The 72,089-nt window shown below is 38.8% G+C and overlaps 2 protein-coding genes across 2 annotated transcripts; one reads left to right on the forward strand and one right to left on the reverse strand.

Annotated features, from left to right (window-relative positions):
• Positions 1-25,171: 25,171 nt before the first annotated feature.
• Positions 25,172-27,482, forward strand: LOC148020935 (light-sensor Protein kinase-like). Its single transcript, XM_087699478.1, is given in 2 exon segments — positions 25,172-26,227; positions 26,230-27,482. Coding segments are annotated over 2 exon segments (1,350 nt in total). The 5' UTR covers positions 25,172-25,608; the 3' UTR covers positions 26,961-27,482.
• Positions 27,483-27,984: 502 nt separating this feature from the next.
• Positions 27,985-31,698, reverse strand: LOC148020936 (uncharacterized). Its single transcript, XM_087698760.1, has one exon. It carries the CDS (start codon positions 31,568-31,570, stop codon positions 28,370-28,372), a length of 3,201 nt encoding a protein of 1,066 aa, XP_087554886.1. The 5' UTR covers positions 31,571-31,698; the 3' UTR covers positions 27,985-28,369.
• Between the last annotated feature and the right edge of the window lie 40,391 nt (positions 31,699-72,089).

Raw genomic sequence — 72,089 nt, forward strand, 5'->3', positions numbered from 1 at the left:
AGGCAATCAACTCGGATATGTCCTAGCTCATTGCAAAGGAAGCATTGATGATTAGGGTAACTCTTTTGGATGTGCCCTATTTCAGTGCACTCATGACACTTATTTCCTTAGTCTCTTGAGTGATTGTAGTCTTCTTTGGTTTCTACTAAGAAGTAGTCATGTTCAAGAAGTTGATCTCCATAAGGCCCAATCAAAGATTTGATTTATATGAGAGCATCTTGCAAGTTATTCAATCTTAGGGATTCTAGATGAGTGTCCAATGGTTTATTCCATCCATTGCAAAATTTGGCCACTTGTTGGGCAATATCCATAAGCAGTGTGTATTTTTGCAATGTGACAAACTAGGAATAATAAACTTCCATACTTAATCTTAATTGGTGCAAGAAAAACAAATCTTTTATCTTGATGTTGTGGTAGAAAGGCAATAAGTATCTCTATCTTACAACCTTCTTGATATCCTCCCAACTTACAAGTGTTTCAGTGGTCACATTGTCTTGGCACCATTACTTCCACCATAAGAGTACCTCACCTACCATCTTTTGCTTGGCAATCATCATCTTGTTAGATGTGCTTATTCTTGCCACATTGAAATAATCTTCAAGGGTTTTGATCCAAACTTTACCATCAGTCTCACCATCAAATCCTTTTTCTTTGAACTCAAGCAACTTAACTTTCTTTAGGAGGAACTGCTTCTTGTAAAGCTAAGTATCTATCTTTGCAAAAGGTTATTGGAAATTTAGATCATATTGCTTAGGCTAATTTCACTAGGATAGATTCAACTCTTTCACTCTTGAATTTTTAAGTCAGAATATTAAAGCAATGCATGCATAGCTTATTGATAACTTATTTGTTTCACTCTAATACCAGGTGTAATGTGCTTAATTGAGGAGCCCTCAATGATACGATGTAGTGGCCCATTAAAATAGACTTTCTTAATGGACACATTGTGATAGTTCTTAGAATAATACAGGGGTTATCACCTAGACTCTCTTAAGTCCACTCTATAATAGAAAATTCCAACCATAAGGATCGACACCAAGTTTCAAATTCAATGCTAAGGTCACTTATCAACTTAATAACATCTATCCTTGAGCAATTGCATTTGCAAGTGAACTCAAACCAAAGTAGACCAATGTTGCAATTGGTTCATAATGAGTAAGAAATGAGGGGAGTAATACGTGTCAACTCCTATACCTGTAGGGTATAGTCTCAACTTTCATTCCCAAGGCATTGATCATGATTCTCGGGGGGAGGGCGGGGTCACTCATGAATATATGTATATATAACGTGAGTTCAAAATAAGGGGTTTTTAAAACACCATTTTTTTACATTTTTTACATACAGAAGAGTGTCATATAAAGGGGTTACTTACAGATTGAATAGAAAAGGGTTGTGTTTTATTCAAGAAAAATTCATAGATTAGGATATTTATAAATAGGCCATGAACGCCCATTATATAGAGAATTTATATATAGTGAACCCCCTATGTCATGATTGAAGATTGATAAGGAAAACTCTCGACTCATTAAGACCACCTATCCATTAGACGAACCCATCAGGGATATCACCCTTCCACTTTCCTCGGGGATGCATTTTAGTTAGGGAATTATCCTAATACATTTATGTTTCATATGTAAAGGTTAGTTTCTTAATTAACCATTAAACATAGGTTCCGTCCCATAGTTTATGGTCACACACAAAAAGACAATGTCAAACAATCCTTCAAAAGTAGTTAGAGAATAATGTATTAATTCTATGCCTTCTCCAAGTTACAATGCTAGTCTAGCGATCCATCCCTTAATCTGAGACTTGTGTTTAAATATCAGGCATAGGATTCACCAATCTTCCCTTTTCTAGCATCGAGGCCTTCTAAGAAGTCCATCGTGGGGACTGATGGGGGTTAGGCCACGATCCTTGACAACAAAACCAAGAAATTTATCTCTAGATCCCCCCTAGCACCCTTATCTCTTGTTAGCCTAACGTCCTCCCTACAGAGTGACCTATGTCATCTAGGGCTTGTCCTAGCCTCCACTATGGTTAAACCAATCCTTTGGTAAATGTCTCTTGCTATGCTAACCATGGGAAAGGGATTTTAACTACTGATTTCCCTATTCAAATAAAAAAAGAGATATGTTGGATTGATTAGTGTACGTGAAATAATAATTGTAATTGGCTAAATAATTGTCCTGTGTATATTGGATATCCTATTTGATAATAGTTCAATAGTGTTGATTGCTTTATATTTCGAAAGTTGAGTTATTTGAAAACCTACATAAAATCACACAAGATATTGATTAGAGCTTAATATTTATGCTTAAATTGTAATTCTATGAGAGAGAGAGAGAGAGAGAGAGAGAGAGAGAGAGAGAGAGAGAGAGTTGGTTGTGTAGATTGTTGAAGATAAGAGGTTAATGACTTGTAGGCTCTATTCTAATTTCTCATGTGTTTACGATTTTAGGCCAAGTATGAGAGGGTAAAGGCCTTCCTCAAGGAAATGGAGAAACGCGCATCACTAGCTAAAAGCATGCTAGAGGCTAAACTGCAATATAAGGGTTAGGACAATGGCCATCTCCCTCCATCAAGAGATGGGAACTCTACAACTTAGACTCATGAAAATGAACCATTGCAATGGCCATGGCCCTAGATCACATTAAAGTGAGGTCATCTAAGTGCCAATTGAATGGCTATTTTCTTTTATTCCCCCTTTTTTTTGGGTTTTGGGGATGTGCTTAATGGTGTTATTTGTTTGCTTGAAAGAATCTCATTAGACCAAAGTCCTCGCTAAATCCCTCAAGCATTGGAACTTGGGGTAAATAGTAGATCAATCATGTCAGTATATCTGAGCTTTGTCTGCCTGGAAGATCCCTTTATTGGATTAAACTCCCCACCAAATCCCCCCAGCACTAGCACTTGGCACAACATGCAAGCCTGCTGCAGCATGAGTGGCATAGGGAATCTATAGACAAAGTGTATCTGAAGCTTTCCTAGTTGGAACTACTCCTGTGGCTCATCTCTGCATCGACACATCCAACTAGTCCATTTGCATGGCCAAGAAGTCCACTCTCTATGTCTCCACACAACATTTGAGCTAACATGACTGGAGTAGCAAGTGTAATTAGAGGCGATTGCAAATGAGTAGGAACACGTAGCTCTCTCCATTTATTTTTCCCTCCCTTTATTTCTCCCTCCTTCCCTCTCTCTCCCTTCCTATCTTTGTTTCTCTCTCCTTCCCTCTCTCCCTTTATTTTTCCCTCCCTTTATTTTTCTCTCTCCCCCCCTCTCTCTCTATGCATCTTTTCATAAAGAATGAGAAAGAGAAGAGAAGAAAATAGCAAAACAAAAAGAAAATGAGAGAATTCACTTGCCTCAAAGCTCAAACAAGAACTCATTTGCAATCTTCCTCTTCTTCTTCTTCATGGCTTTCCTCCTTTGTGGTCATCTCCTCCTTTTTTGTGGATGGTCCCTCTCTCCCTCTCTCTCTCTCTCTCTCTCTCTCTCTCTCTCTCTCTCTCTCTCTCTCTCTCTCTCTCTCTCTCTCTCTCTCTCTCTCTCTCTCTCTCTCTCTCTCTCTCTCTCTCTCTCTCTCAACCTCCCTTGCTTTCAATTGTGCTTTCTCCCTCTCTCTTTTCTTTTTCTTTCTTGTCTCTCAACATAAAAAATATATGCTCTAATTTTGAATATTTTTTTCCATACTTTATCGTCACTATTCATTACTATTTGCATCACAAAATTTCATATTTTTGTTGTTATTTGTATTGTAAAGCGTAAGTATTTTAATTGGTACACACATTGATATGCACATCACTATATATATTCATGTGCATATGGAAAAGAACAACAACATTGCTAGCAATGTAGATATCGATGACATTAAAAGGAGTTGGAATTGTCCGTTGGTATCTCTCTATTTCCCTATAGTGTTGGATGACTGAATTTGAACTTAGATTAGAGATTTTGGTTTTCTTTCAATCCAGAAAATAAAAATACAAAATAGAAACATCCACTTGCCTATCACTAAAGTTTAGAGTTTTTTCTAAAAATTTATTAGATTTTATGATTTCCACTTGGTTTAGGGCAGGTGACCTAATCATTTAAATAATGTATTACTTGAGACATATCTCAATCAGTGTGTCCCATGTTCTTGTACTCAATATCAATCTATAATTCTTTGAAAACATCATTTATCCATAGACCATGTGTGACACTATGGTGAGTTTTAGCTAGAAATTATTGATCAAGTGAACTTAAACTTTGAGTTAGTAGTGAGCAAAGTGTGCAGTAATCATGCTTTATAGTCAAACTTGAATTGAAATATTTTTCAATAATCTTGTTCATCTATGCAAATCTTCCTGGGGTGATGCCAATACATCACAAGCAATGGACTTTTTGTTCCCAATAAGAAGAGTTCTTGGGCATATAATATAGAGAGCACCTTAGTAGATAAATCTTCTAGCTAGAAGGTGCTTTGTCTAGTGCACCCTCCGTCAGAGAAGAGATTAGGGAACAATTGGATCTTCCACAAATATTGGATTCTGATATGGAAATGATTGAGACATTACTACCCATAAATGTTGAGTCATTTGATCCATTAAAAGAGGATATATTCATATCACTACATGATGGGTGTTGGGTATCCCACTTAAAGATGCTTCTTGTGCTTGTGAGTATACAAGAAAAGTATGAATGGAGTAATGCAAGGGTGACCAAGTTGTTCAAATACATAGTACATCCATTTTTTATTGTATAAAAAATTATTTTTATTTCTTCAATATTTTTTGGATTTTTAAATTATTAAAAGGTCACATATTTCTCTTAAAAAATATGATGTCCAAGTCTCGTTGATGATGCAAGACAAGTGTTGTGAAAGCTAGGCATGGAATACAACATCATGTATATATCTATTAATGATTATGAGCTCTTTTGAGGAGAAATGAGTCCATGGCTACATGTCCCATGTGTGGTGCTTATAGAGATATCGACAAGACACATGTAGGGTCAAATAGTTTGTTAGAAGGTTATCAAACACTTTTCACTCATACTACATGTCTGCTATAAGTTTCACACATCAAGCATTGTGATCTTGATAACATGGTATGCGAAAAGTAAATCCATAGATGGTATCTAGCATACATTAACAGACTCACATGGATGGTGTCAAACTGACTCTAAGTTTTCAACCTTTTTTAATGAAAGAGACCTAACTGTCCTAACTAAGGGAGAGAAGAGAGAGAAATATTGCAAGAGAAGAGGAAGAGGAGAGAGAAAGATAGGGAGAAGAGAGAGAAAGAGAGGAAAGGGAGGAAGAAGAAGAAAAGGAAGAAGAAGCCATGAAAGCTTGTGAAGGTGAAAAGAGAGATTCTTGATAATTTCTGTCATAGACCTAATTGTCCTAACTAAGGGAGAGAAGAGAGAGAAGGACTGCAGGAGAAGAGGAAAAGGAGAGAGAAATACAGGGAGAAGAGAGAGAAAGAGAGGAAAGGGAGGAAGAAGAAGAAGAGGAAGAAGAAGCCATGAAAGCTTGTGAAGGTGAAAAGAGAGATTCTTGATAATTCATTCATACCTCCAAATACCCTCTTACACCTTATATACCGTCAATGTGACTGGTATGTTCGCATGCCATGTTCCCGTGATCCCTGCTCATTACAAACCATCCCGTCTCATAAAGTTTTTGTCCTAAAAAACAAGGGATGTTGTCCTGTCCTGTAAGGGTATGTCGTAGGAAATGAGCCATAACTTTGTGTGAGAAACTCGGAATGGGACAACTGAGGTATCATTATGGAGCCCACGAGATGTACTTTTAGCTCATGTGGGTGATGGGGGGCTGCAATCAGGTCAGGACCAAAGTTGTTGCAAAATAGAGGGCTGTCCAGGAGTTACTAGTGTGTTGTCCCTGATGGTATGACTGGAGCAGAACAACCATAACTTCCTCTAGGAAACTCTGATCGGGGCAAGTGAGGCGTTGACGCGGAGCCCTCGAGGTGTACTTTCAGCCCGTGTATGGGGAATGGGGCTGAAAATGGGCCATGACCAAAACTGGTGCAAAACAATTGGCTGTCCAGACGCAGACTGTAGCCCAAAATAGGTGTCATGGTTAAGTTCTAGCCAATACGGCCTCCTTGAGGTGTGGAAATTTATCCAAGATAGATGATCAACATCAAGAAGCTTCCTTTTTTTTTTAGGCCTTGCCATTTGATTAGGTATTCATGGATGGAATGGGTGTGGAGTTTCTTTTCACGCTGCCCAATGACCGCTTCAGGAATATACTGGATAAGGCCCTCCTCATCTATGGGGGGGTAGCTCCTCTACATGATCTTTGGGAGTGCCAATGAAAGGTTTCAATTGGCTCACATGGAAGGCATTATGGATCTTAGTAGTGGAAGGGAGTTGGAGACGGTAAGCCAATTCCCCGACCTTCTTAATAATTGTGTAGGGCGCATAGTAATGGTGTGCCAACTTGTTGCAAGAACCGTCCTTTAGTGTAGCATAACGGGACTTGGGGACCTTGAGGAATACCAATTCACCCTATTGAAAGTTAAGGGGTCTTCTTTTTGCATCAGCATGGAACTTTATGTGCTCTTGAGCCCTTTTGAGATTTGCCTTGCATTGTTGAAGTAAAGCTTGCATGCGGTTCGACTCTTCTTTTCCAAGGGGGTTGAGGTTTTCATTGAAGATCATGATAGGAAGGGGCACCTGATAACCATACAATGCTTCAAAGGGAGAGACTCCAATGCTCAAATGAGTGGAGTTTTTGTAAGAAAATTCAGCCAAGTGCAGCCATATATCCCAAGAATTCTGCACATCATGACAAAAATGTCGCAAATAAGTTTCAAGCCACTTGTTGACTCGCTCAGTTTGCCCATCCATTTGGGGATGATAGGCTATAGATGGAGCCAATTTGGTCCCCATGGAGCGGAAAATTGTCTCCCAAAACTGACTCATAAGTTGGTATCCCGGTCATGTACTATGATGTGGGGTAAGCCATGCAACTTAAAAACATGCTCCATAAACTGAGTGGCAACTTGAGATGCTGTAAGCTGAGATTTTGTAGGGATGAAATGGGCTACTTTAGTGAGTCGGTCAACTGCCACATAGATGCTATCCCAACCTTTCTTGGTTGTAGGTAAACCAATGATGAAATCATGGTAATCTAGGTCCATTTTCCTTCGGGGATAGGTAAGGGCTACAACAATCCACCCGGTTTAAGAGTGCTATCTTTATTTTGCTGACAAGGCACACATCTAGACACAAAGTCTTTAACATCCCGCCATAGGCCTTTCCAATGGAAGCTTTTTGAAACGCGGTCATATGTTTTGAAGACCCCTAAGTGGCTAGCAATCGGTGAAGAATTCATCTCTTCAAGGATCCTTTGGGTGAAAGGAGAAGCATGGGGAATCACAATACAGACACGGATCCAAATGAGGCCGTTGTGGAGCTGATATTGAGACTTGTCATCCATGACACCTTGTTGTAATTTCTAAGAAAGAGGGCTGAATTCAACATCAAGCAAGTATGCCTCTTGGAGCTCTTCAATCCAATCATGGTGGAGTTCAGTAATGGATGAAACCTTGCATGCCCGCATGCGAGAGAGTGCATCAACCACTACATTGTCCTTGCCACGGTGTGGATAATCTCAAAGTCATAGTTTTATAGGGTAGCCACCCATCTACGTTGTTTCGGAGTGAGGTTGGGCTGAGTCAAGAAGTATTTGAGCACACGGTGGTCACTTTTCACCTTAAATTTACTTCCATACAAGTAGTGGTGCCACTTTTTAATAGCATGAATGATTGCCAACATCTCCTGATCATAGACATGCAACTCTCTCTCTTTATCATCCAATTTTCGGCTCTCAAATGCTATTACCCCGTGTTCTTGTAGCAAGACTGCACCAATACCCCATCCACTAGCATCACACTAGATGGTAAAATCCTTTGAAAAGTCGGGGCATACGAGGATCGGGGCTGAAGTGAGCAAGTCTTTCAGCTGCTGAAAACTGCAATCGGCCAAATCATCCCATAGGAAAGCCTCTTTTTTCAACTTGTCAGTTAATGGTACTACAATTGTGGCATAATGGTGACGAATAAATCTCCGATAAAAAGAGGAGAGTCGAAGAAAACCACGCAAGGTAGTAGTGGTAGTGGGGGTGGGCCAATCCCGGACACATTGCATCTTCTTAGAATCAACTTGGATGCCTTTTTCACTCACAATGTGTCCCAAGTACTCAACCTTTGTTTGCATGAAGACACACTTGCTTTCCTTGGCAAATAACCGGTGCTCTCTTAGTACATAAAAAATTTGTCTGACATGCTTCAAATGCTCATGCGGTGACTTGCTGTAAATGAGTATATCATCAAAGAATACCAACACAAACTGGAAAAGCTGTGGCTACAATATTTTGTCATTAAGCTGCTCTGAAACATGGTAGGTGCATTAGTGAGCCCAAATGGCATAACAAGGAAAAAGTACAGGCCACAGTCAGTCTGAAAAGTTGTTTTAACTTCATTACCCACCCTCATTCTGATTTGGTGGTAACCGGATCGCAAATCAATCTTGGTGAAGTAGCGTGCTCCCTTGAGTTCATCAAGCAAGTCATCAATTCGAGGGATGGGGTATCTATTTTTGATAGTGATCTTATTGAGATCACGGTAGTCAATGCATAACCGGAAGGATCCGTCCTTTTTCTTGACCAATAGAACCAGGGAGACATAAGGGGAAGAGCTATGCTCTATGAATCCCATTTCAGTGAGCTCCTTGACTTGCTTAGCTACTTCCTCTCTCTCACATTTAGAGAGCCGATATGGGGGTTTATTGATGGGCTTGGCATGAGGCTCCAAGTCAATCGGGTGATCCATCGATCTTTGAGGAGGGAGAGTGGTGGGGGGCTAAAATAGGTCCTCATATTCAGCCAAAAGTGCTTTTAGTACTGCATTTTGCTTCCCCAAGGTGTGTTGGTCATCATTATCCTTATGCAAATGCAAGACAAAGATCTGGGAGCGTTTCTTGATTTCCTTTTTGAGTTGTCTTGCTATTATAAGATGAAAATCTGCAATTTCTTTGATTCCCTCCAAATGTACAAGCTGCCCATGCATTACAAACTCAATATACAGCTGAAAGAAGTCCATAGAGATTTTTCCCAACTGCTGAAGCCAATCACAACCCAAAACAACATCCACAGGGCCCATATCAAGGATAATTAAGTCCATCTTTGCTGTATAATTTTCGGCCAGCATAAGAGACACTTATGTGCATACATGGGAGCTCACTTCCTCATTTCCATTGGCCACTTGAACCCTAAGAGGTTGCTGTAATTCAGTAGGAACACTTGTCAAATGGCCAAGAGTCCATTTATTCACAAAACTGTGTGTGCTGCCACTATCTATGAGAATGTATACACTCTTGCAATCAATGTTACCATGTACTCATAGGGTGTTTGGGCTCCTAGAGCCAGTTCATGCATCCATGGAGATCGAGCAAGCTGATATAGTGGTAAATGTGGGGTGCAAAGGGTCATTCCAAAGCATGTCATCCATGGGGTAACCACAGGGGTCAAAAGGGAGCCCGTCCGATGAGTCATAAAACTGATCGGTCTCAAGATTCTCTTCATATTGAACATTTTCAGCCACTGTCATCATGGGAGAGTTGTCATGCAAGTCATCTTCCAACTTGTCACTATCTTCTAGCACATACATGCTATTAAACTTGACAATGGTGTTCTTAAAGGGGCATTTGGATGCATGATCAATCGTGTACTTATCCTCGCATTTAAAGCACAAGCCTTTAGCCTTGCAATCCTTAACAACTTCAGGAGGAATGAATTTTTGACCATTAGGACTAAAGCCATTCCTTATCTTATTTTCAACATACTTTGGGTCACTTTTAGAGGGGGGTGCTATCCCAAAACTGCCATATTTCCTTTTAGCATTAAAAGTGGCGTAAGTGGAATTTTGGCTTGCATGCCCTCATTGCGACGGTATTTTCGACCATATCGTTCAGCCAATTCTATGGTTGCAAACAAGGTGGCTGGCTTTTGGGCCATTACATCAGCTGAAAGATGCGCATCTAGCCCATAAATGTATTTATGCAATTTGGCCTCATCACACTGACTGCCTCAACATACATGGATAGGTTCATAAACTGGTTGGTATACTCCCTCATGGTGAGATTTCGCTCATCAAACTGATACCATTGCCTAGCCAAGCGTTCTTTTTCTACCGGGGAGACAAAAACTTGGATCATATGCATCTTGAACTCTTCCCAATAACAAAACTGTTGATTTTCTCATTGAAAAAATCTCCACCATGTGTGGGCAAAACCTTTCAAATGAAGGGAGGAAAAAATAATCTTTGCCTCATCTCGGTATGGGGGTAAATGAGAAAATAGGCTTCCAATTTAGAGGTCAATTCCTCTAATTCAACTGAGGATGAGGACTACCCATTAAACTTAGTAAATATAATCTTGTCACGCAACTCATTTGGGCCTTGATGTCCATGAATGCCATGTGCTACATGTTGCCCATACATGCCTTGCTGTCCAAACCCTGACTGTCCAAAATTTCCATGGGAACCATGCTATCCATGCATTACACGAGGACCAAATTGCACATTAGGACCTTGCTTTCCACAATGGCCATGCTGCCCAAAACTGCCACGTGCATGCTACCCATTGCCATGTGCATGCTGCCCATTGCCATATGCATGCTACCCATTGCCATATGCATGCTGCCCATTGCCATGTGTATGCTGCCCATGCACCCCTTGCATTCCATGCTGCCCAAGATTTGCATTAGGCCCTTGCTGGCCATTCCCATGAGTGTGCATATAGCTTTCGTTACGGGGGAGTTGTGGTCCCAAGGATGGGCTTGAAGGATTCGTAATGTTGAACGACCCTCTTAAAGGATGACGGGTAGAGTTTGGTTGGCGGGCTTGAAGGATGACGGGTCCATCTTGAGGGCACCCTCTCCAAACATGTCTTCACGATCCTCTTGGGCTGAGCTAGGATCGCTCATTGAGGAATGGGAGTCCCTTATTTCACGCTAGAACTCCTCCTGGGCCTTTGCTTTACCCTTGTGGCCTGCCATCCCAAGTGCAGTCTACTAGACCTCTTGTACAGAAATGGCAATATCTTGAGCTAGGAAGCTCCGATTGCCAATTTTTTTATTCAAATTAAAGCTCTCAATCCCCTCTACGAGTCTATGTAAAAATATATCTAACACTAAATGATCAGGGCTTTGCTGTAATCACTTTCTGTGGGCTGACTGTGTAGGACTGCTGCGTGTCCCACAGTACCTCTGAGCACAAAATTGAGCTTATCTCCCAGAATGGGAAGATTTTTGTTTAAGAACGAAGGGAGGGGGGGTGCCCTCTTTGAATCAAGCTATGGGGCTTGCACTCAATCACACAAGAAGGCTTTGCTATAATTGACTTTTGTGGCCTGACTGTGTAGGACTGCTGCTTATCCCACAGTACCTCTGAGCACAAAATTGAGCGTATCTTCCAAACTGTAGGGCGAAATGGGGAGATTTTTAGTTTAGATCGAAGGGGGGGGATGCCCTCTTTGAATCAAGCTATAGGGCTTGCGCTCAATTACACAAGAAGGCTTTGCTGTAATCGACTTTTGCAGGCTGACTGTGTGGGATTGACTATCTACAATTCCTTGCAAAGACTCCCTCAAGGAGCATACCTTATCCCAATGGTGAGGTGCTTATTCCAAGACATCCAGGGCCTCAATGGTGGTTCTGAATGCCACATAGAGTCATACATCCTTTTCATCTGTAGTTCTATTGCTGAGACCATTTCCATGACTGCATACCCTGCCCTTCTTGCATGCATCCACCATACATTTCCACCAAGTGATACATGACATTACCAATGCATGTAGAGGGCTATAGACTCAATTGATCAAGGCTCGGGCTATTCCATCAAATGTACGTGCATCTGCAAGAATATTTGGGCTTCGGATCACCCGGAGGTGGGCAAAGTTCCCCCCGGGCCGGGTTGTGCACCCCTTCAGGGTCTTTGATGGCAAGGGGGGGTCACCCCTCTTTTGTCTTGCCACATTGCCTGGCATCAGGCTTTTGCTCACCTGAAATATACATGGGAAACATTTATTATTAAGCAACTAGCATGATATGCATTTACAAATTTTAGGATTGGGCCTTTCATGATATGCATGATCAATAAGGAAATGGGATGGGGAAGGGGTTACCTCTGCAATTCAATGACTCACTGATTGCATGAATTACCCTTCTTACAAAATTTTTATCAATCGGAATAAAAAAAGAGTATGGTTAAGGATTAGAGTAAAATCTTAATCAATGGGAAAGAGATTGAAAGATTATCCAGCTATGCATGCATTTCCAGGGTGTCTCTCTCATCAAGTGGCTGAGCTCAACAATTGGATGTAAAAGAGAGAGGAAGAATTGATTGACATACCTTGTTCAAGCCTAGGGAAGAGTTATTGGCTACCTCCTTCAAGAGCTTTGTGGTTTCCCATCTTCTTGCTGCCTGTGTGGTTGTATGGGGGCCTTCCATATCGTATATCTTCACTTGTTGAAGCTTGTGGCTGCTCCCAAGGCTCCCGGGGTGAGAAAATTGAAGGGGATTTAGTGTGCCATGAGCTGGGCTGAAGGTTTCATGGCTGCCATGGCTGCTGCCCACAGTAGGGTTTGAGGTATTGTCAAGAACTGATGGGGGGGTCAATACCCATGCTCAAGCTTGCCCAGGGGTGTGCCAAGGCTGATGGATGAAGCAAGGAGGGCTGGGACTGAGCTGGAGCAAGAGGAGTGAGCCAAAAAGCTCAGCACAAAATGCACCCGTTTTTCAGGCTGCTCCCTAGAGGCTCCAAACAAGGCAAGCAAGGCTCAATGCTGCTCTAGATGTTGGGCAAGATGAGGGGGAAGCTCTGGGGCAAGCCATTCTTGCTGAGGAAGAGGAGGGAGCAAGATCTCTGACGTTCTTGGGGCTGAAGGTTCCATGGTAGCTTGAAGGAAGGAGGAGAGAGAAGGTCCTCTTGAAAAGTAACTAAGCTTTTGGTCTTCTCTAGCTCTACTACACTCCTTTTTGCCCAAAACCACTTACATGAAAATTAGTGACGACCTATCAAATTTTTCTACCTGCCTCCAGATGTGTCCATGGTTCTTGGGAAAGCTCCAAGAAAGGCAGCCATAGTCTTCAAGAGGGCTGACAGCCTGCCTGAGTACTCCTGTGTACCTGTGAGAGAGATGTAACTGGGGTTTTCTAACTGTGGGAAAATTGTGAGAACCCTAAATCTATGGGAAAAGAAAAGGATCAAGGACAAAGCTCTGATACCACTTGTAATGAAAGAGACCTAACTATCCTAACTAAGGGAGAGAAGAGAGAGAAGGACTGCAGGAGAAGAGGAAGAGGAGAGAGAAAGATAGGGAGAAGAGAGAGAAAGAGAGAAAAGGGAGGAAGAAGAAGAAGAGGAAGAAGAAGCCATGAAAGCTTGTGAAGGTGAAAAGAGAGATTCTTGATAATTTTTGTCATACCTCCAAATACCCTCTTACACCTTATATACCGTCAGTGTGGCTGGTATGTTCCCATGCCATGTTCCCGTGATCCCTGCTCATTACACCTTTGCACAAAAGGCAATTAATATTTGGTTTGGTTTTGCTATGGGTGGCATGAATCCATTTGGATTGTGCTTGAATTCTTATAATGTGTGACCAATAGTCATTGTTAATTACAATTTTCTACTATGATTCTACCAAGAAAGAACACATGATCCTTAGATTACTTAAGCCTAGATGCTATAAGTTCAAGAACATAGATATCTTGATCCATTGGTTTAGGAGATTATGATGTTGTGGTAGGATTTGATTACTATGGAAGACATAAGTATTTTTGGAGCGAGCCCACTAATATAAAGGCAATTTTTATGTGAACCATGTATGAATTTTTGAATTTTGGAAAGTGCTCACATAAATGCATCTTCGTTCTCATTTATTTCTCTAATATCATACTTTTATGGCCATCTTGACTAGATAAAGATGTTGTGGTAGGCCTAGTCACATCATGTTACCATGCATATCCCTTGTGTAGATCAAAGTTGGACTCTTGAAGGTCACCGATGATTAAGAATATAGTTTGTCAAGGGCATATAGAATTCTTGCTAGAGAGCCATGATTTGAGAGAAGGATTCCATGAATGACCTCTTGTAATGATGAATGCGCAAAGCTACTATGACTCAAAGATGTTCCACAAAGAGTTTGGTTTCAAGTGCAATGAAATGGTTCTTAGTTTTCTATGAGTTGCCATATTGGACTCATTTATAGATTAGTTATCTTTTAGATCCTATGCATATTCTAAAGAATGTTGGTTTCTTATTGTGAGACCATATCGTAGAAAGGAGAGAGACTCTACGGGTAAGGATATACTTTAAAGAGATAGATAAGATGGAGGTGTCACGACAACAAAAAGGCCTCTTAGATGCACTTTTCGATGCGATTTTTGAATATAGAGAAAATCTTACGGGTGCGTCTATCCGCCCATCTATTTGCACGTCTACAACGTCGCGTTTATATTCGCATGTATAAAGGAATTTACACGCAAAAATAGACGCGCAACAGAGGCACATATACATGTGTGAATACAAGAACATAAAAAAACCAAAATTGTTATTTATTTAATTTATTCTGTGCGTCTACCAGTGCGTCTATCTGGCAAATTAGACGGGCATATAAACACGCCCGTAGACGCACTTTTAAAAGCACTCATAGACGCGAACGGAAAACAAAAAATCTCCTTTAAAAAAAAAGATATTTAATTTCGTTTTTAAATTTGAATTATCTAGCGCATGTATGAGCGCGTGTACTCTGCATTTTAGACGTGCTTATAAACGTGCGTTTTCTGCAATTTAGACGCGCAAATAGATGCGCAAAACAGAACTAGAAAAAAAAAACTAGAGAGCATGTGGTTGCTTTCTGGTTTTTTTTTTCCCCCTCCCATACATCAGATTGTGCATTTGGAAAAAAGACAATGGATCTAAAAGCACTAGAATTGAAAATAAAAGTCCATATATTCATTATAGATCAAAAGTATTTACATGGGGAGTTTAAGTGCTTGCAACCTAAAGCATGGTCGCAAGCAGTAGGCTCAAGGATGGATAATACATATACAAGAAAACAAGGCCATAGAGAAGGTATGGTGCTCCTCTACGAATCTGAAGAAGAAACATCTTCGCTAGCACCACCATGGCTACTAGCGTCGCTATCCCTCTCCTTGCTATGCTCCACATCCGGGTTCACCTACACACACAAAAGATCAAGGTTACTTACGTAAACATGGTGGAGAAAAAGTTATAATTAGCTATACTTTTAATATGATGCGGTAAGAAAAACATACCTCCTCTGGTTGTCGAATCCTCATAGCCCAGTTGTATTGGTCCTCAGTGATGAGACCCTCCTCATAGAAGTGAAGCCATGTGGCTGCGCGATTATGGCCTCAATGGTAACCTACCTCTCTAAACACCATATTGGGGAATATGGGAATTTTCCATAAGTTTGGGACACGTGGTCAAATCTTTGGATTTGTCATAACTTGAACACTATAACTCCAAATCAAGCGCTCTATAGCTCAATAGATTCCATTTTTCAAGTACTTTTCAATGATAGGTCACATCATATAGTTTTGAGAAACTTATGGGCATGTTATCGGGGTGCCACCTTTTTAGTATTAAAAAAATGGGAATTGGGAGATTCCCAAACTTACTAATATTGTATTTCTAGGAGTAGGTATCCTACCAACGATAGTAGTCTGCAAAACAATCATGATATATACAAACAATTATGAGACACAATGTATTAGAACAAATTATATAAAAAATTAAAAGAAATATAAATTCTGAAAAACTAAAAATCAAAATATACTTAGAAACTCTGCCTCCCACGACTCTCTGCCACCCGATCCATAATGCGACAATCCCATGGTTTCCATTTGGATCCGTCGCGCCTCTGCATGCTGGCGACTCTTCACTTTCTCTGCTGCTTTCTTCTTGGCTTTCTTCCACTCTATGTGGTGGCACATAGGTAGTTGGCTATAGGCTCCATGCCCCTCCTCCTACCTCCGCAGTGAGTCCCTGGCGCGTGTCATGAGGTGGGATCTTTTGTTGTGAAGAAAATCCCTCACTTTTGTGCGTCCCCAATTATCTAAGAATCGCTGACCCTCAGGATTTGGGTATCTCTATGGACTGCCCTCAACACCTCCTACCACAAGCCGCTTTTTTGATTTTTGAAGTGGACGAAACAATCTTTATACGTCGCATGCACGACGCTCCTCATGTACGCCATTACATCCCTTCCTTCATCATCATGGAAGATGCCACGAGTATCTGTAACTCTATAGTACTGGCGTACTGGCTCCTCTACGTGATCTACTGGTGAGGGTGATCGCTCGCCACCTCCTAGGCAACCCCCACACAAGCCTCGTCCTCCCCCTCGACTCTCCCTCCTCCCTCTCTGTCGACTACCCTTTGCCTCGCTAGATGCACGTGCTTCTACAGATGCACGTGCATGGCTGACGCTTGTGCTTCAGCCGATGCATGTACAGGTGCTGCACGTGGAGTACCTGCAATTGGAGTTTGGGAAGTAGTGCCAGGAAAAGACGTCACAGGCGTTCCAAACATGACGCTGAACACCTCATCTGCTGTGGGAGAGCGGCCAAGGTATCTGGTCATCTCTCCCATGAAGTCTTCCCTACTAGGAAAACCTCCAAAAAATGCATTGACCCCCCTATTGAAGAAGGCCAATGTATCATTCATGTGATCCAAATCCGGGTCATTGCTAGATGGACCAGGATGAGACATCTACAAAAAAAACATAGGAAAAATACAAATTTATTTGCATACAAAAAATCATATATTACCTTCATCCACACCTAAACATTTTCAAAGAGCCGTAATCCTTGATCCAATCCAACATTAATTATGAAAAATCATTCAGTAAGCCTAGAATCATTATGTAAGAGAAGGCTTTTGATGCTCACACATAGAAAAAATACATGGATGCTCATGGCACTTGAAAGTGCTAATAATCTAGCTTTCTTTAGAGATTGAGCATAAAACTTAAGTGCTAATGCTTCTCATAAACAAGAAAACTGATAAACACAAACATGGGATTGTCACATTCATCATTGCAAAAATATATTGTTTAGACAATGAAAAGTGTTTTTTATCAGAACTGGCGCTAGTGCGTGTATAACCTCGTCCAAATTGCAGGATAGATGCGCTCTCAGACGTGTCCCTAAAGTCAACCCTCTGTCCAGAGTGCGTCTATATCCGCATCTGAGATGCATATAGACGCGCCTGGAGATGCGACTCTGAAGTCAAAGCCTCTGTGCAGAGCGCGTGTATTCTTACGTCTCCTACGTAGAATACATGCGCTCTGAGATGCGACCTCAGACGTAATGAGAGAAAACATTTCTTCGTGTCTATGCCTGCGTCTACACTGAAATGTAGACACGTTGGCAAACGCACTCAGTCGGCTGATTTCAGTCCGACGACTACCATGAATGATTTACAAACTGCAATACATAATGGAATCAGAAACCGAAATCCTAATACACAGAGAGAGAGAGAGAGAGTGAGAGAGAGAGAGAGAGAAACAGGACTCACCTTGGGTGTTTGGTGTGGCGGGTGGTGGCGCTTCTTCCTTCTCCTTCTTCCTCTCCTTGGTAAGTTACTCTCCCTTGATGCTTGCTTGCTTGTTTGCTGCTTCTTCTTCCTCTTGTTCTCCTCTCTCTTGTTCTCTCTTTCTTCCTCTCCTTGGATTTCCTTTTTCCCTTCTTATGTATTTGAAATGAAAGAAGAGGTGAGTCATGAGGAGGTGAGGCATGAAGAGACTGCATGTCGGCTAAACTCGAGCTTCAGAATCGCAAAAAACGCAGGAAAGGAAAGGTGCAATTTGAAAAGAAATGATTTAAGTATGTTTTGAATTTTGACGTGTGCGTCTATTTTGGCGTATATATGCACGTCTAAATTTACGTAAATACGCGTATAGACGCGAACATAGACGCACAAATAGATGCTAATTTAGATGCATATGTAAACGCAAATATAGACGCGCATTTAGGTTTTATCATAATTTTTTGTTTTTAAGATAAGTTTTGATAGTGAATTCTTATCATAAGTTTTAATGTATTTATGATGAGTTTTGTGTATTTAAAATTGAGATCTTAGAATAATTAATACGTCAGCTTGAAGTTTTTATGTAAACATATGAATGATAAATATTTTGATGTTGTCATGAATTAGGTTTAATCATGTCGTCGTCATCACCTAGTGCGGTGCATGTTGGTGAGTCAACGAGCACATCCTCAAGTGAGGATGAAACATTACGTCTTCATAATCGAGATGCATGGGTATGACAAAAAATTAAATGCATGTGTGATCGTTGTCGAGGGTGTATTTTTCGAGCACGTCGAATTGCAATGTCACACCTCAGCTTGTATGGAGAATGGGACCGAGAAAAATCACCAGTATTCATTGTTTTTTTTTAACACTAAGATTGCTAGTCTATGTTACTCAATATATATCGATGTACATGAAACTCCCTTTTGTGGTTGATCAGGATGCGGTGCCACATCCTTAGATGCTCCCTCCCGGGCGTCGAGAGGCTGCAAAACGTCGACGTGAGGAGGCAGAGTCTTCAAGAAGAGTGGAGACTCACGACCATGATAGTAGCCCTCATGAAATACCCCATCAAGTCGTAGAGGATGAGATTTTGGACAACATGGTACGCCGTCTATTTTCGCAACCGGTTCAGGGAGAAGGTCACTCTACGAAGCTAGATGATCCACTATACGTAGCGTCATCTACTCCGTTGTATGAAGGTTGTACGTACTCCGTTCTTCGTGCGTCCCTTGAGATACTTAACTTGCAAACAATTTATGGATGGAGTAATGTCAGTTTGGATGCGTTATTGAAGTAGGTATCAATTCACTTTGGCTTATGAATCATAATATTAATTATTCTATTTTGAAATCAGACAGAAATATATGTTTGTGGTTTTTTAACTCACTTTTAAAAATATATGTAGGTTATTATCACAAATGCTTCCAAAAGGAAACAAATTGCCAACTAAGAGAGAGCACCTTGCGCTCTTTTACAAAATTATTGACTTGCACTTTTTCTTGTGTTTAGGTATGGATGGAATCAATCCATTTGGCATCAAAAGCACATCATACAGTGTATGGCCAGTGGTATTGGTAAACTATAATATTCCTCCATCTATGGCAATTAAAAAGGGACATGTAATGTTGTCCCTTCTGATTCCTGGAAAGCACAAGGTAAAAAACATGGACATTTACTTAGAGCCTTTGATTGAAGAGTTAGAAATGTTATGGAAAGGTATTGAGGTGCAAGATACAAGCGCATCTACATCCTCTAGAGATTTCACATTGAAGGCCATGTTGTTGTGGACCATGCATGACTTTCCAGGATACGGAGAGTGTTCAGGTACATGTATATAACTCTATATTTGAAATTCAAGACTTGAATCAATTGCATTTTATTAATTCACTTATTTTTTCAGGTTTAACCACATCATAATATCATGCATGTCCTATTTGCAGTCCCTCTCTAGTTTCCTCTAGGCCGGCACGTTTAAAGAAGGTTATCTATCATCATCGATTTCTTTCTATTGACCATCCCAAATATGTTCTCCCTACTAATGGAATGACTCCACAATCTCTAACCATTCGAGATTGGAAGGAGAGATGGATTAATGCTGACAGCCAACCTCTACTCGGCATGAGTCAGTAAGAAGTGCATTTCTCTCGATTGACTTTAAAGTATTTAGCATGATGAATTGTTTACATAATATATTATTTGTTTGTTAGGTTCTCTATATTTTTTTGTTTTCCATACTAGACTGAACTCAAGATCAATCACTTGTTGGACCCCATGCACATATTCAAAAATGTTGTATCTACATTATGGGATCACTTGATAGGGGCTCGTGATTCAGTCAATGTAAGGGAGGATTTACGTAACATTGGTCGCATGAGACGAGCCTAGCCACGCATTGGACCCAGAGGAAAGATTGAGCTACCCCATGCACCTTGGATGTTGTCAAAGAACGAGGAAAAAATAGCGAAGGAACAAATATGTAGCTTTCGAACATCCACACGATGTATGAGATGTCTCAAGGGAGCCTTTATAAAGAAAAAGAAAAGAGGTGTGGAGCAACTATCTGGTTTGAAGTCCCACGATTGGCACAAAATGATTCAAGTAAGGGTATCTCTAACCATGAATATAGTAATTATTGGAGTAACTATGTGTAAACTTTGGGGTATGATGCCTTTTTCCTCAACTAATCATTTGATCTATGAATATTGTTTACATTCAGTTCGTACTTCCTACTAGCATATCCCATTGTGTATCCAAAGATGTATGTGATATCATTTACAAGATGGGAGAGCTTGTGAGGTCTGTATACATTGTATTTTTTCATTATATATATTTGAATTTCTACACAAAAATAAACAATTCTCAAATACATCCTGACAGATACGTGAGCTCGAAGGAAATTGATCCAAACACATTGCAAGATGCTCGAGTATTATCTGTTGAGGTGGTTTGTTTGGTGGAGGAAATTTTTCCTTGATCCATTTTGACTACTCGATTACATTTACTCGTACATTTGATTGATGAGATCGCACTTTGTGGGGCAGTTCATGCAAGGTGGATGTTTTTTCTTAAGCACTTCATGAAAACCTTGAAAGATTTTATGAGGTAAAAAGCATGGCCTGAGGGAAGCATGGCTGAGGGTTGGTTAGTGCAATCATCCCTTGTTTATATCTCTGAATATCTTGCTGAAGTGGACCCCTCTCAACCAGGACTATGGAAAGATGATGAAGACTTGAGGATGACCTCTATAATACCTCAAGGAAAAGGAATGAGTAAAGTGCTAACAAAAGAAGAACTTCGTAAGTTAAATAGTTTTTGTATGCTCAATAGTGATGTAATGAGCAAATGGGTGACACTATATAATGAAGCAAGGGCAAGAAAAAAAAGCGAAAGACAAGTATTTCGCACCATATATAGACGTAATATCTCATTTCCAGATTATCTAAATGCGCTCCCACGTCATATTGATATAGATTGGTTACATGAGGAAATGGAGAGAATGGAAAAAGAGGAGGAAATTAATATATCTCAAGAAGAGTGGGAACACGCACGAGGTTGCTTATCAAAGGTGAGATATACTATCAATTAATTTGTTTCTACAAGTTATATTTTATATAAATAACTGACATGTTTGATCCTTTATCTTTTACTACTAGTGCACATTATTCAATGTTATTTGATGTGAGGGTAAGCATCTTCGAACTCAATGTATAGATGAAAAGAGAAATACCCAAGATTGTGGTGTCCTTGCTCACTTCGAGGATGCCAATGGTACCATGGAAGGTTATTGTGGCTTGATCCAAGATATTCTGAAGCTTGACTTCAGACGATTCTTTATATATGTACTGGATGTGAAGTGGTTTAAAGAAGTGGTAACAAATGGTGAGCATTGCACAATCAGACGTCATCCAAGTGGTTTTGTAATCATTGACTCTACAAAATTTCACCAAAACAAGAATGACACATTAGTACTACCTCAACAATGCGAGCAGGTATATATGCAAAAGCTAATTTTTTAATATATATACATGTGATACATACACACAATATAATAAGTATTTAAGTTTCTTGCTTTTGTTTTTTAAATACAGGTTGTGTATCATCCAATGGTAAACAATAACCGATGGTGGTATGTCATCCCTATATCTAATCATTCAAAACCAATATATGGTAATATTACCGACATGGAGATAACAAATGACAATCCAACAATTAATGATAATGTACATGATGACACCATAATGGATGATATGCGTAATATAGTACAAGATGAACCTTGGAAGGATGTTCAAGCAAACGCAGAAGAAGACAATAATGTGATTGTCGATGATATTCATGAAGTTATTGAGCAATATAGCAACACATCTGATAGTGGGATAGACTTATTTGTTTCGTTACCTCTTGGTAACATAGACCTAGAAGTAGATAGTTTAGCAAGGGCTGATCTCATTGAAGATGAGATGGATCATTCACTGTAACATACTTAATTTGCTTAATGATTCAATGTGTATTCTTAATTCTATGGTTTTTATCATGCGCACACGTGCATACTCAAGAATCAATAGTCATGTTTAAAGCTAAATTGAATTGTCCATAATAAAAAGGAAGTAATTTTTATCATCTTCAAGTAGAGAAATTACGAGATACATATTGCAATGCTTACTACTAATTGTATAATAAGGTTTCTGTCACTTGCCGCTAATTACTTATATCAGGCTTGTCAACTGGAGGAACTGCCATTCATTAGAGAGCAATGCAAAAATAATTATTAACTCTGGTTTTTTAATTCAATGATTCAATGTGTATTCTTAATTCTATGGTTTTTATCATGCGCACACGTGCATACTCAAGAATCAATTTCAGGTGGTTAAATAATTATTAACTCTGGTTTTTTTATTATATTAAGTCCAATTTCAGGTGGTTAAATAATTGCGCGTTTGGAGGCGCGTCTATATTGGCGTCTATTTATGCAGATATATAGACGCAAAATTTTCGTCTATTTACACGCTCTTTTACACGCACATATAGACGTAATGATAGATGCGCCTGACTTTGCGCATCTAACATGTGTGTCTATGCCTCGTTTCTGTTGTAGTGTGTATTGGCCACCACAAACAAGCTCTAATAGTCATGTGTAGCTACCTCATGCTCCTTGATTCTATCCGCTAAAGAGAAGTGTATGGTGAAGCAAACAATCAGGTCTATCCACATGTTGATGGATGTAATGCACTCACTAATGTCCACATTTTCTAAGAATGACCAGCTAACAAGATTGAAATCTCACGATTGGCATAAAATATGCTAGGTTTGTATTAGCCAAGATAGGCATAACTTGATTACATTATCCTTGTATTTTCTGTTTTGGATCAACTTGTAGTATATAATGCATTAAATTTTTTGCAGTTTATAATATCGATCATGAACACAAGTTATCTCACTCCAAAGATACGTTTAGTGATTTATAAATTTTTTAAAATCATTCCAATGGATCTTGCAAAAGAAGATAAGGATATCCTCAATTGAATCTTCAAGGCAAGGAGTAGTGGAGACAATCTATCTCTTTGAGAAGTATTTACCCACAAGTATGCTTATGATATAGACCCACCTCCTAGTACATATGGTGGATGAAGTGAAGATTGCAAGACCTCAGTATATACATAGTGGATGTTATTTTTGGAGCTCTTTATAAAAACCCAGAGGACAATATCGCAAAACACTAGCTAGTATAAGAGATATTGATACATATTTATGAGCAGCTTATGATACTAGATATAGACAATAGAATGCTATGGATGCTAAAGGATGATGATAGACGAATTGAAGACATGGTAGTTAGAAATGGGATAGAGAAGTGAATGGATTGAACCATGGAGGAGAAGGTGAATCATTTTTGTATGTTGCACCATGCATTTGAGAAGTCTTTGAATAGTATGAGGTCCCCAAAAGGCAACAAAAGATACCACAATTGAAATTTCAACAATATACATGTCAACAACTCGTTTGATACCGTCAGGGCTTAGAGGAGTTGTTGTGGTTCATGCCTATGAGGTAGCTATATGATGAACTAACAAGAGCATCATATGGAGGGAAGAAAGTCACATAAGAGGAGTTAGAGTTCTCCAAGGGATATAGTCCAAAGGTAAATATGTACTTTCATCATTGTTATATCTAGCAAATGTAAGCCCAAAAATTTCAATGTATAGCACACAGTCTACAACGTGGCATGGTCGCGAGGGTGACATTTTTTAGTAGAGCACATTGATAAATCTCACTCAACGAAAGATTGTGGTGCGATGGTAAAGTTTGAGTAAGAGAGTTGATGGTTGAACATGGATTTGAATATTGTAGTGGATGAGATGGAGTACTTTGGCAACTTGCAAAGTGTGATTTCAGTAGATTATCATAGCTTCTCCATGATCATATTTAATAGGTAACAGTTTCAAATAGTATAGCAAGGAGTGGGGACAACTATTCAACAAGGGCTATCTTGGTCTTTGGAGAGAGATTTCTAGAAAAAGTGAAATGATTTGTGAGACATGATTTGAGAGACCTCTGCATAGACCTTCCAGTGTATACAGAGCTATGACAAGATAAAGTTATGGAGCCATAGAAATGGATCATATTTATGTTCTCTTATTGTCAAAGTCATTGACCATTTACTTATGTTGGTATGTTATTACATGTTTTTAAACTTATTTGCAAGTCCAAATATATATGTTGTTGTTTTAATTCACTTTCATCTTTCTATTGAATATCATAACATCTATTTTTGGTTGTGCAAGTCACTACAAATGGTCTAGAGAGTAGGATGAGCTACAATCCAGGGTCTCTACCTTATAGAATATGTAAGATATCATGTGAGTCAAAAGAAGGGGTATTATATTTAGTAAAATTTATAGGATTATATCTACAAAAGGTATTTTTAAATTATAATTTGAAAAAAATATGTAAGTTTAGTCAAGTAAAAGAGGTCATTTTAAGGCCTTATAGTATGTAAAGAAAGCCTATTTCTTAACATTCTTTAGAAGCAAGAGTTCATTTTTAATATAAAAGGGCAGTCGAGCATCCAAAGAAGTGTGCAATGAGCCTAAGATGTCATTATCTTGTTTCTTATCTTATCATAATACAATCTCCATACTTACATGACTTTAGAAGTTCTATACATCATCCTCTATGTGTTCCAAAATTTTGTTTGTTGCAAATAATGGCCACAAGGAAAACTCATTCTATCATTGTTTATATATGAAAAACTGTGTTTCTAGATGAAAAACATGCGAGTCTAGGAGATTGAGATATAAGCTACACTTATAACTCTCCTAGACTTGGCAATATACGTTAGGGACCAAGAGACTAGCACAACATGATTGCAATAAGTGCTAATTTTACTTGTTTTCATAAACATGATTATTTTCTACCATTTATAAGATCCTACTTGGCTTTGCGACAAACCTATATTACTAGTGACGACTTCGTATATATTTATCTAGTCAAATAAGAACCCTAGTTTAGATCCGAAACTGCCTACAGGATAACCAGAATTGCGTGTGCAGGAGAGACTCTTCCTTATACGTCCGCGTCGAGCAGCACGCAGGCATGATTTGCAAATTGCGAGCGTATAGCAGACGGGAATTGGGCCTATCCAATTATCATCATGTATCCCGACGTCCAGCACACAGACACGATTTGCGATCAGCCGAGGAATATCAGTGCTACTACGCGGCAGCTCTTGCTCGGTCTCTCTAATGTGTGCGAGCGGCTAAGAGCCACGATGTGCGACCCACTGCACTCCTCGAACAGATCGTCTTACACAGAAGCCAATGCCGCAAGCTGGCCTCTTCCTACCGTCTGGCGCTTCAACTCGTGGAAGCCCGCATCCTGCAGCGTGATCATGATGAGATCTATGACCACTTCCCGGACAGCGTAGTACAGCTAGATGCCAAGGAAGTGCTGGATCTCTCTCTCAGAGCTATGCTGCAAGCTATGCAACGGGGTGAGCGCTTCATCCAAGATTGCAGCAGCGCGGGCGGCCACACATGGTTGCTGAAGGCGGTTGGTGGGCTTGCCCTAAGCACCGAGGCTGTCCACACTCACCTCCATGACTTGATGTGGTGCATCTATATTGTCACCATGGCAGTGGCGCACATCATGGCCGACCAATCCAGCCTAGATGGCAGTATGTCTATGATTAGATCTCACGAAAGCTTGCAGGATCTGCCCGGTTGGCAGTGCGACAGTACTATTGAGGAAGCCATAGTTGAGATATGGGAGAACAAGGACATTGATGATGATTTGAAATCTGTCCTGCAGGTCCTCAGCAAGCTGAGAGCTGATCGGAACATCGATGGAAACCATGCTCGCATTGCAGACTTCTTGTGGAAAAGACTCTCTGACCACATGATGCATTACAACAATTTTTCTGATTTCGATCCTAATGGATTGCCTCAATCCCTGTGGATTGATGTTGCAGCATCTGGACTGCGACAGCACATCCATGATATTGTGGTCGGGGAAGGTGCATTTGCCAAGGTGTCAAAGGTGGAATGGCTTGGAGGGGAGTTCGCAATGAAAGATTTCTTTCACGTGGATGAAGTGCAATTGGCAAAGAGGCAGCAATTCAAGCACAGCTACAACACCCAAATGTGCTACACTTGATATGCTGCGCATCAGGCCCCAATAGGTGCAGCTTGCTGATGGAACTCATGCAGGAAGACCTCCTGTCTTTTATGAACAAGAGGACAGCTGCTGGCAAGGATCCACCCTTCTCTTTGCTAGAGGCAGTGGACATCATGCTGCAGATATCCAAGGGAATGGAGTACCTACACAGCCTGAATGTGCTGCATCGCGACCTCAAGTCCAACAACATCTTAGTAGGTACTGGTCCTTCCTTAAACCTCGATGAGGACACACGCCATGTTCATGTGCAAGTGAAGGTAGCTGATTTTGGGATGGCCAAGAGCAAGCAAAGAAGCTCCATGACCAGCAGCTCTGAAGTCCAACGAGGTGCCACTAGTTGGAGAGCACCTGAAGTATTTTTGAATGAACCAGAAGATGACGACGATGACAATGATGGTGTAGTGCCAAAGCTTCCCAAAAGAGGCAACTATACAAAGAAGGCAGATGTTTACAGCTTTGGTATGGTCTGCTCTGAAATCCTAACAGGGAAATTGCCCCTTGAGAAATCGAGATTGATGGGCCTTTACAGGAGACTTATGGCTGGTGAGAGGCCCACTCTGCCTGATACGTGCCCTTCAGCTCTGGTTTCTTTGATCAAGAGGTGTTGGCATGGGAATCTCCAGGATACTCTTGTATTTCAAGGCTAATCTCGTCCTCACAAATCAGAAGGATGTCACCATATCTCGTTCGCCGGCTTTCCTCCCTACAATTCAAGCTGTTGTCGATATGCCTAGCTTGGGTAAAACACGTGCTGCTGCAGCATACTATAAAAACAGTTCCCTGCACATAGTCAAGGAGATGTACCAATGCAGGCTGGAAGATCTTCTGCAGTTTCAAGGCTCCGCCCAAACAGGAGTTCCTGCGCATGAAGAGGCCCAATCTCGTCCGATGGCGACTAATATGCAGACTGTCATGGAGGAGTCTAATGAAGAGATATATGTAACTTTTGATATGTAAAAGGAAAAATGTATGTCTCTTCGAATCTTAAAGAAGTTGTTAGATGATGCCTTAGAAAATGGAATACCCATGATGTGATAGTCATATGCCTCACCTCAATAAACTGTATGGCAACAAATATATATTGCAAGTTCTCTTATTCTCACCCAAAATTCTTTGTTAAGAATATATTTTCTTGTATTATTAGTTTTTTATACTCGAATCTCACAGAGATAGTGGGGTACTTACACTTTTGGAGACATTTCTTGAAGATAACCAAAAGGAATCAATAGGTTCTTATTGTCAATTTGATTGGCTATAGTTCATGTTAGGCACCTTGAAAGCCACAAGCAACAATGCACCATCCTTTCATTGGACATAGTGTGATGTGGGACAATATACTCTGCACAAATCTTGTGATTAACACAACACCGCAACTCACCGAGATGAAGCTACCGTGCTCTATTTTTCTCCGATTTTTTATTTTCCTCTCATCGATCTTTAGGCAAGATGGTAAGCTTGAGTGTATGGAACATATGAATACAATCGATTGTTGCAACGATTTGACCTTTTAACAATACAATTTACAGCCTTGCATATAAAAAATCGATTCGTACTAAAACCAAATAGCGAATTGACAAAAATATTACAACACTGAATCTAACAAATTAATTAGACTTTCAGAATACAACACGAAAGAAACAATAATGCTCATTGCACAACACAACATAAGTCAATGCTCGTTCATATGTATGTGAAGATAAATCCAACGAATGCACAAACACCAATAATGATGATACTTCACTACATTGGACACATCACAATGCCATATTTATTGGACACTATCTGACAAATACCTGTAGTAGCAATTAGCAAACAAGCAAAATCAAGCAATCACGCAAAACCGTGTGCATTTCTTATTTTGACTGTCAAATTAAAGAGCAAAAGGGCAATGCAATTGTGCATGCTTATGCACCCTTGTTTCTTTTCGGTACCCGCCACACAATCGGCCCCACCCTCTAATGTGATTGATTGGCAATTCAATCAAATCGGTCTGTGCTGCAACCCTTCCATTGTCTGCGCGAGCATAGGATCAGGAACGCACCCCGATCTCAATACATCAAGAGCCAATATTTCGGTTTTTCAATATACCTTGAGGCTTGAGGAGGTCGTAGGAAGATGTCCCTTTGAGAACATCGAGAACCAGCTGCATGGTGGGGCGTTGAACAGGGGCAGACACAGTGCAGGCCAGCCCTACTACCAACAAGCGCCTCATCTGCAGCTCGTCAAAGCACTGGCGGAGCCGAGTGTCGCCAGCAGCTAGCAACTCACCCTTGTGATACAGCTCATAGACCCAATCTCGTAAAAGAAATGGGCCAGATGACCAGCCCTCTGTGCGGTCCAGTTTCTTGAAAACCGGTTCTCCACTTGCAACCACTAGTGCTGTAACTCCGAATGCATAGACGTCTGACCAGGCTCCGAATCTACCTGTTGTAATGGCATATGGATCAAGGAAACCGAGAGTTCCTGCGACTCTGCCTCGTCGGCTAGCTTCATGACGGGGTAATATGAATGATAGGCCGCAATCGCCCAGGCGGGCATTCCAGTTGGAATCCAGGAACACATTGGAGGGTTTCACGTCCCGATGCACAATAGTGCTGTATCCAGAGTCGTGGTGCAGATAGTGCAGGGCTGATGCCAATTGACAGACGATCTGGTATCGTTTTCCCCATGCCATAATGGGCTGATCATGATCATCAGAAAGTTCATAGCTGTATCTTACTCTCAAGTGAGTGTTGAGATCATCATTAGGCATGAACTCATACACAAGGAACGATCCTTCCTCGGTGCACCAGCCCAGCAGAGGCACAAGATTCCGATGTCGCAAAGAACCGAGGATCTTCAGCTCACGCATGAACTCACTTTGTCCTTGAGAAACCTGAATTAATCTCTTTACAGCAACTTCTTGACCATTGGGAAGCTTGCCCCAATAGACTTTTGCAAATGCCCCTTGACCGATAGGTCTTGAAAAGCTGTTGGTAGCATTTTGTAGCTCAGTGTAGCTGAATTCTCTTGCTTGCTGCAAAAATGATTCGACGTCAGTTCCCGGCCTATGGGCAGCTCCACACGACCAGCAGAAGAATCTTCCAAGAAACCCAAAAGCTGATTTCTTTTGCACGGATGGCGCCACTGACGACTCTGAGGATTCATCCGCTGAGTAGTTAACATGTGCAGTTAAATTAGACTCCTCCATGACAGTCTGCATATTAGTCGCCATCGGACGAGATTGGGTCTCTTCCTGCGCAGGAACTCCTGTTTGGGCGGAGCGTTGAAACTGCAGAAGATCTTCATTAGACTCCTCCACGACAGTCTGCATATTAGTCGCCATCGGACGAGATTGGGCCTCTTCATGCGCAGGAACTCCTGTTTGGGCGGAGCGTTGAAACTGCAGAAGATCTTCCAGCCTGCATTGGTACATCTCCTTGACTATGTGCAGGGAACTGTTTTTATAGTATGCTGCAGCAGCACATGTTTTACCCAAGCTAGGCATATCGACAACAGCTTGAATTGTAGGGAGGAAAGCCGGCGAACGAGATATGGTGACATCCTTCTGATTTGTGAGGACGAGATTAGCCTTGAAATACAAGAGTATCCTGGAGATTTGTGGAAACAAGGGCCGCTGCAGGGGATTCCCATGCCAACACCTCTTGATCAAAGAAGCCAGAGCTGAAGGGCACGTATCAGGCAGAGTGGGCCTCTCACCAGCCATAAGTCTCCTGTAAAGGCCCATCAATCTCGATTTCTCAAAGGGCAATTTCCCTGTTAGGATTTCAGAACAGACCATACCAAAGCTGTAAACATCTGCCTTCTTTGTATAGTTACCTCTTTTGGGCAGCTTTGGTACTACACCATCATTGTCATCGTCGTCATCTTCTGGTTCATTCAAAAATACTTCAGGTGCTCTCCAACGAGTGGCACCTCGTTGGACTTCAGAGCTGCTGGTCATGGAGCTTCTTTGCTTGCTCTTGGCCATCCCAAAATCAGCTACCTTCACTTGCACATGGACATGGCGCGTGTCCTCATCGAGGTTTAAGGAATGACCAGTACCTACTAAGATGTTGTTGGACTTGAGATCGCGATGCAGCACATTCAGGCTGTGTAGGTACTCCATTCCCTTGGATATCTGCAGCATGATGTCCACTGCCTCTAGCAAAGAGAAGGGTGGATCCTTGCCAGCAGCTGTCCTCTTGTTCATAAAAGACAGGAGGTCTTCCTGCATGAGTTCCATCAGCAAGCTGCACCTATTGGGACCTGATGCGCAGCATATCAAGTGTAGCACATTTGGGTGTTGTAGCTGTGCTTGAATTGCTGCCTCTTTGCCAAATTGCACTATATCCACGTGAAAGAAATCTTTCATTGCGAACTCCCCTCCAAGCCATTCCACCTTTGACACCTTGGCAAATGCACCTTCCCCGACTACATCATGGATGTGCTGTCGCAGTCCAGATGCTGCAACATCAATCCACAGGGATTCACGCAATCCATTAGGATCCAGATGAGAAAATTTGTTGTAATGCATCATGTGGTCAGAGAGTCTTTTCCACAAGAAGTCTGCAATGCGAGCATGGTTTCCATCGATGTTCCGATCAGCTCTCAGCTTGCTGAGGACCTGCAGGACAGATTTCAAATCATCATCAATGTCCTTGTTCTCCCATATCTCAACTATGGCTTCCTCAATAGTACTGCCGCACTGCCAACCGGGCAGATCCTGCAAGCTCTCGTGACATCTAATCATAGACATACTGCCATCTAGGCTGGCCTGGTCGGCCATGATGCGCTCCACTGCCATGGTGACAATATAGATGCACCACATCAAGTCATGGAGGTGAGTGTGGACAGCCTCGGTGCTTAGGGCAAGCCCACCAACCGCCTTCAGCAACCATGTGTGGCCGCCCGCGCTGCTGCAGTCTTGGATGAACCGCTCACCCCGTTGCATAGCTTGCAGCATAGCTCTGAGAGAGAGATCCAGCACTTCTTTGGCATCTAGCTGTACTAGGCTGTCCGGGAAGCGGCCATAGATCTCATCATGATCACGCTGCAGGATGCGGGCTTCCACGAGTTGAAGCGCCAGACGGTAGGAAGAGGCCAGCTTGCGGCATTGGCTTCTGTGTAAGACGATCTGGTCGAGGAGTGGGTCGCACGTCGTGGCTCTGAGCCGCTCGCACACATTAGAGAGACCGAGCAAGAGCTGCCGCGTAGTAGCACTGATATTCCTCAGCTGATCGCAAATCGTGTCTGTGTGCTGGACGTCGGGATACATGATGATAATTGGATAGGCCCAATTCCCGTCTCCTATACGCTCGCAATTTGCAAATCATGCCTGCGTGCTGCTCGACGCGGACGTATAAGGAAGAGTCTCTCCTGCACACGCAATTCTAGTTATCCTGTAGGCAGTTTCGGATCTAAACTAGGGTTCTAATTTGACTAGATAAATATATACGAAGTCGTCACTAGTAATATAGGTTTGTCGCAAAGACAAGTAGGATCTTATAAATGGTAGAAGATAATCATGTTTATGAAAACAAGTAAAATTAGCACTTATTGCAATCATGTTGTGCTAGTCTCTTGGTCCGTAACGTATATTGCCAAGTCTAGGAGAGTTATAAGTGTAGCTTGTATCTCAATCTCCTAGACTCGCATGTTTTTCATCTAGAAACACAATTTTTCATATATAAACAATGATAGAATGAGTTTTCCTTGTGGCCATTATTTGCAACAAACAAAATTTTGGAACACATAGAGGATGATGTATAGAACTTCTAAAGTCATGTAAGTATGGAGATTGTATTATGATAAGATAAGAAACAAGATAATGACATCTTAGGCTCATTGCACACTTCTTTGGATGCTCGACTGCCCTTTTATATTAAAAATGAACTCTTGCTTCACACTTGACCACATATGCTCATTGGGGATACATAGGCACATAGGTCAATTGTTGCTTCGAATATATATGATTTAGAGCTTTCCCTTGGGAATCCTGAACCAATTAGAAGGCTAGGAAGCTTATGTGGCACAAGGAGAAAAAGTTTGTCAAAAAGAGAGCTTTTTCTCGAAGGGTGAGTGTGGGGTGTCTATTCTATATATTAGTTAGAGCTGTGCTTTGGGAATCCTTAACCAACTAAAAGGATCCCAAGCCTATGTGGCATAAGAAGAAGTTTGGTATTTGAGAAATGAAGAGGGCCTTCTCTTCAAGGATGAGTGGAGGTTATATTTACTTTTTATCATTTCTCTCTTCTCTTCTCTTCTCTTCTCCTCTCCTCTCCTCTCCTCTCCTCTCCTCTCCTCTGTGTGTGTGTGTGTGTGTGTGTGTGTGTGTGTGTTTATTCCCATGTCCCCTGCTTATTGCCGTAGAAGTTGAGAACCAGGAAACATGATTACGGTTGGAGATACTAACGAGCACCTTTCTCGGAGGGGAGAATTTGTCACACGTAGCAAAGCAAACTTGACAACCACATGTTCACCTCTCTTTACTAGCATGTAATTGGAGCAGCCATGTGTTGGAGAAATCTCACATGATGGGATATGGAATTTTTTGGCATCAATCAATGCACAAAATCAAGAAATCACACGCTTGGCTCTCAAGTGTCAAGCGTTGGAAAGCAAGAATACACAGTTTGAACAGACTGCTGAGGAATAGGCCAAGAGCATCACAAACTTGGAAACGAGTATGGTGACATGCACATGCATGGGAACACTAAAAACATGGGCCATAGTAGTAGCACATACTCTCCCAAATGGAGACATGCCTGTACTTCACGTAGAGGGTGCTGATGTAGTGGTAGGTGAGGTGGATGCACGTGAACGTAAAGAAATAGAAAAGCGGGCCCAAAACCTGGTTATTTGGGGATTTCCTGAAACAGATAATGAGACTACACTATCTCTTACTACAAAAGTCACAGAGTTTTTTGGTAAGCATTTTTCCATGGCAGATGTACCTGTCTTTGGTGCTCGACATATGGGCAAGAAGAAAGATGATGGAAAGGCAACAACCATTGTATGCACTCTATTGGATGCAGTAAGAGAACTATACTTTTAGAAAGTAGTCAAGTATACCTCAAGGGAGCATATTTTTATATAAATGAGGATCACACCCCCCTGCAACAGGAGGAACGTTGAAAGAAATACAATAAGAGAAAGAAATCTAGTAATAACACTTCAAATGATGCATAGGGATGCACAACCCATGGGAGATGCACACTTGTGAAGGTGTTGTTTTGGAATTGCAAAGGGTTTCCATGGCATAAAGCTGAAAGTCGTAATGCTATGGTTGGTGATGCTGACATTGTGTTCCTCGCTGAGACATGGGAGCGGGAGACGTATAGAATTCCAGATATCCAAGGGTAAATAATTCATAGCACATATCAGCCACATGTAGGAAAAAAAGGGCAAGGAGGAGTTGCATGCATATACAAATGTCATTTGGAAGGAATGACTGATGTATGTAAAGTAGACCGACATAAGTGGTACATATGGATTATGCTCAAGCACACTATACTGATGTACATTGCGGGATGTTACATTCCACATAAGGAGTCCCCCTTCTATGCACGACATGAAGTGGATTGGGAAGAAACTTTTGAAGATTTGAGTATGGATGCATGCACATATATACAACAAGGACATGTGATGGTCTTAGGTGACTTAAATGCGTGTATTGGATGTATGCAATTTCAACCCATAATGTGTGATGAGCTAGACAAGGAAGAGGTTGTGGATGTAGATTGACATTGGTGTAGATAGCCTACAGATAGAGACATTAACACTGATGGACGTGCTTTGATGGATATGGTTAATGGTTTGCACATACCGATATTGAATGGTACGAATTGTTTCCTCGATACTGAAGGATACATGTGCTACTCAGCTGATGGAGGTTCCAATGTGGTAGACTATGCAATGGTACACATGATCAAAGAGTTCTAGTTAGGTGAAAAACATCCAAAATCGAATCATATAGCTTTGGGCTTGACACTTGATATTTGCCACCATGTAGGACATGCCAGGACACAGTAGGTACTGGTGCATTCCATATTGATGTAGACAAGAAACAAGCATATGTTGGTCACCTTGATAGTCTTATGAGCAATCTTACTAGGAGCACATGGGCTAATCTGAGAGATGCAATGTCAAATATGGCTATAGAGGTTTTTGGGAAACCAAAGAGTAGTCACAAAAATTTCAAAGGATTGCTATGCAATAAGTGGTTTGATAATGAATGTAAGCCAACACGTAGAAAGCTGAAAATCCTCCCTAAGGGACAATAACGAAGTGAGGCAGAAAAATGATATAATTCTCTCACGCATAAAAAGCGATGACGATATGTAATGGCCAAAGAAAGTGAAGATGCTAGGGAGTTTGAGAAATGTCCAAGGCAAGAATGGAACCAAATGGTCAAATGTTATGGGGGATTTTATAGATGCTGACATGCTATCGTATGTTATAGAACTTTACATGCATAAAGGGGAAGAGCCCATCAAATGTGATGTACATATGTAGCCATTTAGTGCTTTGTTCACTTTAGAAACATTGGAGGCAGTCCTCAACAAGATGGCTAATGGAAAAGCATGTGATAATTTGCAATTGAATACAGAGATGTTGAAACGAAAAACAAAGCAGACGAGTTTGCTTATGTTGCATGTGATACATCATGATTTTGCATATGGTTTTCCCCAAGAATGGCAGGAGAATTGGATACAACCATTGTATAAGGGAGCAGATTGCAATTTGCTCACAAACCATGGCACGATTATGTTTACTTTAGCCATGGAAAAGCTATTCAGCACTATCCTGGAAATACAATTGAGTAAATGGGCAGAAAGTAATAACACACGAGCTTATGGACAAGCAATCTTTTGCCCTAGTCATAACACCATAGACCATTTGGTTACTTTACCTGTGCTTATGGATGAGAGTTGGCTTAAGGGAGCAACATTGTATTGCTCTTTTGTGGATTTTAAGAAGGCTTTTGACACCGTACCAAGGGTTGGCTTATGGAAATGAATGCAAGAATTAAGTGCCCCAAATGATCTATGCAAGGGAATTTACAAGATATATCAACGAGTGGTGTGCCGGCCTGAGAGGTCACAACTGGATGTAATAAGTATTTGAGAGTAATATGGGAGTCAAACAAGGTTGCCCGCTCTCCCCTACATTATTTGGTTTATGCATTGATAAGCTAGAGGAAATACTTCTCACAGCTATGAATGAAGAGAAAGCCAAAAGTCAGCATATTGGTATGTTTGCCAACTTGCTCCTATTTTATGCAGATGATGTGGTCTTCTTTACCTATACTGGGAACGTGTGCAACAGTTCATGGGGATTCTTGAATAGTTTTGTCAAGATAGTGGTTTGACGGTGAATGTAACAAAAACAAAGCTAATGATTGCGCGCACCAAGCAATCAAAGACTCCACCAAAAGTACATTATGTAGGACAGTCTATAGAGGTAGTATCTACTTTCAAATACTTGGGGGTTGAGATACCTGCACACCACAGATGGCATACATGTGTGGAGCAGCGATTAGCAGTAGGGAAAAGCAAGTATTATCACTTTGAAAATGGCTGTAGTCGTACAAATACTAAATGCTGGAAAATACGATGTATGATTTTTGATGCATATGTTCTACAGATGGTATTATATCGAGTGGAATGTGGGGGGGAGCATCTCCTCATCTGCATAGAATGACATTGAGAAGCTGCAAAAAGCTTTTATTCGTAGACATTTGGGCATCAAAAGCAGCACACCATATGTACTTATGCTTTTGGAAACTAGCCGTTGGCCAATTGAGGTATATGCTATGATCTGAGTACTAAGATATGCCACTCGAGTACGTCAAATGGATGACAGTAGGCTCCCCAAATGGGCATGGGATGCTAGTACATGCCTACAAAAAATATGGAAAAGTAAAGTACTTTCAACAGGATGGGTGCTGGATATGGGAAAATGGTTTGAAGGGTGGGGAGTTGATAGATATCTAGATATGGCATCCAAAGATATATGCATGTACACATTTCAATCAGACCTCTTACGAGCGTATCAAGCAAAACATCAAAGCAAGGGAACAAATGGCAAACTTTCTTATTACAATATGCATATCTGTCCTTCATGTTGGGAGTCCTACATGTAGGTAGAGGCACACACGTAGCCATACATAGCCAACCCACTCTTAGTGGTATTTAGATGGAGTATTGCACCACTTTGAACTCGATCACACACTTTATTGATCGAGACAGCTGCATGGAGTGGGCAGGCAAGAGAGACGAGGTTATGCAAGTTGTGTGGACTACAGAGTGTAGAATCAGAGGAGCACATGATTATGACATGCCTAGCATATGCACACATACGAGCTGACTTTGATATCCCTTTACATGAGCCACTTCACCAATTTTTTACCACTACTCCTATATCGAATTGAGCGGCTCTCATCACCTGCATTTTACACTTTCGGGAGAACCACGTTGCATAGATCATTCTTTCACCGTAGCTACCCTTTCCTACGATGGGGGAGGAGAATTATTGTATATCTGGAAAGGTCCCATGGGTCATAATTTCACCTTTCGTGGACAATAACAAACTACTCTACTCTCTCTCTCTCTCTCTCTCTCTCACACACACACACACACACACACTTGCTTGCTCGATTGAACACATGTACACATACCCTTTCTCATTTAATTGAATACATTGTCAAAGAGTAGTGTGTTTAGTGCTCCAATCCGTTGGGGATTAGGTTTAGCAAGACAAAAGAGAGTGTGAGACACAAAGCATAGAGTATAAAGACCAAAGAACTAGACTATGTATTCACTATTAATACTTAATAGAATACAAGTTCTTCTTAATAATATGGCTTGAGTAACTCTAATGAGAAATAGCTCATCCACACTATGTATACTACCAAAACCCTTTTTTAATGAATATTAAGGGCTATCCTTGAAAATTTTCTTTTGTTGCTCATTTGTGTATCTTTGGTTAATACTTATTTTGTGCATCTTTGGTTGTGAGAAATTTCACCATGTTCCTAAGGACAAGTGCAACAAGTAAATTTTCTTATGTTGCTCATTTGTGTATCTTTTGTTGCCCATAGTTAATAATTAGGTCCTACAAAGTATATACTACCAAAACCATTTTACAATGAGTCTGATAGCATTCCAAGACATTGACATAGTATCCCCAAATGATCCAACATCAAATAGACATCCACATACGTGACCTCTCGACAATGAGTGAAGGTCTGTCCAAAACTATATTATAACAAATCATGATAAATTTTTAGCTAATGGTTGAACCCAAGAGCTCCAAGTGATGCCCAAACTCATGCCAAAACTACTGGGAATGATGCCAAGTGATTGCCCAAGGCCAAAAGCAATGCGAGAAGATGGAGATGAGATAGCATGAAGCAAATCTAAGCAGGAAGGAGAGTAGCGCAATTAGCACAAATTGCACCTACTATCTGAGGAAGATGGAGATGAGATAGCATGAAGAAAATCTAAGCAGGAAGGAGAGTAGCGCTATTAGCACAAATTGCACCTACTATCCTAGGAGCTTTGATGGTTGTGCTAATTCCAATGGGGCTCAAGGGGAGATTAGGGGGAGCTCAATAAAGCTCTCAAAAATTCCTTGAGAAGATAGGAAGCAAGTGAACCATAATACATATCACTTAAAGCTGATACATGGCTGCCATGAAAATTGTGAACTGAAGGTATTCTCCACAAGTTGAAGTAATGTCGGGAAAGATGGCTTTGATACCAGCAATTGAAGCGAGTGAGCTCTAAAGTTGAAGCATGGATCAAAAGCAAGAGCTATGGTGGAAGGAGAAAGAGTGACACACACACACACGCACACACACATACACACACACACACACAGACACACACACACACAAACAAGATGTGGGAACTCCGATCATCACAATGTGTGATTGGCCTTCTCTTTATTTAAATATCACTGAAATAATAAATAAGGAAGTGATAGTCATGGGCACATACCACTGAAATGTAAAGGTGTGCAGGTAACCATTACACGGTGCGGGTATTGTCAGTGTAACTAATACATGAGAGGCTAGGCACAAGTGCCTTTACCCCCAATAGTAGATATATCCCACAAGAAAATGGGGTTGTAGAGAAATAAAAATAGACATATTGTAGAAATCAAAGGGGCTTTGATGGGCTGAAAAGAATATGCCAAAATACTTTTGGTTTGAAGCTATTCATACTACTATCTATATTATGAATAGAACTCCTAGAGCTATAGTTCATGGGACAACCCTCCTAAAGAATGCTTTACATGCAAGAAGCTTGATGTGTCACACTTGAAAGTGTTTGGCAATTGCATATGTTTATAAGTCAAGTGAGTTGCAAAAGACACTTGATCTAAAGGATGAAAAATGTATTTTTATTGGATACTATTAGACCAGAAAGGATATAGTTGTTATAACCATGTCACAAGTGAGTTCACAATGAGTAAGGATGTTATTTTTTATGAGATGAGAAATTGGTATGCATTTGGTGGTAATGCATTAGATGGTGATGATAATGATGAAGATAGTTATGTGAAAAAAGAAAAGAAAGAATGGTGGAGCCTTAGTGGACCAAAAACATCATGTGATACTACATCTACAATTAGCCCTTGGTCTTGGAGACTAAGGAGTAGCTCCACAACTTCAAGCACATCTAGAAGTGTTGCAAGTAAAGACAAAGGAAAGAAGAAAGTGTCACATGGGAATGATGCATCTACTAGTCATTTGAGATTTGATGGAGATTCCAGTGGTTCAGAGAGTTTGGACGATGATATTGGTATTCCTTTAATCAAGACACCAGGTGTACAAAGAGGACATAATAATGTTAAGGTTCAAGTGAGTGATCTAGTGGTATGCAGGTCTAGCATGTTAGATACCCTATTAAAAGATTTAGTTTTGAAGGTTATGCAGCTCACCATTATGCTTACATGGTAAAGGTGGTTGAGTATGCTGATACTACTTGTTTTGGTGAGGATGTTCTTGGCTATGCTTATTGGAATGCAGCAATGGATGAGGAGATGGTTGCATTAGAAGCCAATAAGACTTGGGATCTAGTACCATTATCTAAGGGTAAAAAAGCTATTGGTTATAAGTGGGCTTATAAAATCAAGCATAATGAAGATGGTTTTGTTAGCAAGTATAAAGACTAGGCTAGTTTCAAAAGGCTATCCTGAAACATTTGGCATAGATTATGAAGAGATATTGAGTCTAGTCACTACAATGGAAACTGTTAGATGTATGATTACTTTGGCAACAATTAACAGTTGGAGTTTACAACAAATGGATGTCAAGAATACCTTCTTGCATGGTGAATTTCAAGAAGAGGTGTATATGGATCATCCAATAGATTATGAGGATTTAGAGCATCCGACATATGTGTGTAGGTTAAAGAAGGCACTCTATGGGATGAAGCAAGCACCTAAAGCATGGTCCGATAAGATCGAAGAGTATCTTGTCAACATTGGCTTTGATATTTCTAATGCTCATCACTCACCTTATGTGAGAAAGGGAGATGCATGTTTGGTCATCGTAGTCATCTATGTAGATGACTTGATTAGTACATGTGAAAGTGACACTAGGATTATTCAAGTTAAAGAGCTTTTGAAGAAGAAGTTTGAGATGAAGAATTTGGGTGAGTTGAGGTACTTTCTTGGTATTGAGGTGATTAGATGTGATGATGGCATATGGTGTAGTATGGCACGGATTTATTGTCCACGTATGGTATGACAACATGTAAGCCTTTTTTAGTGGAGTTCTAGTGCCACTAGAGTAAAATGTGAGGTTGAATATTGATGTTGGGACAAGATAGAAGACCCTACTATGTTCAGGAGGATAGTAGGAAGTTTTATGTACATGATTATCACAAGGTGAGACTTGACCAATGATATTGGTCTTGTTGGTGAATTTATACAGATATCTAGAAAGCATCACTTGGATGCAGTTAGGAGGTATGTGAAGTCCACTTTGCATTATGGACTTTTTTATGAGGCAAGTAAGGATACGCATGTGTTTGAATACATAGATGTATGTTGGGGTGATAGCATGTTTTATAGAAGATCTACCAATGGATTCATATTTTCCCTTGGAAGTACAATAGTTACATGGAGCAGAAAAAAGTAACCTATAGTTGCTTTATTGAGTACAAATGCTGAGTATAGAGGTGCTCCTATGGCAGCATGTGAGGTGGTATTTTTGAAAAAGCTATTGGATGATTTGGAAAAGCTATTGGATGATTTGGAGGTGGTATGTTTGGAAAAGCTATTCTGACAACATGAGCAGCATACAATTAGCTAGAAATCCACTATTCCATTCTAGGACAAAACACATTGAGATGCATTACCACTTTGTGAGAGAGAAGTACTTGCAGAAGATATTGACTTGGAATATGTCACCACACAGGAGCTTATTTGGAGTTGTAGAGATACAATTGTGCTTGAGGGGGGAATGTTGAGATAGCAAGCTCAACATGTGTAGACATTGATGATGGACCGCATGGCTAGGTGGGTCTACACATCTATACTTAGCATGTTAGTGGTCATTATGATCCTCACATGGCCACTCACTTATCACTTATTATATTTGGTTGTTACACCTATCTACAACTCATATAGTTATAGCGCCAATCAATTAGTATGGTTAGTTATGTTTTCCCACATGGTCATGCTTGAAGAAGGCATTTATAATACATGGATCAACATTTTGGATACTACAATGGAAGGAATTTGGATGGGAAAAAACCCACTACTAATGCTTTTCATTATCTAGTTGGATTACTAGATAATGACATAAAAATGCTATAGACAGAGATTCTACAAAAGAAGATATTGCTAGCAAAGGGTGCCAAAGATAGAAACAAGATTGATATAGCTCATAGGGTGCCAAAGATACAAAAAATATTGATATAGCTCACATGGTGAAAAGTATTAAGCAAGATTAGGTTGTGTGGGTGGAACTATATCCTATATTCATTATGTTTGCCAATGAAAGATGCAATACTTGGGAAGAGTTATGTAGAGAATTTATGATGGTAGAAATTAAGTCTATATAATTGATTACAACAAATGTGCATTGAGTGTATCAAGGAAGATCAAATATCAAGTTTCCTTCCAATGTGAAAGCATATGTAAATTGGTTGGTAGATCAAGTTGAGGAAATCAAGCAACTAGAACAAGATCTCAATAGGCCAATATGCATGGAAATAATTGAAATGGAGGGTTACTTCTTTTTTGATAGATGTTTCAAAATAGAGAGTCTACCTTTGGGCATGTGTATAATTGTTGAGAGTGTTTGTTAAGAATGTCATGGGATTTCCAATTGTATTTCAAGATCTTTCAATAACTTATGCATGTTTCAAAGCTAGCCCTTATTTTTGGGTGTTTGAAAATGGAAAGCTTTATTGTGATGCAATGAGCGAAGCACAAGTTATGATACACCCTTCAAGAATGTTCCTAAGATTATGTCAGTTTTTATCTTTACTGGAAATGAACATGAATACGAGGGATTTGATGTATATTGAGTGTTCCGAGTGATGACAAGCCAGATCTTAATATTTATAATATTATGAATGGTGGTCTACAACAAAAGGAGACATGATTAATTCATACATGTATCAATAAATTTGTAGGATTGGGGACTACATTGTTGATGCTTTCTTTGATGTAGAAATTATAAAAATAGTTCTAGAAACTCATAGATGTGTGATATGTTTGGTTGAAACATCAAAACTTCATCAAGAGCTAGATGAAACTTTCATGATGTGGGAAAAATCCCAATCTAATATTAGAGCTTGGGCAAGCATACCAAAGGACGTTCAAAGAGAGAACACACTATAAGTGGTAAAGAAGATATAAGAAAGAAAGTTAAACGGATTTAAGAATCAAAACTTGCAAAAGATCCAAAAGGTGAAGTAGAAATTATAGCTGAGGATGATATGGACAAAGAGTATATCTATATTTCTATTATGATAATGCAAATTTTTGTGTAGAGCTCATTTATCCAAACTAAATAAAGTGGTTTTATTTTTCTTTTTGATGTGTTTTCCATTTTCAACCTCAAATAAAGTAATTTTTTTTCTTGTTAAAAACCATGTAGATTATTCTTGTACATTAGAAATTATTATTTATTAAATTATTCGTATTTTTTCTAGCTTTTCCCTTAAAGAGATATTGAAGAGGGAGTATAAACTATCTTGATCATAGGGCTAGGATGATCAAGAATATTCCAAAAAAAGAGTTTAAATCATCTTGTCCTTAGGGCTAGGATTGACATGACCAAGCTCTACCACAAGGGGATGTCAAAGAGAGAGTTATACTACATGGCCCTCAGGGCCACACTTGAACACATGCAAGAGATATCCAAAAGAGAGTTGAAACTATCTTATCCTTAAGGCCAAATTGAGCGCATGGCCAAGCTTTCCTTGAAGGAGATCTCCAAAAGAGAGTTGGAACTACCTTGCTCATAGAGTGAAACTCCACCTCCAACATATATTTATAAAATAGTTGCAACTATATTGTACTCAAGGCTAGTCTTGAGCATATGACCAAGGTCTACCTTAGGGGACCTCAAAGAGACATTTAAAACTATCTTACCCCTAGGCCTAGTCTTGAGCTCATGGCTAGGCCAAGCTCTACCTCAAGGGGATCTTGAAGAGATAATTGAAACTATCTTGCCCCTAGGCCTAGGCTTAAGTGCATGGCCAAATCTCTAGGCCAATGAGATTTCCAATAGAGAGTTTAAACTAGCCAAGCTTGAATGCATGACCAAGATCTAACCCCTAAGATATATTTAAGATAGAGTTGAAACTAAGTTGCCCATCACGTCAAGCTCAACCTCAAGGGCATTTCAAAGAGATAGCTGAAACTATCTTGCCACTAGGTCCAGGCTTGAGTGCATGGTGAAGCTCTACCTCCAAAGAGATATTGGAGAGAGAGTTCATACTACCTCGCCCTGAAGCCATGCTCAACCTCAACGGGATCTTAAAGAGAGAGTTGAAATTATCATATCCTCAAGGCTAGGATTGAGAAGATGGCCAAGCTATGCCCTCAAAAGAGATGCTAAAGAGAGACTTGAAAGTATCTTACTCTCATAGAATGGCAAAGAGAGACTTGAGACTTATATATGCCATGCTTTATGTGACTAAGATTATATGTTGAAACATGAAAATGTGATTTTAAAATATGGAGATATCAAAGAATTTTTGGAATATTAAAGTTTGATGCTATGCATAATATAAGTTTTGATATCAGCCTCACTTGTACAATCCATTGTGATCTAGAGGAATCATTTAGTAGCAATCTTAATGTTCCAACGACACCAAGCACAATAGATAAATTGATGCTAGTAATGGCACTGGGTTTGAATGGCTTATTATTCAAACACTATATCCTTACTTGTTGAATCTCTTGAATGACATTTTTAATGTGTGAAGTGCTACGAAAAACACTCAATATGAGCAAATACCTGTATCTCAAGAGTAAACATGGTACAACTAAGTTAGAGGAGTTGTGAGAGTGAAAAATAGATGGTATACAAGAAAAATATCAAACAAAGTGGTTGTCTCCATAAAAATGCTAAAAAGTAGAGCTGTAAGTCCAGGAGTAATTGATCAACATACTCTATAGATTATTCAAAAAAGAGTTCATAAAATTCATAGAATGAAACTAACACAACTGGTTGGGCTACCAAAAATTTTGGATTGCAAAAAAGAAATTGGGATGAATGTGGAGGTCCCAAAGAAATTTTTCAAAAGACTATCATATCAATATGGATCTACAAACTAACCATGTAAGTATATGTGTGCATAATAAGTTAAACTCCTTGTAATAACTCCATAGGTTTTGAAAATAGTATTGGCTATATAAATTTTTAGTTATGTTTTCAGCTAATACATCCTAGCATTATGAAGAGTATTCTGATGATACAAAGGCACCAATTGAATCAAGAAACTGTGGCTTGTATCATATATTAGTGGAGAAAAGTATTCCTATACTAACGGGATATATAACTATCTACATCAAACATGTATCAAATGACCATTATTTTTTATAATTGAAATAATTAATCCATGGATGATAATATAGATGCTTGTGCTCTACTTTTCTTTGTACTTCAGTGTGGTTTTTATCAAATTTTAGTGGACGAATATATTCTTACAAAGTAAGGGGCTATAGAATTATCTACATTATCCATCATATACATATTTTATTGAGCTCTTAAATCATGTACACATTAATAATGTGTGATGCATTTGCTTTTATCTTAAATACTACAAGGATATAGGGGCATAGTGATGGGCATTTGCAACGCAAATTAGCAGCGTCGCTATTACGCAAATAACGACGGCACTCTGTGAAAAAAAAAGTGAACGAAACCTAAGCATGGCATCTTGCCGCAAAGATTTTGAGAGAGAGCAAAAGAGATCGTGGCTTTGGGGGGGGAGAGAGAGAGAGAGAGAGAGAGAGAGAGAGAGAGAGAGAGAGAGAGAGAGAGAGAGAGAGAGAGAGAGAGAGAGAGAAGGTGAGATTCTCACTGCCACCACCATTCACAAAGAAAAGGAGGAAGTGCATGAAAGAAGAAGAGGGACCGTCATGAAAAGGAGACAAAGAATCCATCCTCAGGCCTTTGCGGTGAGCACATTGCCTCCTCTTGGTTTGTTCTTGTTCTTTCTTCTTTTCTTTTGTTTGTTTTTCTTGAGGATGAGGTGCATTGAGGGAGAAAGAGAGGAAATGAGAGAGGGAAAAAAAGAAATGAAAAGGAAGAGAGAACGAGAGAGAGAGAATAAATATGAAAGATAACAAAGAAAGAGAGAAATAGAGAAAGGGAGGGAGGGAGAGAGGAGAATGAGTGAGAAAACAAGAGGGGTGGGAGAGAAACAAACAGAGGGGCAACAAAGAAAGAGAGAGAGAGAGAAAGAAAGAGAAGGGGGAGAGAACATGAAAAGAAGAATGCAAAGAGAGGTGGATAATTGTGTTAGGTTAGTTAGAAATCTAAAGCTACCCTTTGAGGAAAGGGGGCGTTTAAATTGCCCATGGATTTTTTATACAACAAAATGGTCTCGGTTAGCCAAGAGATTTCCATTAAAAATCTGAAATGCTAGATTAGGTCAAGTTAGGAATGATCGAATATCAACTATCCTAGTGTGTCATCCTAGGATCAATGTTATTTTAGGGAGCTTGAGTTGAGACTATACCTTATTAATAAAGTGGGTGATGCATATTACTCCCCTCATTTCTCACTCTCTTTAAACCAATGCAATGTTTTACTTAAGTTTGAGAGATGATAGCAAAGTAGTTGTCTTAAACTAATATTGGATAACCATGGTCGGAGACTATAGTCACAATTAAGGATTGATTTAGGTTGATCCTTGTGGGATTGAGGTCAAACTTTTTCTAAGATGTAGACTTAAGTAGTTTGAGGTAATGCAATTTGATTATTACAAGGGAGTTTTGAATGGAAGTTACATTGATTACCTCTTGATAAATTTGTGCCATTAGGATTCGGTGGATAGACATGTTACAAATATAGATATGCACCTAGATATGACTATAGTCTCTAGATTTGAAAGGCCATGCACTCTCTTGAATTTGGATCAAAAGGGATCAATTTGTGAACACTTTAGATTGACTTTATGATCTTTATACATTATGAAAGGTGTTAGATATGAAATGGCATATATTTCTTTATCAATGCCGATCATCTTCCCTATATTAGAATCAACCTTAAGCAGATATAGTGGATAGAAAATCTCAAAGTTTTTTAATGTTTATTTTAAAGGAATATATGGTTAACCATACTATTAATGTGTCTAATTTTCATGTATCTAAAGTTATTATGTGTTGTAAACTAAGACGTTTTAGTTGACATTAATTTTTTTGAGTTACAAGAGAAGAAATCCCTTCTCAAACAACTTAAAAAAGAAAAAGATAATGAGAACAAAAATCAATTGTTTGTCATAACACAAGCATCCATGCATGTGTCAGCAATTACGTGTTGTTTTGAGGAGAGTACGGGACTATGGAGACATGTCCAAAGTGTGGTTCTTATAAGTATCCACAGGACTTGCAAGGAAAAACCATCCCTTAGAAAGTTCTTAGACCCTTTCCACTTATCCCGTATATATGTCACATATTTCGTACATGGGGCATGGCGAGCTTGACAATGTGGCATACATAGAATAGATCTATAGATAGACTCTAACAAATATCATCAGATTCATGCACAAGGAGCTACATTGACTCTACCTTTCCAAACTTTACACGAGAGATAACGAATCTTCAACTCGGTCTTGCTATGGATGGCGTGAGCCCATTTGGTCCCGCTCAACTTCTTACAGTATGTGGCTGGCAGTCCTAGTTAACTACAACATCCTGCCATGGCTTTCTACGAAGAAAGGACACCTCATCTTTAGCTTGCTCATTCTTGTCCAGCACAAAGTTAAGAATATGAACATCTATCTCTGCCATTAGTGGATGAGCTTAAGATTTTGTGGGAGGAAGGGGTCACCATGGAAGACATGAGCAAGTGCGATGGTCAACGATCTGCCAATATACGAGCCATTCTTAGATAAGTAGGCTTTTATTCTCATTGGTCATATCTATCATAGCTCATTCAAGTTTTTGTTCATAAAATAGGGGTGTTGGGATAGGTCTGGTTACCTAAGGTTATCATGCATGTCCATTATGTGGGCCACAATTAGACTCCCGAAAGGTTACAAACCATGAAGAAGATGGTATATCAAGGACACGCCTCTTTCTTATTAGAGGATCATAAACTGAGGGAAGTTTTTCTTAGATGACCTCCAATACCAATGAACACCCAAAGCTGGTACAAGTTGAAAATGGTCCATACGGAGTCACATCCAAATGGAATGTGATGGTTCTTGATTTTCTATAAGTTGTCGTATTGGACCCACTTACAGATCAATCACTTGTTGGATCCCATGCATATATTGAAGAATGTGGGCAGCTTACTATGGGACCATATCACATGAAAGAGAGACACTACAAGGGCACAAATAGATTTGAAGAAGGTAGGCAAGATGGAGGCACTTTGGCCATAGTTAACTGCAGTCAAGTGTGCATATGGTCACTTGCAACTACCTCACACTCCTTGGGTTTTATCTACTGAAGAAGAGCACATTGTGAAGAAAATTATTAGGTCTAACCACACTCCGATGGGTATGATGTATTCTCTCAGATCCACTTTTTTTAAATACAAGCAACTATTAGGGCTATAATTCCATGATTGGAATAAGATATATCAGGTTTGTACTTGTCTCAATTGTAAGTGGCCTACATTTTTTGCTATTTGGAGTCTAGTCAGTGTTCATAATTCTTCTTAATTTGTGGCAGTTTGTACTACGATCGCAATTGCAAGATGCCTCACTCCACAAATACGTAGGATGATTTATAGGTTGTCAAATTTAGTATAATGGATATCATAGAAGGAGATCAAGACATCCTCTATTGAATCCACAAAAGGTGGGGAGTAGTGGAGATAGTCTCTCTCTTTGAGAAGTACCTACCCACCAGCATGCTCACGATACAAATCCACCTCTTGGTGTATCTTGTAGATGAAGTGGAGATTGCAGAATCTGTCCATATGCGATTGATGTTAATCTTGGAGTGCTTCATGAAAACCTTGAAAGTCTTTGTGCGATAACGAGCTCGATTTGAAGGTAGCATGGCTGAAGGTTGGTTGGTGTTGGAGGCATTAGTGCATATTTCACAGTGTCTACCAATAGTGGATCAGACAATAGTATGCTATGGTCACGCTGAAGAACGATAATAGATTGGCTGGAGGTGTGGTGGTTAGAAATGGGATAGAAAAAAGGATGGATGCTGCAATGGAAGAGAAAGTAAATCGTTTTTATATGTTGCACCATGAATCCATGGAGATGTGGCTCGCTAGGTATGAGCAAGCCAAGAAAGATTAGGAAGAAGTGCAATCGGAATTTTGATGTAGTACGCACCATTGACCAATTCGATATCTTGAGGGCATGGAGGAGATGTTGTGGTTTATGTCTATGGTATAGTTACATGGAGCTTTGATTGCAGCCTCTCACAAAGGGATGGAGGTCTCTATTGAGGAGTGGGAAGGTGACCACATGTTTTATAAGCTGTCGTACATAGATTTTATATATGACAACTAATCTAACCATTTCAATATACAACAAAAAATATACACTATGGCATGGTCGCATGAGCGACATTTTTGCATTGAGTCACGGCAAAAATTGAGCAAGAGAGTCAATGGCAAGCCACAAATCCAAACATCATTATAAATGAGATGGAGTATTTTGAAAACTTGTAAGGTGTTATCTCAGTGGATTATTATAGCTTCTCCATGATCATATTTGATGTGCAATGGTTTAAAGTGGTACTGGAAGGAGCCGGGGCAACCCTTCGATGAGATTCATCTAGATTTCTCGAAATAGATTCTAAAAAAAGATGGATGATCGTTTATCTTGCTGGCCCATTATGAACAGGTACATGAAGTGTTTTTCAAATTTTATTATGACATAGATATGTCACAAATGTTGAATCTCTCTTGTATGTGATTTTGAACATGTAATTTTCTATCGAAACCCTCAACAACCTCGATGGTGGTATGTTGTGCCTTTTACTCCTCGAAGTGCAACAATGTATTATAAAAGCAGTGTTCGTAGCGTAGGTGAGGATAGTATGTAGATGGAGGGGTCGATATTGCAAGGAGTGGAGGTCAAAGATGGCTTGGAGCATGTAGAGGAAGCAAAATCGGGTAACGATGACAAAAAAAACCAGAGGCCAAAACTTCTTTGAGAACGAGGTGGACTCATCCTTTTGTGGTGACATGTCTATCAACCTTCCAATATATGCGGAGTTGTGCCAAGAGATTGACATAGGACCATAGACTACATCATACTTGCAATATTCGCCTACTCAATTCCTTGATGAATTGCTTATAAGGGTACTCTAGAATATGCATTTTAAGTAACATCATTTTTTTCAGAGTTATTTTATCATGCTTTGCTTGAATCTTTATATTGATTATGCTAACATCACTTTCTATCTATGTAGATGACCTTAGACGATATTTGGAGAGCACGATGAGTCGAGGGATGAGCAACGAGGAGTTGCAGGAGATATTCACAGGTATGCCTCTAGATCAGATGGCTCAATTCAGAGATATGAAGGACCAAGAGTTATCTCCTTGGACACCATCAAGCCGTTCCATTGTTAGATTTACTTTAGCACGCTTTGATGCTTCAATTTCTAGTAGACGAGATCAACGCTCTAGACTAGGCCTAGATGGACAGAGTGGTTCTAGGGATACTATAAAGACGTGGATGCAGTGAGTTTGCATTCAACTTAAGATACATGTGCTACTCCTCGTTCTCATGTAGGTTTTGACAGAGGGTGGCTTAGGTGGTTTTTGTGGAGGCATCAATGGAGTGTCTTCGTCTCGTCGTTCTGGTGGAGTTGCATCATCTGTAGGATTTTTCACACTTGTGGGGACGTCTACTCCAGTGACTCCACCTTTTGCTCAATCATCTGTTGTAGGTGGCACCCCGATGGGTGGTACTTCGAGAGATACCACTCCCGTGGGTACACCAAATGTACATGTGTCTCTTGGTTATGCCCATGAGTGCGATTGTAGGAGGAGATGGCACATCTTACACATACCTCGTAGGGGTATGGATACCTTGTAAATGATAGGACAGGAGTCGTTGTTGGAGGGATTTTTATTGAAAGGTTGAATCCACCGAGGATCAGAGCTAGAAGGAAGTAGAAATAGGAGATGGAAGAGAAGAAAGAGAATAGACAAGAGATAAACACGACAAAGACAAAGCACAATGAACTCAATCAATATATATTAAAAGAACCTAGAATCTTTGCACTACTCAGAAGAAATCTCCAGGCATTAGATCTCCTGGAGCTTCTTCATAGAACAAAATGTGCATCAAAATTACAGCTCCTTCTCTGCTGCTCGGAACCCAAATTTGATGGCTCCGTTGGCTCCAAAAGGGGGGTAAAACTCAAGGACACCTAGACACTTGGTCACAGATCTCCGATATCACTCCTTCTTCTTCCAGTTCAAATTGCAGTTTTCAGCCTGTCAACAACACATCAATCTGTCTTTTTTATGAAAAACCCATAATTGGCTGAGAATGCAACTAGCTTTTTGCATACCATCCTAATCTAGAAGATTTTCTAACTTTTTCATATTTTTTTACAATAAATAATATAAAAAATAAGCCAAAATTATCCAAAAATCTAGTATTTTTAGATAATCCATGTAATTCACACTAGTACTAATGACTCAAATCACATTGACTCTCTTGATCAATAAGAAAGTTGGATGATGATGCATTCTATGCTTTTTCACACTGTGTCTGCATAGCATCACGACATCCACCCCCTCTGAACTTGCACATCCTCCAATATGTGCCAAAATCCTAGTTGTCACTGGATTCTGAGTCCTCCTCATCCTTTGTAGCCATATCATTTGCTTCTTCATCTTCCATATCTTCCTGGCTATCCCCTGTATCATGGCCACCATTTTCTTTCAATTTTGGCAACTCATAGGCAGTAGATTCCCGCCTCTTGAATAATTTGATTATTTTTCCTTCTACTTGAACTTTTATGGCTGTCCCATCCAGTTCATTTAATGCATAAGTAGCATTATCAAATACATGTCTTAGCACATAGGGTCCAAACTATCTTTTGGAAACTTTATGTATGGCACTATGTTGGTTGTCTAAACCGCTATCATAAACCAATATCCAATCCCCATCTTGTATGGTTCTTGATCTCATTCTATGTCTTTTGTCAAACCGTTTCTTGTTCTGTATCCTTGCTACCCTTAATTTTGCAACTGTTGTCTTTATGTCTTTTGACTTCCTTTTCAACTGTCTAATGCGTAAGGCTAACAACTCCTCTCGATTCAACTCCTCCTCCCAAGGTAGCACCCATGTGACTATAATCTCTTCTATTGGCATGATAGGTTTTCGACCATATATCCATTCTGCATGCATATATCCTGTAATAGCACTATGAGTTGTTCTATCAACCCACAAAGCATAAGAGAGCAATCATGGCCACTCTTTTACCTTCTCTCCACATGCTTTTGCCAATGCCTTCACATAAGGTGGATGACCTCTTTCACTATTGCCATTTCCTTCAAGGTTATAGGCTAAAGTTAAAGCAAGCTTTATCCCCAACCGTGCAAAGATATCATGAGCTTCATATGCATCCAACTCACCCCTATCTGCAGTAATTTTGCCCACACAGCCATACCGACAAATGATCTCTTCTAAGAGAAAAGTACACACATCATTTGTTGTCTTAGTACGTAAAGCTTTCCCTTCCACTTGATTAGTCAAGTATTCACGGGTAAGCACAAGATACCTCATTTGCGAAAGACCTGTAGGCATTGTAACCAAATCCACCACCCACTTAAAATGAAGAGACAATATATATGTGGGCTGCAATCCATCCCGATGTCTCACATGTGAATATATTTGACATGTCGTACATGTTTCCACAAAGTGAGCAACATCCTTATACATACCTTGCCACCAATATCTTTCTTTGACCTTTGCAAAAGTAGCCGAAACACCTCTATGACCAGCCCACAAGCTTTCATGAAATTCTTGCATAACATTTACTTCTGAAGCTCTGTCACCCAAAACTCGCAATGGCATATCCTGTTTCTTTTTAGCATGTTTCCATAAGTATCCATCTTTTAAGAAAAACCCATACGCTTTCCTCTTGATTTTCTTAAACTCCTTATCTGACCATTCATCTCACTTTGTTAATGTGCAGAGGTATTGACTAATTCTTAGCCACTCTCCTGCATATTTCTCCTCCAGAAACATTTCTACACAAGATGCAAAACATCTAAAATGTCTTCTCTTTGTTGTCCAAGCTTCATTTCATGCTGTAGTAACACCTTGCATTGCTAAATTCACTCTTGCAATATCATTTTCAGCTGCAAGAAGGTCATCTTCTTCCTCCTCATCCATCATCCCATCTTCATTCTCGTAGCGTGCCCGAGATAACATGTCTACCATTGAGTTATCTCTTCCTACAATAAGCTGAAATTCATGGTTCAAAGATTTGATATACGCAATCCACCGAAGCATAGCAATGTACGGGGTGGCACAATTAGTAATCATACCCAATACTCGCAAGCAATTAGTCTCAATGACTACATGAACACCCATAAAATACTCATCACATTTAAGGGCTATCACAATTTCCCATAATTCTATTTTTACCTGTGGATATCTTCTCTGTCTTTCAATCAATACTTTAGCACCAAAGTGAATTGCATATCTTTTCCCTTCCTCATCATCTTGCCCAATTGCCCATCCAATCCCGATTGGGCTTGTATCAACAATAATAATGATAGGCTTTCCATGTGAATAGTCAGCCTTTCTTAATGTAGGAGATGATTTTAAGAGATGCTTCAATTTCTTCATTGCTTTTTTATGCTTTCTTTCCCAATGAAATTTTTTACCTTTCCTCAAAAGTTGATATAGAGAATCGGCTACATGTGCAAAGTGAGGAATCCATATCAAATAGAATACACATACTCCCAAGAATCTACGCACCTCTGATACATTCATGCATACATCATGCATTCTATCAATCCCATCTATTTTTTCTGGTGATGGTCTTTGCCCATAGGGCCCACACATATTCCCAACAATCAAAACCTCTTCAACTCCAAAGACAGACTTTTGTACAGAAAGAGTTAAATGCACCTCCTCTAGACGCATCAAAATCCTCTCACAATCCACAATATGGTCTGCAACAAACTGTCTGCATCCATGAGCATCCATCTCTTCATTCTTTTCATCCACTGCACACCCTTTGATTGGAACATCATCCAAGAATATCATTATCAATTGTGGTATAAAATCCATGAGTACCTTATTCATAGCATTTGTCATGTGTGCCACTGAGTTTGTTGCACCCTGTTGGAGAGTACACATCCGTACTAACCCCAAGGGAGTCTTCATGGTCGTGATATCCCTCCTTTCAATTGCAAGCTGAAACTAATCATAACCCAAGTAAAGATCACCCAAAAAATAGATCGCTCTACCTGCAAAAGCCTCTGCAAATTCATCAACCATAGGACCTACACCCACATTTCTTATAGTCACTTTATTGGCCGGTTGCATGTCTTGAATAAATCTCAAAGCCCCATTCTTTTTGGGCACAGTAAACCAACGATTTGAGTATGGGGCTGAAGAAGGCTCCAAGATCTTCATGCGAATCTTTTCATTTAGCAAATCCATCAGGTTTGGCAAGTAAGCTTTAGGCATTGGAATAGGCCTCAAGTTCCATTATACATGTGGCACAGTAAATATGACCATAGGAGAGACAACATTTGGATCCACACAACCTATTTCACTTGGCTGAAATGCAAATGCAGTTCCATGCCTAGCCAACATCCGCATAAAATAGTCTCTCTTAGTAGACAAAAGAAACCCTTCTGCCTCAACTTTCAATTCCTGTAATGTTTCAGATGTAATCTGATGACCTATATCTTTAGGATCCTGTAAGCTTGGCTGACTTGACAGTTTTTCATACATACCCTCACTCTCTAGTGGAAGTGGCAAAGCAATCGGTTTCACCTTTTTGTCAACTGTCTTATACTTTGTCTCCACAAGTGCTTCAGCCCATTGTAATCCTTCTTGTTGAGCAAACAATGTTATAACATCATACATATCCAAAGAACATACTGACAACATTCTGTTTTTAGTCTCATTTTCTGTATGTATAGTTGCTGAAATTTCTGCCATAGTGTCATTAATATTCAGCCCATAAAAGATACCTGAAATGCCATCATTTTCAGCTAACAACCCCAATACTCTCAGTTCCTTAGTAGCCCATTTCATAGATATGCGTTTAGCCTTGCACATAGCTTCCATAGGCTTAAACCAATATGAACTGTTTGCTGTAAACTGAGAATAACCCATAGGAAATACATGCTTCATTTCATCAAGAGGCGAGTATACCCTTTGAATAGCACTATTGTAGCCCCGCAGGCTTTGAAAGGGGGGTAAAACTCTAGGACACCTAATCACGGATCTCTCAGATCAATCCTTCTTCTTCTTCCAGTTCAAACAGCAATTTTCAACCTGTCAACAACGATTGCGACGTGCGCGATTTTGTCAATCTGTCTTTTTTATGAAAAACCCATAATTGGCTGAAAAAGTAACTAGTTTTTTGCATGCCATCCTAATCTAGAAGCTTTTCTACATTTTTCGGATTTTTTAACAATAAATTATATAAAAAATATGCTAAAATTATCCAAAAATCTAGTATTTTTGGATAATCCACGCAACTCACACTAGTATTAATGACTCAAATCACATTGACTCTCTTGATAAATAAGAAAGCTGCATGATGATGCATTCCATGCTTTTTCACACTGTGTCTGCATAGCATCACGACAGCATGATCATGAATGACGAGAGAAGGAGGGTGATGTCTCGTATGAGAGAGTTGTACCAATAAGTTTTTCAGCACAATGGCTTGGATCATTGGAAGAACATACCCGAGGGGAGCAAGGACTATATAGTAGCATCCTTGCATGAGGACTAGTACCCACCGTGATAGAGAGGTTTTCAACAAGCTAGATGATGAAGTGCATGCATGTGTACATCTCACACAGAGGATGGACGCATGCAAGGCACTCAAGAGTGGCACCTCAAAGCCTAAGTGGCTAGATGCAGATGACTGGCAAGCCAGAGATTCTTTAGGACTTTGAAGATAGTAGAGCGAAAGGAAGCGAGGACACGACTAGAGGCATGGGTGATCCATCATCTTAGGAGTCGCAGCCACAAGACTTATCTAGAGGACTTTGTAAGTTTTTCTTTTATTCTGCTCGCTTTATTTTTTCAATATCTATTGTACTATGGATCATGTTTCTCACAGTTATATTTTGTTTTCTTTGCAACACTCCATTACAAATCGCAATCCCACTAGCCTAGAGACTCGATATGTAGAGAGATACGATCTTACTACATTGATCAATAGACTGTATGGGTGCGGTGGCCTAGTAAGTCACTCATCTTTCTTGTCCGTAGTTACTATTTTTATTAAAATGCATTATATATGGTGGACTGATGTGCAGTTGTTTTTTTTGTAGATTCTGTTTGATGCTCCTTTGCATTGGGACGACCTTTCGAATGGTGAGAATATATAGCTCGCGCTTGGATTCGTGGAGTGCACATCCTCTTCCTTTATGGTCCTATGATTTATGCATGTATCTTCTATATACTATGTTATTATCATCCTTTGTATCTTGCTATGATTCCATGAGTTTTCATCAACGATATTGTATTTATTCTATGTATCAGTCTTGTGGGTTCAAGTACAATTTGCGCTTATTTTGATGACCATTGCATACTTAACATGTAATCCATTTGTAAAATATAAAGCTAGCATATAGTGCTAGCTGCCCTGTCTCAAATTTTTTTCTCTCTATAAGCGTCGCTATTAGCATCACAAATTTACTACATGTATTGCTATTGGCGTCGGAATATTCATCTCAAAGTGTCGCTACTATTGGTGTCAGTATTCGCATTGGTTTTGCGACGCACATACCAACACCCATACCGACGCCAATAGCGACGGTTGCATGGAGACTCTAATACCAACGCATTTAGCGACAATGAGGGCAAATTTTTTAATGAACATTTTCATCACTTTGAACATTGGTATGAGGTCTGCATCTTGTAGTGAAAGAGAGATTTGAGATAATGTTTAGCACATGGCCAAGATTTGTCCTAAAGAGATTAAGCTTTAGTACATGGCCAAGATCTTCCTCACAGAGGTAAAGAACAAGGGTTGATATAAGCTTAAGCACACAACCAAGCTTAGAAATTCAGCTTTAGCACGTGGCCAAGCTCTACCTAAAAGAGATCTCAAAGAGAAAGGGTTGAGCACATGACCGGCAAATGTCTCAAAGATGTCTCAATGTGAGATTTGAAACTTCCTTGCCTATAGGGCAAAGCTCTCAAATAGAGAGCATTTATATATGCTTAATCGTAAATCCATTCCTTTGTTTCTTTAATACAAAGGTGTAAAATAGCACATGGCCAAGCTCTACCTCAAAGAGATCTCAAGGCCAAGAAAGGGTTGAGCACATGACCAAGAAATGCCTTAAAGAGATCTCAATATGAGATTTGTAACTATCTTGCCATAGGGCCAAGCTCAAATAGAGAGAGTTGATATATGCTTGAGCTAGAATTCATTTCTTTGTTTACTTCACTACTAAGGTGTAAAATCTATATCATTTATGTAAAATTCCATGCATAATATTTATGGTATTTACACAAGATTGATCCCATGGGGAGGGAAAACAAATATCATAGAAATCATGCTTTAGTATTTTCAATTCACATAAATATAACATTAAATTTGATATGTTTGTTTTCTAGGGACCCAAAGTTTGAATTTTATGTATGGCTATATATCATATTAGAGAATTTGAGAATTTTCCAAGCCACACTTTCAAATAAGAGGTAAATATTTGATCATATGGCTAAATCTAAACTCACATTTGAAAGTGGGACTTGGAAGGAAGCCTATATAGTATTTGCGATTAGACTTCAAGTAATGGAGCAAGATTTGACCATGTTATCAAATATTACCTGTATTGGCGATTCCCAAAGTGTATGAAATTTCCTAAATTCCCTAATATATTGTTTTTGACAAATAAATATTGTCCTTCATGTTGCTATTAGATAATATTATAAGGGCTCTAGATCAACTTTTCAATGCCATAATGGTAGAGAAATGTGACATAGATGGACCGTAAACACAACATATTGAATTTGATATGTTTGTTTTTTGGGGAACCAAAATTTAAATTTATGACTTGACTACTAAAGAGAAGTATTTTTTGTGATGCATTTTCTTTTATCTTAAACACTACAAGGATATAGGGACGTAGTGATGGGCATTTGCGACACAAATTAGCAGCATCGCTATTATGCAAATAAGGACGGTACTCTAAGGAAAAAAAAGTGAACGAAACCTAAGCATGGCATTTTGCCGCAAAGATTTTGAGAGAGAGCGAAAGAGATCGTGGCTTTGGGAGAGAGAAAGAGTGTGTGAGTGAGTGAGAGAGAGAGTGAGAGTGAGAGAGAGAGAGAGAGAGAAGGAGAGCTTCTCATCACCACCACCACCACCACCATTCGCGAAGAAGAGGAGAAAGTGCATGAAGGAAGAAGAGGGACCGTCATGAAGAGGAGACAAAGAATCCATCCTCAAGCCTTTGCGGTGAGCACATTGCCTCCTCTTGGTTTATTCTTGTTCTTTCTTCTTTTCTTTTGTTTGATTTTCTTGAGAATGAGGTGTATGGAGGGAGAAAGAGAGGAAATGAGAGAGGGAAAAGAAGAAATGAAAAGGAAGAGAGAATGAGAGAGAGAGAATAAATATGAAAGATAACAAAGAAAGAGAGAAATAGAGAGAGGGAGAGAGGAGAATGGGTTAGAAAACATGAGGGGTGGGAGAGAAACAAATAGAGAGGCAACAAAGAAAGAGAGAGAGAGAGAAAGAAAGAGAAGGGGGAGAGAACATGAAATGAAGAGTGCAAATAGAGGTGGATAAATTGTGTTAGGTTAGTTAGAAAACGAAAGCTACCCTTGGAGGGAAGGGGGTGTTTAAATTTCCCATGGATTTTTTATACAAAAAAGTGATCTTGGTTAGCCAAAAGATTTCCATTAAAAATCTGAAATGCTAGATTAGGTCAAGTTAGGAATGATCGAATATCAACTATCCTAGTGTGTCATCCTAGGATCAATGTTATTTTAGGGAGCTTGAGTTGAGACTATACCTTATTAATAAAGTGGGTTATACATATTACTCCCCTCATTTCTCACTCTCTTTAAACCAATGCAGTGTTCTACTTAAGTTTGAGAGATGATAACAAAGTAGTTGTCTTAAACTAATATTAGATAACCATGGTAGGAGACTATAGTCACAATTAAGGATTGCTTTAGGTTGATCCTTGTGGGATTGAGGTCGAACCTTTTCTAAGAGGTAGACTTAAATAGTTTGAGGTAATGCAGTTTGATTATTACAAGGGAGTTTTGAACGGAAGTTACATTGATTACCTCTTGATAAAATTTGTGCCATTAGGATTCGGTGGGTAGACATGTTACAAATATAGATATGCACCTAGATATGACTATAGTCTCTAGATTTGCAAGGCCATGCACTCTCTTGAGTTTGGATCAAAATGGATCAATTTGTGAACACTTTAGATTGAATTTATGATCTTTCTACATGATGAAAATTGTTAGATATGAAATGGCATATATTGCTTTATCAATGCCGATCATCTTCCCTATATTAGAACCAACCTTAAGTAGATATAGTGGAAAGAAAATCTAAAAGTTGTTTAATGTTTATTTTGAAGGAATCTATGGTTAACTATACTATTCATGTGTCTCATTTCCATGTATCTAAAGTTGTTATGTGTTGTAAACTAAGACGTTTTAGTTAACATTAGCTTTTTAAAGTTACAAGAGAAGAAATCCATTCTCAAAAAAATTAAAAAAGAAAAAGAGAATGAGAAAAAAAATCAATTGTTTGTCATAACAATAGCGTCCATGCATGTGTCAACAATTGCATGGTGTTTTGAGGAGAGTATGAGACTATGGAGACATGTTCAAAGTGTGGTGCTCATAGGTATCCACAGGACTTGCAAGGGAAAACCATCCCTTAGAAAGTTCTTAGACACTTTCCACTTATCCCCGCTATATGTCACATGTTTCATACATCGGGCATGGCAAGCTTGACAATGTGGCATACAGAATAGATCCATAGATAGAGTATAACGAATATCATCAGATTCATGCACATGGAGCTCCATTGAATCTACCTTTCCAAATTTTTTACAAGAGATAAGGAATCTTTGGCTCAGTCTTGCTATGGATGGCGTGAGCCCATTTGGTCTCCACTCAACCAACTATTAGGGCTAAAATTCCATGATTGGCATAGATATGTCAGGTTTGTACTTGTCTCAATTGTAAGTGGCCTATATATTTTTCTATTTGGAGTCTAGTCAGTGTTCATAATGCTTCTTTATTTGTGGCAATTTGTACTACCGATCGTGATCGCAAGATGCCTCGCTCCACAAATACGCAGGGCAATTTATAGGTTGTCAAATTTAGTGCAATGGATCTCATAGAAGGAGATCAAGACATCCTCTATTGAATCCACAAAAGGTGGGGAGTAGTGGAGATGGTCTATCTCTTTGAGAAGTACCTGCCCACCAACATGCTCACGATACAAATCCACCTCTTGGGGCATCTTGTAAATGAAGTGAAGATTGCACAACCTCTCCATATGCGATGGATGTTCTTCTTGGAGTGCTTCATGAAAACCTTGAAAGGCTTTGTGCGATAACGAGCTCGGCTTGAAGGTAGCATGGTTGAAGGTTGGTTGGTGTCGGAGGCATTAGTGCATATTTCACAGTGTCTACCAACAGTGTATTCAGACAACAGTATGCTATGGTTATGCTGAAGGATGATGATAGACTGGCTGGAGGTGTGGTGGTGGAAATGGGGTAGAAAAAAGGATGGATGCTGCAATGTAAGAGAAAGTAAATCGTTTTTATATGTTGCACCATGCATCCATGGAGACGTGGCTCACTAGGTACGAGCAAGCCAAGAAAGATTAGGAATAAGCGCGATCAAAATTTTGATGTAGTACGCACCATTGACCAATTCGATATCTTGAGGGCATGGAGGAGATGTCCTAGTTTATGTCTATGGGATAGTTACATGGAGCTTTGATCGCAGCCTCTCACAAAGGGGTGGAGGTCTCTATTGAGGAATGGGAAGGTGACCACATGTTTTATAAGCTATCGTATGTAGATTTTATATATGACAACTAATCTAACCATTTAAATATAAAATACAAAATATACGGTGTGGCATGGTCGCACGGGTGACATTTCTGCATTGAGTCTTGGCAAAGTTTGAGCAAGAGAATCAATGGCAAGCCACAAATCCAAACATCGTTATAAATGAGATAGAGTATTTTGGAAACTTGTGAAGTATTATCTCAGTGGATTATCATAGCTTCTCCATGATCATATTCGATATGTAGTGGTTCAAAGTAGTACTAGAAGGAGCCGAGGCAACCGTTCGATGAGATCCATTTAGATTTCTCGAAATAGATTCCAAAAAAAGATGGACGAACGTTGATCTTGCTAGCTCATTGTGAACAAGTGCATGAATTATTTTTTAAATTTTATTACAACATAGATATGTCAAAAATGTTGAATCTCTCTTGTATATGATTTCGACATAGATATAGCTATCTCCTCGAACACCATCTGGCTGTTCCATTGCTAGATCTACTTCCACATGCTTTGGTGCTTCAATTTCCAGTAGACGAGATCAACGCTCGAGACTAGGCCTAGACGGACATAGTGGTCCTGGGGATACTACAAAGACGTGGATGCAGTGTGCTTGCATTTAGCTTGAGATACAGGTGCTACTCCTCGTTCTCATGTAGAGAGGATGGCTCAGGTGGTTCTTGTGGAGGCATCAATGCAGTGTCTCCGTCTCATCGTTCTGATGGAGTTGCATCATCTATAGGATTTTTCACACCTTTGGGGATGTCTACTCCAGTGACTCCAACTTTTGCTTACTCATATGTTGTAGGTGGCACCCCTATGGATGGTACTTCGAGAGATACCACTCTCGTGGGTACACGAGATGTACATGGGTCTCCTAGTTATGCCCAGGAGTGCGATCGTAGGTGGGAGATGACACATCTTACACATACCCCATAGGGGTATGGATACCTTCTAGATGATAGGACAGGAGCCATGATCATGAATGACGAGGAAAGGAGGGTGATGTCTCGTATAAGAGAGTTGTGTCAATAAGTTTTTTAGCACAATGTCTTAGACTATTGGAAGAACATACCCGAGAGGAGCAGGGACTACATAGTAGCATCCTTGCATGAGGAGTTTCTAGTATCCACCGTGATATAGAGGTTTTCCATAGGCTAGATGATGAAGTGCATGCATGTGTACATCTCACACAGAGGATGGATGCATGCAAGGCACTCAAGAGTGGCACCTAAAAGCCTGAGTTGCTAGATGCAGATGACTGGCGAGAGGAAACCAGAGATTCTTTAGGACGTTGGAGACAGTAGAGCAGAAGGAAGCGAGGGCATAACTAGAGGCATGGGTTGTCCATCATCTTGGGAGTGGCAGCCATAAGACTTATCTAGAGGAGTTTGTATTTTTTTCTTTTCTTCTCGCTTTCTTTTTTGCAATATCTATTATACTATGAATCATGTTTCTAACAGTTATATTTTGTTTTCTTTGCATCACTTCATTACAAATCGCAATCCCACTAGCCTAGAGACTCGATATGTAGAGAGACACGGTCTTACTACATTGATCAATAGACTGTATGGGTGCAGTGGCCTAGTAAGTCATTCATCTTTCTTGTCTGTAGTTATTATTTTTATTAAAATGCATTATGTATAGTGGACTGATGTGTAAATTTTTTTTTTTTTGCAGATTCCATTTGATGCTCCTTTGCATTGGGACAAGCTTTCGAGTGATGAGGATATAGAGCTCGCGCTTGGATTCGTGGAGTGCACATCCTCTTCATTTTTTGTCCTGTGATTTATGCATGCATCTTCTATATACTATGTTATTATCATATTTTGTATCTTGCTATGATTCCATGAGTTTTTATCAACGATATTGTATTTATTCTATGTAACAGTCTTGTGGGTTTAAGTACAATTTGCGCTTATTTTGACGACCATTGCACACTTAACATTTAATCCATTTGTAGAATATAAAGCTAGCATATAGTGCTAGCTACATTGTCACAAATTTTTTTCTCTATATAACCATAGATATTAGCATTACAAATTTACTACATGTGTCGCTATTGGCGTCACAATTTTAATTGCAAAGTGTCGCTATTGGTGTCAATATTTGTATCAGTTTTGCGATGCATATACCAACACCCATATCGACGCCAATAGTGACGGTTTCATGGAGACTCTAACACCAACGTGTTTAGCGACGATTAGGGCAATTTTTTTAATGAACATTTTCGTCACTTTGAACATTAGTATGAGGCCTGCATCTTGTAGTGAAAGAGAGATTAGAGATAATGTTTAGCACATGGCGATGATTTGTCCTACAGAGATTAAGCTTTAGCACATGGCCAAGATCTTCCTCACAGAGGTAAAGAACAAGGGTTGATATAAGCTTAAGCACACAAGCAAGCTTAGAAATTAAGCTTTAGCACGTGGCCAAGCTCTACCTCGAATAGATCTCAAAGAGAAAGGGTTGAGCACATGACCAGCAAATGTCTCAAAGATGTCTCAATGTGAGATTTGAAACTTCCTTGCCTATAGGCCAAAGCTCTCAAATAGAGAGCATTTATATGTGCTTAATCGTAAATTCATTCCTTTGTTTCTTTAATATAAAGGTGTAAAATAGCACATGACCAAGCTCTACCTCAAAGAGATCTCAACGCCAAGAAAGGGTTGAGCACATGACCAAGAAATGCCCTAAAGAGGTCTCAATGTGAGATTTGTAACTATCTTGCCATAGGGCCAAGCTCAAATAGAGAGAGTTGATATATGCTTGAGCTAGAATTCATTTCTTTGTTTGCTTCAATGCTAAAGAGTAAAATCTATATCGTTTATGTAAAGTCCATGCATAATATTTATGGTATTTACACAAGATTGATCCCATGGGGAGGGAAAACAAATATCATAGAAATCATGCTTTGGTATTTTCAACTCACATAAATATAACATTAAATTTGATATGTTTGTTTTCTAGGGACCCAAAGTTTGAATTCTATGTATGGCTATAATACCATATTAGAGAATTTGAGAATTTTCCAAGCTGCACTTTCAAATAAGAGGTAAATATTTGATCATATGGCTAAATCTAAACTCACATTTGAAAGTTGGACTTGGAAAGGAAGCCTGTATAGTATTTGCGATTAGACTTCAAGTAATGGAGCAAGGTTTGACCATGTTATCAAATATTACCTGTATTGGCGATTCCCAAAGTGTATGAAATTTCCTAAATTCCCTAATATAGTGTTTTTAAAAAATAAATATTGTCCTTCATGTTGCTATAAGATAATATTATAAGGGCTCTAGATCAACTTTTCAATGCCATAATGGTAGAGAAATGTGACATAGATGGACCGTAAACACAACATATTGAATTTGATATGTTTGTTTTTTGGGGACCCAAAATTTAAATTTATGACTTGACTACTAAAGAGAAGTATTTTTCTTCATGTTTCCATAATATTATAGGGATTCTAGAATAACTTTCTCCAACCATAATAGTAGAGATATGGGACATACCCAAAGTAGAGTTGTGGAAGGTTGATATACACATATTACAATCTAAGAACACATATGTCTCAAACCATATAATCTTTGCATCTTTGAGGTAATAACATAAACACTGTTCTTTCTTAATCTCGCATGCTTCTTATATGAATCAAACTTCTAGATTTTGATGGAATAAAAATGTAGCACAATATTCTAAGGTCAAAGATGAGTCATGAGCAACAAAACACTCTATTATTTATAGACCCAATAGTATCACTACCTCTACGATCATGTCTTAGAGTTGATAGATATTTTCAACATTATAGTCTCTAGAACTTTGATAAACTAGTGTTTGCTTATAATGATAGGTGCTATCAATTGACCTTAAAAATATAACACATATAGTTTAGACGTTATTAGATGGTGATTCACAATTGTGATGTATACGTAGCAAGCATTGGAGTCATGTTTCACTGGATCTCTATGAAAAAGGAGCTTACTTGCTCAACTCACAATTAAACACACATACTAAAATTAGAGGGTACAAAGGTTTTGACTAGTTTTTATATATTATCATTGATTTTATCAAATAAATGCTAACAAAAAAATACATAACCAATATTTTACTTTGTAATGTACTTGTTTGAAAACAATGCTAAATGCCTTGGCTATAAACGTTGAAGTTCCTTACATTGATGTTCAATTATGTAGTCGTTAGAATATAAAAAGCTTGACATACATCTACATTAAAAAGTAAACAAATTTTGATACTAAAACTCTAAACTATCACTTGAGATATTGCAATTCCTCAATATAATGATGATTACTCATGTGGTTGAAGAGAATTATGCAAAGCAAAGCTCATGTTAAGTCACTTCTGCTCAACACCTAGATAAGTTATATAATGCCTTTAGAATCTGTTGGTAAGTAAAGTCATATTATAATCATACACAAGGATATTCTATTGATTTTTCTTGATATAATAATGGATTATAGGGTACACTTGTGACAATTTAGATAACATATACATCTGACTTTTTAAAGCACTATAAAAAGAGCATGATTATGAAGATAGTAGTTCAAGTAGGAATTAGAAAAGAGTCTCCAATCACAAACTACTTGACAATAAGGATGCAAGATATTGTACCATGAGCATGAAGTCATCAAATACTCATTAAAGCTGGCATGAAATAAACCATGTGTAAAAGTCTTATAAGAGACAAGTCTTTAGTTTTAAAATACTCACCATAGCCACAAGAATGTCTACAATCATATATTAGGTGCTCCATGTCTAAATTCTCTCGGTGTATGTTCTCTTATAGCTTACACTCGGGTTGGAAAGCACATTTCATACAGTTCATACAAGAAATAAAATCCAAACTTCAAAAGCATTGGCAACTTAGACTAATAAAATGTTGAATGCATGAAAGTGCAATACATAGGAATGTGACACTTATTAATGTACATGGGTGAAAGACTAATATTAATAAGATCAAGTGTAAACTATATCTCCAATGAAATCTTATGACCATATTTTCTAGAAGTTTCTCAAATATAAACACATTTAATGTTGATTTCTATTCGCATTGAGTCTATCATGGTATGCATATTATCCTCACACACTAAGCCAATAACATGACATAAACTTGATAACACATAAACTATATTGAGGATTACTTCTTCTTCTTCTTTCTCTCTCTCTCTCTCTCTCAATTAATAAATAGTAAGATATATACATAATTATAAACGTATAATACATTAATTGAAATATAACTATATATATATTAATAATTAATTAGCATATTGATCATCAATGTTTAGTATGCAATCAATTATATAAAAATATCAATAATAACACCACATATATTAAAACTTTAATTAATATAAATGATATATAGAGATACATATACATAAAAATTAATAGTTTGAAGTATAATGTATTAATTAATATATATATAATTGTTATATATTAGTATATGTATGTACCACATAATGCATATATAAATTAACCTATTTATTAAATATTAATATCATAAAATAAACAAATTAAATGCCATAAAATAAGTTGGATGAATGGGAGATAAGTGCAGAGATATGACTTGAAAAAGATAAGCATACATAATAACTATTAGTTATAATAATAATATATTAATTAAGATTATAGATTATAGTAATACATTAATGTATATATACAACACATAATACATATATACATTAGCCCATTTATTAATTATTATATACATATTATTAATTATAATACATATATCACAATTATTACTAATTTAGATTATAAATTAATGGTACTTACACATAATAATTATGTGTTAATATGTAATATAAAGATCTACCATGAATACATGCATTGATTATAAGTCAAGTATAATTTGCAGTATAAAAGTTAATAGTTAATGATTAATACACAATCAATATTGTATATGTGTGTGGTGGTGTAATTGCAAAAAGATTTTCTCACTTATGTCTACCGAGACTCATTAAAATCTTGAATTGTCTCTTTCTCACATGCATATACTTCGGATTTTATCCCCTTCACGAACCGTAAACTAATATCTTGAAGCCCCATCACCTACAAGGACCCCCAAATCCTTAAAATCTTTCGTTCCTCGCCCCTACGGGTTAGAAGGTTAAAAGGAGGGAAACAAATGTTTAAGAATATTTTAAGTTACCTTACAGCGAACCGCCGCCACTCCACATGCCATCCATATCGATGTCGCCTCTCCTCCCTGACACATCTCGCTAGCCTGGCCATCCCCCTATGATCATCATCGCCATCATCATCATCATGACAATAGGAAATGAAGCTTCTCTCCTTCTACGGCAGTGGTGGCGATCATGTGGATTGCACCGGCCATTTCGCAACTTTGGGAGGGGAGGTGGATGAAGAGAGAGAGGGGGGTACCCTCCCCCTTAGCGTATATAAAGGCTAGACAAGTAGGACTTGCGAGTGTGCGAAGGGGAACCGTGGCACAATGCTTGAGAGAGAGAGAGAGAGAGAGAGTGAGTGAGTGAGTGAGTGAGTGAGAAGAGAATGATAGAGGTAGACTATAAGAGACAGAGACAGAGAGACGATAAGAGAAGAAGTAGGACTTGCGAGTGTGCGAAGGGGAACCGTGGCACAATGCTTGAGAGAGAGAGAGAGAGTGTGTGTGTGTGTGAGTGAGTGAGTGAGTGAGTGAGTGAGTGAGTGAGAGAGAAGAGAATGATAGAGGTAGACTATAAGAGACAGAGACAGAGAGAAGATAAGAGAAGAAGTAGGACTTGCGAGTGTGCGAAGGGGAACCTTGGCACAATGCTTGAGAGAGAGAGAGAGAGAGAGTGAGTGAGTGAGTGAGTGAGTGAGTGAGTGAGAAGAGAATGATAGAGGTAGACTATAAGAGACAGAGAGAGAGAGATGATAAGAGAAGAAGTAGGACTTGCGAGTGTGCGAAGGGGAACCGTGGCACAATGCTTGAGAGAGAGAGAGAGAGAGAGAGAGTGTGTGTGTGTGTGTGTGTGTGTGAGTGAGTGAGTGAGTGAGTGAGTGAGTGAGAAGAGACTGATAGAGGTAGACTATAAGAGATAGAGATAGAGAGAAGATAAGAGAAGAGAGAGATAGAGATAAAAGAGAGAAAGATATAGAAGATGATTATTATACACAAGGAACTTTAGACACCTATCCATATAGCAAAAAAAGAGAAATTTTCTAGATACTTATCAAAGTATCTAGAAAAAGGCTTAACTAGTACAAGTGGAATACTTTACAAGTTAGTGATATAGTAAAATATTTCTATATAGGAATTCCAAATTTCTCTAGTTATCGATGTAGTAAAATTTTACTACATAAACAAACTAGTTAGAACTAACGATATAGTATTTTTTATATATAAGAAAACTAGTTACAATCATCTAGATAGTTTTAAAAATTCCTATTATAGTTAAAAAATATAAATTTAAATAATAGAAAGAATTAAAAGATGTTATTTTCATTAATAAAGAGGTCAATTCAAGATACATATATCTTCAATACTCAAAGGTTTATTGTGATTTTTTTGTGACATGAATTTTCTCTCTATAGAGTAACCAATCCACAAGAGACTTTCTCATGGCTAGTAATACTTGCTCATTGTGGCCTCCTAAAAATGTAGGATCTCTCTTAATAACACCATATGTAGATTTTAATGATGCATATAGCTTATCGATGGATTGGATGTCTAAATATTTGAGGATGATGGTTTCTTAGTCTTCCTCTTCAAAGGCATTAACAACCTGGATTTTAGAAATACAACATAGATTAGTGTGCTACTGCATCATAAGTTTATTAGCTACTCTATAGTCTTAATATTTAATGACATTGAGTTACCCATGAAGTTCTTGATGGCAGTTCTATATTAGAAGGATCAACACTTTTTGATGGCTCAACATGGTCGAGAGCCTATAGTATAGACAAGAAAATAAAGTTAACAAAATTAAATTATGCCACATTTAGTAAAAAGAAATGCAAAGAAGTACCTTAGATAGTTTCTTATTTTTTCCCTTACGTTGTTGCTTGCTTTGCTGCATTTTCTTGCTCATCTTATCATAAGAAGTTTGTAATTAGATACAAGTTATTAATTGCATGTTTTAAAATAAAAGATCAAGAGATGGCTAAGCATACCTTTCGTACACGAAGACTTTTCTATGCAACTTCAACCTCCTCAGGATCTTGGATCATATCTTGAGGAAGAGAGTGTTCACTACTACATGAACCCTACAATACAATAAAAGTAAAACTCAAAAAATGGAATATCTTTTAATTTAAAAGTATTAAAAAATCAAGAACGTATGTATATATTCCTCATACAGATGGAATTCCTTGTAGTAGCTCCATAAAACTATGATCTGAGTTTAAATAGTTCTGAAACATAGGTTAAGTGTTAGAGACAATCAAATGAAAAAAGACTACAAACCAAGTTATACAAACCATTTCATTATCTTTTTTATATTTGTCGGAAGCAGAAATTGAAACAAGAGATGAACCATCATTGTGTGATTCCAATTAGTATAAGCAAGAAAATTAAAGTCAATATCAAAAACTAAAATTTTCAATTACCAAAATATTTAAATGAGTGAATGGTGTACATACATGTGTTGTATTATTCTTGGAAAAGATACATTGATCTTCCACCATAAGCTATGGATAATACACCTCATCACTTGTATCCTAAAATTTTAGAGAAAATTTAATTAAATGTAAATATAACTAAGAAACTTAAAGATAAATGATTATAATACAAACAAAGATAATACAAATTATACAATAGAAAAAGTAACACTTGAGATGAAAAAGTGCAAATCTTACCAGTTTTTGTTGCATATTTAGTTGCTCAAAGCTAGGATTCTCCTATTAAAAAAACATAGTTGTGCCAATCAATACCAATTTCATATGTATATAATCTATGCTGAGAAAATTTTGATAAATAAATATGCTTACCAAAGATATATCCACCAAAGATTATATTTTCCTCTTCAGTTTCTTTTTGAGATTTTGAGCAACAGAAAGATAGTACAGATATACATCCTCCTTTTTCCAAAGGTAAGTAGCACCAGGAAACTCAAGGGGCAAAATTTGATCATGATTTTGATCTATGATCTCTAAAATTCTATGTTTGTCATCTTTATTACTATGAAACCGCAAATCCTTGCCAATCTCATGGCTCTTGACCCAATTCTACACTTTTCTATGATTAGCATAATACCTAACATTTTGTGTATCTCAATAGTATTTTAGTAAAAATGGTTTTTCAAACTCATCATGGTCTTCTGGACTAATCCTTTTAGGTCCTTTTAGGTGGTTTGAAAATCTGGTCATATGTAGGAGTCTTCATCAGAGACACATCTCCTATTTGTATATTCTTGATTTGCTTTTGAGGTGGTATTAACTAGACTCTTTTACTTTGTATTGAAACTGGTTTACTCATGCTCACTGTTTGTTCAGAACTATCATTCTTTGATTTTAGATCCTCAAATTTTTTTTGTAGAGTGATGATGCATCATTGAATCTAGAGTTTGTTGACTTGGGGAGGCCATGAGATAAGCTAAAATTAAATCAAAAAATTATGTTAATATTCAACCAATAAAAAATCATTCCATCATATAAAAAGGATACAAAAATGATCAGACACTCTTTTTCTCTCTCTCTCTCTCTAAATTATTTTTTTAAATTCAATGGACTTTTAAGTTTTAAAGAAAAACACCATATAGCAATACAATTTACAACTATACAAACTATGAGAAAAGCTAAAATCAAAGAAGAGACAAGCTAAAATCAAATTTAAAACTTTATATGCTAGTATTCTTCAAACAAGAGATTATATCCATAAGTTAATCTTATTCAAGCAAGAAATTATCTTATTTTTAATAAAAATATATAACAATAATTCACCTTTACCACATATGGGCCAAACCAACGCTTTACCAGCTTCCTAGAAGCACTGTATTGATTGTTTAGGCTGCTATCATAGACAAGCACCCAGTCATTTTCTTGAATTGCTCTTGACCGAAGTCAATGTCGCTTATCAAATTGTCTTTTGCTCTTTAGTCTTGCTATCTTTAGCTTCTCAATAGCTGATTGAACATCTTCAGGTCTTCTTTCTAGCTGCCATATGCGCAAAGTCAGTAACTCTTCTCTACTAATACCTTCCTCCCAAGGTAGAAGACTCCATGTGAGAATAGATTCTTCAATTGTCATAATTGGTTGTTGCCCATGCATAAGTTCAGCTGGCATATAGCCAGTCACTGAACTGTGAGTAGTTCGGTCAGCCCATAATGCAAAAGGTAGCATTTTAGGCCATTCTTTGATCTTTCCTCTATAAGACTTTGCTAGAGCTTTGAGAATAGGCTGATGACCTCTCTCACTCTTTCCATTGCCTTTAGGGTTGTAGGATGATGTTCAAGCCAACTTAATACCCAATTGAGTAAAGAAGTTGCATGCCTCATCAGCATCCAACTCTCCTCTATATTTGCAATTACTAATTTACCCACACAACCGTATCTATAAAACACTTCTTCAAGCAAAAAATGACAAACAACTTGAGGGGATTTGGTTGTTAAGGCTTTGTCTTCAACTTGATTGGTTAGATTCTCTCTTATAAGCACTAAATACCGTATATTTCATATTCCTGTAGGCATGGTTACAAGATCAATAACCCATCTATAATGTATAGACAAAGGATAAGTTGGTTGTAACCCATTGCGATGCTTGACCATAGAATACATTTGACACACATAACAGGTTTCAACAAAATGTGCTATGTCCTGATACATGTTTTGCCACCAATATTTTTCTTTGAATTTACTAAAGGTTCCCCATATGCCTCTATGGCCAGCCCATAGGCTTTCATGAAATTCCTTCATTACATGTTGCAATCTTTTGTTACCTAAAAATCGGACAGGCGCTCCTTTCTTCTTCTTTGCATGCTTCCATAGATGTCCTTCTTTAAGAAAAAAGCCATCAACTTTCCTCTTGATATGCTTGAACTCCTCATTAGTCCAAGTCTCCTTCTTCATTGTGCTCAAATATTGGCAGATCTGTAGACAATATTTTTCATAATCTTCTTCAAGAAAATGAACTAGAACTTGAGCAATGCAATGAGCATGCTGGCTTCTAGTTGACCATCCTGTTGTTTTCAACTTTGGACGAGTATATGCAATAACTGAAAAGGTATTTTCACCAGCCATGGAATGAACTTCAACAAGTATAGCTTCTTCAGCTTCATCTTCTTCCATCAACTCTTCTTCATTGTCATATCTTGCATGTGATAGCATGTCAGCAACTGGATTCGCCTTTCTTGCAATATGCTTTAATTCGGGGTTGAGAGACTTAATATATGCAATCCATCTTAGCATAGCAATGTCAGGTGTAGAGCAGTTGGAAATCATGTCCAAGAGTGGAAGACAATCAGTTTCTACCACTACGAAAGAACCTATAAAGTATTCATGATCACACTTTAATGTTTTTACAACTCCCCACAATTCCCTTTCTACTTGTGCATACCTTCTTTGACGTTCATTGAGAACTTTTGCTCCAAAACAAATTGCATACCTATTACCTTTAAGATCCTCTTGGCCAATAGCCCATTTTATCCCAATAGGACTTGTATCCACAATAAGGATGATGGGTTGACCATTTGAATAGTCAGCTCTTTTGAGAGTGGGGGCCGAAATTAACAGCTTCTTTAATTTGCACATAGTGAGAGTATGATCTTTATTCTAAGAGAATCTTTGGCATTTTCTTAATAATTGATAAAGATTTTCGGCTACATGAGCAAAATGTGGTATCCATATGAGATAGAATACACATGCGCCAAGAAATTTTCTCACCTCTAGAACATTTGACATTTTTCTTACATTCTGCTCATGGCATCTATCTTGAT

This window comes from Lygodium microphyllum, chromosome 18 (genome assembly GCF_053477565.2).
Source record: "Lygodium microphyllum isolate KBCC chromosome 18, Lygodium_microphyllum_v1.1.10, whole genome shotgun sequence".
NCBI lineage: Eukaryota > Viridiplantae > Streptophyta > Polypodiopsida > Schizaeales > Lygodiaceae > Lygodium > Lygodium microphyllum.

What these genes read in the sequence shown, in the direction of transcription:
- LOC148020936 (XM_087698760.1), bottom strand. Translation starts at nt 31,570, where the DNA reads ATGTATCCCGACGTCCAGCACACAGACACGATTTGCGATCAGCTGAGG.